General features: G+C 39.0%; 1 protein-coding gene across 2 annotated transcripts; it reads right to left on the reverse strand.

The window, feature by feature from the left end:
- Nucleotides 1-496: 496 nt before the first annotated feature.
- On the reverse strand, nucleotides 497-50,983 carry SPPL2A (signal peptide peptidase like 2A). Of its 2 annotated transcripts, XM_045067969.1 has the most exons (16): nucleotides 50,636-50,983; nucleotides 34,034-34,153; nucleotides 33,537-33,719; nucleotides 32,392-32,481; nucleotides 31,799-31,932; nucleotides 22,248-22,399; nucleotides 19,222-19,318; nucleotides 18,682-18,783; nucleotides 17,668-17,749; nucleotides 16,827-16,901; nucleotides 13,025-13,081; nucleotides 12,776-12,829; nucleotides 12,253-12,355; nucleotides 9,895-9,972; nucleotides 8,261-8,421; nucleotides 497-799 (listed from the first exon to the last, which is right to left on the reverse strand). In XM_045067969.1, the coding sequence occupies exons 1-16, from the start codon at nucleotides 50,699-50,701 to the stop codon at nucleotides 725-727; spliced, it is 1,629 nt and encodes a 542-aa protein (XP_044923904.1). In that variant the 5' UTR covers nucleotides 50,702-50,983; the 3' UTR covers nucleotides 497-724. The 2 variants fall into 2 exon arrangements, with proteins under 2 accessions (XP_044923904.1, XP_044923905.1); XM_045067970.1 differs by lacking the exon at nucleotides 12,776-12,829 and having other exon boundaries at nucleotides 50,636-50,982.
- Between the last annotated feature and the right edge of the window lie 21,106 nt (nucleotides 50,984-72,089).

Here is a 72,089-nt window from a genome sequence, read left to right on the forward strand (position 1 = left end):
ATGTTAGTGAAGAAATTTAAACTACCTCTTCAAGAAAAACAGACCACTGAAAACTGCAGATTTCAGTTTCTGTGCCCTTTTAATGACTAGTTCTATATATTATGTTTCTTTATATCTGAAAAATATTTTAATATAATACATAGGCAGACTAAAGTAATTTAGATTTTCAAGTTTAAAAAAGACTGGGACTTAAAAAAAACTTATGTTACAAAAATACCCATTTATATATATTCCCCAATTATATTTTTCTAACCTCTGCAGTGAAAAGGTCCAAAATTTCATCACTGAACTGCTTTCTAACATGGTCTTAGGCAGTTATTTCTACAGAGAATAAAATTTGCATAATTCTTGACAGTAAAATCTGTTCAGAAACTCTCTCTGACAGAAGTACTTTTATCTATTACTAGGAGTTGAAAGAAACATTTCAGTAAGAAAGTATAGGGTGGGTCAAGACAGTTCTTTAGAAAAATATACTGTATATAACAGATCTTCAAAATTACACAGACCATATGCTTTTATTTAATGTGAAGGCACAACTTTAACATAGTTAAAAGCAAATGTGTTTCAATTATTTGATGTAATTGTCAGTACCAGCTTTTAAAAATATATATTTGCAAGCATATCACTGAAGATTCATTAAGATTGTCAATTCAAAAGTCAATTTAAAAAGTCAAACTCTATTCGTAGAAAATCAACTGACACATTATTGCAGCTCTACATAATATTATTGTTGAACAATCTGTTCCCCAGCAGTCACAGGGTTTTCTTCATTTGTTGCATAGTCCAGATGGTCCATCACCTAGGCATAAATAAAAAATGTCAGGAAATGCAAAATTTCAACTTGCCCTCAATATTTACTAATTTGGCCAAAGGATTCCCACTTTTTAGAAAAAACAGGGAGGGGACGCCTGGGTGGTCAAGTGGGTTAGGTGTCTGCCTGTGGCTCAGGTCATGATCCTGGGGTCCTGGGATGGAGCCCCACGTCTGACTCCGAGCTCTGTGGGGAGTCGGCTTCTCCCTCTCCAGTTCCTCCCATTCATGCAGGCTCTCTCTCAAATAAATAATATATATATATATATATATATTTTTTTTTTAAAGATTTTATTTATTTGACAGCTTGAGATCACAAGTAGGCAGAGAGGCAGGCAGAGAGAGAGAGAAGAGGAAGCAGGCTCCCTGCAGAGCAGACAGCCCGATGTGGGGCTCGATCCCAGGACCCTGGGATCATGACCTGAGCCGAAGGCAGCGGCTTAACCCACTGAGCCACCCAGGCGCCCTTAAATAATATATATTTTTAAAGATTTTATTTATTTATTTGACAGAGATCACAAGTAGGCAGAGAGGCAGGCAGAGAGAGAGGAGGAAGCAGGCTCCCTGTGGAGCAGAGAGTCTGATGCGGGGCTCCATCTGAGGACCCTGAGATCATGACCTGAGCCGAAGGCAGAGGCTTTAACCCACTGAGCCACCCAGGCGCCCCAATAAGTAAATATATCTTAGAGAGACAAGGGAGCACTCCATGGAACTGGGCATTCCTTTTAGAGCAATGCACTGGTTTAATATCCATGTTCCTAAGGATATGGTCAGGGTGACAAGAAAAGCCTAATCATTTGACTCAGGGTCAAACTGATAAACGCTTTCTCTGAATCTTCCACTATTTCTATTTCCCAATATGAACTGCCCTTCATGGCAGTGGAAACTCTATCACCAAAGGAAGATATTCCCGATGCTCATTCTAGGATGTGATTCCAGGCCGTGTTCACTGTTCACTGTTAAAAGTGAAAAAATTAAAAGTGACCCCACAAGTCATTGTGAGAATACCTGCTAGTTTGAGGACAGTGTAACCTGGCTGACACCTTGAACTGACTGTAAAATAATTTCAGAATGACACATGAAATTTTGGAAATACTGTGTAACAAATATTTCTACCAAAACCAAATAAATGGAAGGAACTTAAGGTCAAATGATTCTCTGAAAATAAAATCAAGAATACATTTGCTATAGACTACTCTAGAGGAATTACCAGTTAAACTTTTTTCAGTCACTTCAGCTCTGCTCATCCATACACCTATATAAATTTTTTTTTACATTTGGGATGAAGGCAGAAGGAAGAAGAAACTGCTTACATGTTTTCATTGTGTTTTTCACATAAAATTACTTAGAAAAAAGTACCTACCTAATGTCTTTGTGAAGATTGTCAAAGATTTTTTTTTAGATGAGTGATTTTCAGTACTGTGATGCACATTTTCCCTTCTTTATCAAGAATTAGAAGAAAGACCAGCAAGATAAATGTTCCTATTTTTGTAAAGTGATTCTAAAAGCTTTAGTGTTTTTTGGAAAAGGAAGCAGACAGCAGGATCATACCCAAATGGGGTCTCTGACCTCGCCAGACAAGAATACCACAAGAGCTGAGGCTTTCAGCTGACAACTGTCTTAAGAAACGGAGACAGCTTATAAAGCCCAATCCTGCCAGGACTCTATGAGTCATCTCAAGTCCCCAAAAAATCAATTCTGAGGTCCTGTATTTGCCAAACATATCCCCGAGATTAAGATAGTTACATGTTTGTACCACTTTGGGGGGCAGAGATAAAAGTCCAGTTGAGACAGGCAACACATTTATCAAACACTTTCCCACATAAAACACATGAATGTTGTTGAAGAGTTGATTATAGTCACCATTTAAATGAGGGAGAGCAAGGAGAAGCATGGAAGATATATTTAGGTCCCTTTTCTTCTAGCGGTTTAGAAATTCTGGGTGTGAGAGGTTGGAGCTGTGGGGAAAGAGAACGGAGGCAGCCTCAGCATAATGGATGGTGGGGAAAGCCTCTTGCCCTGGCACCTGTACCCTACTGAATTCACAGCTTCCACCCCCTAAATTATCACATGCCTTTTCTTTCCTAATCCTCAGGGACTTTTCTTTCCTAATCCTCAGGGACCTCAGGCACTATAATCTAATCCTTAACCATGTATGTAAATGTAGTTGTTAAAAAAAACTTTCAAAATCAACTTATTAAAAAGATCTATACTCTGTATTTTCTTTACTGACTTTTCAATAAAAGCAATATAGAAACATGAAGTGCAACCTTGGACTAGGTTTTTAAAAATGTAACAAAATTAATACAGATAATAAAATTGACTGGCAAAATTGGTATAGTTTTTTGTAACATTTGTAAATAAGCAAGCTCAGTTTGGAAAGATGTCCTCTGATACCAGGTTGGCTTGCCTGGCATTTTCTGATAGTTCTGCTTATTTATAATTGGACCAATCTCCAGAAACACTCTATTAAAACTCTCATTAAAGGGGAGTAACTGAAGAGTTGTTGATATTAAAGCAGCGTTGTTCTAAGTATCTCTGTATTCTGACTTGTCAGTTACAGCTTGTGACTTCTAAAAATAATTAGAAGCACTAGTGACATTTAACAGAGACAAACCCACTGTTTACTGGATATCAACAAACTGAACACTTATTTCCTACTCTGGGTAGGAAATGTAACCCACTGGTGGTTGTTACATAAATCTAACTCCTCTGATTTAGTATTAGAAACAAACAAAAAAATCCCCTAAAATGATGATGTCTCCTAGCTGTTCTTTATGCCAAAGTAATTAGGCTACTGCTTGACTTTTCTCTCTAGAGAAGAAATATCTTTATTTATTCTACGGTAATCAGAACTTAAGACTTTGGGTAGAATCATATGGAACTGAGAATCATAGTTCTTGAAGCAGTCAAGGAAAAAAGTTCGTAGCAAGTAATAGTGTTAGTAGTTTTAAGTTATAGAATATACAACTAGGATTTCCAAATCAGTACTACTTCACTGAAATCCTATAGAAATATTACTTCTTTTGATCAGAAAAATTCATGGAGAGGGCCAAAAAACTAAAAAAATACTAAAGTTCTTTCACAAAGTCTCTATGTTTTAGCAACAAATGGGGTATAATTTCCCCTTTGAAAAAAGCATAAAAAGGTTATCAGGGCTAAACCATGACATTTAAAAAGTGTGTAGTGCAAAGGCCTGCTTTTTACTACCACTATTCTTGCATTCACTCCAATACCAGGCATTGGAATGAACCAAATGATTAGCAGCATAAACAAGTGTGCCATCCATCACCTTAGATTCTGGTTTTATTTTGTATTATCTGTTTTATATTTGATTTATCAAATAGTAGCAAAAACTTTTGGCACTTGCAAAAAAAATGATTATATATAAAGACTGTAAAGACACAAGTCTGGTTTAATGCTTTAAAAGGGCCTCAATTTTACAAACTTTATAATAATTTTGGTAATTCTATGAGGACTGCTAAAACACAAGCTTATACACACAAAAGTGACTAAAGGTCAGTGGATTAAGGACTAAACATTAAAGTTGCTTTGCATGAAAAATTTCCATAACATTAACTGAGAATTTATAGTACATAAAACACTGTTATCAGCACTGTAGGTTCCTGATACCTAGAAGATAATAACTTACTGAGGGAGGCACACATAAATGTCTACACTACAAGGCAGATGTTAGTAAGTATTAAAAGTACAAAGTCCATAAAAAATATGGGGAAAGGTGAACCTAATTTCAACTGAAGAACTCTTGGCTATCTGCTTTGAGAAGGAAGATTCTGAGTTGGGAATATAAGGCATATTTTGGAACAGTCTGGCAATACTGTGAACATAATGGAGGCAGGGGAGAGGAGGGAAAAGGTTATGACACGTTACCCTGAGAGATGAGATGAACAACGGCCTGAGGCCAGACTCCAGGGCTGATCTTCAGGCTGTCCTTACACTGGGTTGATACCTAGTCTCCCTCTCCTTTATTTACCACGCTTGTTGAGGTTCTAAGTTATACTTTCAAAGCCTCAGCCTAGACTGACTTACCTGATCTCATCCCCCTGCCCTACCAAGCCCTGTGGTAACCCACCACTATGAATTACAGATTCTCCTAACAGCCTATAGATCCAACCTCATTTTATGGATGAGGGGACAGTCTTTTTTTTTTTTTTTTAAAGATTTTTCTTATTTGACAGAAAGAGATCGCAAGTAGGGAGAGAGAGAGAGAGAGGAGGAAGCAGGCTCCCCGCCAAGCAGAGAACCTGATGTGGGACTCGATCCCAGGACTCTGGGATCATGACCTGATCCGAAGGCAGAAGCTTACACCACTGAGCCACCCAAGCGCCCAAGGAGACAGAGTCTTAACAGACCAAGTGACTTGCCAGAATGGATTCCAAAGCCTAAAAGATACTATCTCCCACAAATGACAACATTAAAGCTAAATTGATTTTTTGACTTTAAAGATTGGACAGAAGCAATGAGATTTTCTTTTTCGCAGTAACATGGGAATAATTTTGTGAAGACATTACATTCTATGACTTCTGAAAATGCTAATTTTCTTTAAAAAATTCTCTTCTGGCAGTAGTTTATAATATTCTGCAACTAACTTGCCTTAAATTTCAGCATGTGTCTGTTCTTTATGTTTTAAAAAAATCTAGTGTACAGTGGGAAAATGGCTGCATTTAACAGATTTTCCCCCCGTGAGGCTTGTGATGGCTATCAAATCTTTCTGCAAATAAGTTAAAAGAATCAGATTTAACAAAGACCTGAAGTTTTAATATTCAAACTGGGAAAATGGAAACCTAGTTAATGAACTGAAAAATAACAACCAAGCCTACAAATAAACCAAAACAAAAAACCTCGATTCCTATAAATAATAATAGCAAATGCACAGTGTTTATGATGTGCCACACACTATTCTAAGCAATTTGCATATTTTACAACAACCCTCTGAAGTAGGATGATGATTATTCCTTTTTACATTAAAGGAAACTGAGGCACCAAGAAGCTAGTAACTTGTCTAAGGTTATGTGGCTAATAATTAACAAAACAAGACTTAAACTTAGGCAGTCTGGTACCAGACCGCACACTTTTTATTTTGAATGTCTTTACCTAATAAAATTATGAGACCACACTACAAAAGTGAGAAGTGTATAACTAAAGTTGTCTTAACTTTTCAGATATTTTAAAATGAATTTTCTTACCATCAATTGCTTTATTTAGTATCTTTCTCCAGTTTTCATTTCCTGCTGTTACTCAACATTATAGTCATCCTAAACTTCATTTAGTTCTTAAATGTGCCATGATTTCTTCCCTCTGAACATTTCAAGACATGGTTCCCTCCATATGGAACACATGGTTCAGTCTTAAAGTTTCAACATAAATTTAACATTCTTTACGAAGCCTTGCCTAAGGGGTGCCTGGGTGGCTCAGTTAGTTAAGTGTCTATTAAGTGGTCAGGTCAGGATTCTGGGTCAGTAAGAAGTCTCCTTCTGCTTCTACCTCTGCCCCTCCCCCTTTTCCCATTCATTTCTCTCTCAAATTTTTTTTCTAAAGTTTTTTTTTTTTTTAAAGATTTTATTTATTTATTTGACAGAGAGAGAGAGAGAGATCACAAGTAGGCAGAGAGGCAGAGGAAAGCAGGCTCCCCACAAAGCAGAGAGCCCGATGCGGGGCTTGATGCCAGGACCCTGAGATCATGACCTGAGCTGAAGGCAGAGGCTTAACCCACTGAGCCACCCAGGCGCCCCTCAAATAAATAAAAATCTTAAAAAATAAAAAAAGCAGTCTTTCCTAAATCACCTTTGACTGTCACAAAATGACAAGCACTGGGTGTCCTAATGCTAGCTTTCATGACACCCTACCATAACTAATAAATACATTTATCACACTTTGTCCGTGACTATCTGCATCCTCCACTCGCCTCTAACTTTCAAGAGGCCGTGAGAGTAAGCCTTTTATCAACATCTTTTATCAACAGCACCTAAAATAGCACCTGGCTCACAGAACTGCTTAACTAACATTTGCTAAATGAAGAAATATAACACTATTTTAAGAAAATGATTGTGAAGAGTACTTTTTGGGATGTGACTTTCAAAGGTGTGTTGTAGAACACACTTTAATTTTTAAAAATCTAAAATAAATAAAAAACTCTACGTGGGTGTCCTTTTCATGTAAAAGTTATGAGCTATCTTACTCTAGTTAAGAGCCTTGTGGCCATAATTCTTTGTGCACAAATATAAGTTGAGACAATGACACTGTGAGATAGACAGAGCAGGTATTATTATTTTAACCAAATTTCAAAGGAATGATAAGATTTACCCAAAAGAATTCTAGACAGTGCTTCTTCCAAACGTAGGAGTCTAACTTTGTATGTGAATCATCTCTTGTTAAATAAAGATGATGCTATAGACCAACCACAAGATGGATGTGAACTTTGAACTGCTTATCTACTAAAAGAATTGCAGGCATCCACCCAAAGTACTTCTGTTTTTGTTCATGTGACCATTAACACGCATGTATGAGGGCAGATGGAGGAAGGTAGTTTGTTGTAATAGGGCAAAGCAGAGCTAACTGCCTCATGAAGGGATCGATGCCACAGCCCTGACCTTTAACAGGCTGGAGTTTCCCAATGCTCTTTAGTTTCAATGGAAACAAATTTAACTGGAATACCAAGAACATTCAGGAAAAGAAAGGGTTTTAACTTCAATGAAGAAAAAGCTCAAACACCACAGATTCTGCTATCACGATTTTCTGTTCCAGGGAGGTTGGTCTTGATCCATTTAAATCTGAAACGGGTACCCTATTTAATTTAGGTAGACCCATTTAGGTGCTGTAGAGAGTGCATGCTTTTTTTTTTTTTAAAGATTTTATTTATTTATTTGACAGAGAGATCAGAAGTAGGAAGAGAGACAGGGGAGGGCAAGCAGGCTCCCTGCCGAGCAGAGAGCCTGACATGGGGCTTGACTGATCCCAGGATCCCGGGACCACGACCCAAGCCAAAGGCAGAGACCTCAACCCACTGAGCCACCCAGGCGCCCTAAGAGTACATGCTTTTTATCTGCAAAACCTCAGGACTCTTACTATAAAGAGATAACGTCGGTCTCTCAGACTTGACAGAGTATGATTTGTCGTGAAATCTATTTGTGTGTGGATTTGAAAACTCATGTTGAAATGCTATTCTGGTTTTCCCTGAGGCCCTCCCACTGCTTCTTGGTAGCTTTGGTTGGAGTCACCAGGGTTTTGGCATCAGACCACCGTAGGGATGATGAGAACTGCTGAGCAGCTGGTGGACAGTGAGGTGGTAATGGTGGAAAAAACCTGGACGTCCTGACAGAGCCAAGGAAACTCTGGGGCACATAGAAGCTGTGATATATATAGGTGGGTCCCAGATGAAGTTAGTCAGTGAATTATGTCATAGCTTGGTAACTGAGATAGAAGCACATACCTGATAGCTGCTACCTTTCCAGAACTTTTTCATTTCCTTACGTCTCCAGGCAACAACTGAGGCAGTAACAAGTGTGCAAGGAACTAAATAGAGGAGGGCAGGCTGCCCCTTTTTCATCAGCACCAGAACAACAAATGTGAGTATCATGCCAACAGCATAGGCTGTAAGAAGAACATCAATTATCAGTCATTTCTACATGTTACCTGCTGCTTTCCAACGACCACTTGCCACTTCCCAATGGCACATGGAAGAATGAGGCACAAACAAGTCAGCTTCAAGAGAATGGGAGCAGAGGGTCGGCAGTTGACTTTAGACCTACAGCTACCAAAGTGGATTCTGACTCCTTCACTGAAGTGGTGGTTTCAAATATTTCTGAGAACAATTTTTGCCCTATGACTTTTTCCCTCATTTTGTTATTTTCCTAGACAGCCATTAGCAGAGACATACCTCATTGCTTTTGAAAGTTTGGAAACTGGTTAGTGTTTCGATTATAATTATCCGAATCATTAATCGTTGACAAAGACAATAATTTAAGAAATCTCCATTAACGGTCACCATTAAGGATGCTGAGTTGTTTGTTGCACATTTTAGATAACTAAAATTTGTACCTGTAGGTACTAAAATTTGCTTTGGAAAATCTTCATTCTGATTATATACTTCCTGGACTTCTTCAACAAGGGCACACAAAACATCATCTGATCTCTCCTTAATGACTCAGCGTCTCACTATGAACACAGGATCTCAGAATACTGGAGCTAACAGAGCCTTTATAGACAGCTCAGTTTACCTCCTGATTTTAAGGACGGGCAAGGCAATGGAGGACCAGGGAAGTTAAGTGAACTGCCGAAGTTATACAGCGCAATGGACAGAGCCCTCTTACCTGCCTTTGCATTGAGTGTTCTTGTATTCTATCACACTGACTGGTACTGGACTTTAATACATCCATGCCCTCTGATAATACCATTCTCAGTAGCCTTGAACTGCTTTTCTTACTTCCTTATAGTATTTTTTTTTCTTTCACTTAGCTGTTCTTCCTTGCTGTCAGGTTCCTATTCCTAGTAATAACCTTCTCTCCTACTAGCATACACTTTTAATTTACTGCATTTTACTCCACTGTGGAATTGAAAACTTTGCCAGAACAGTATCTAAATGGCTCTGAAGCAGGCCACTTATCTAAGAGTAAAGAACTCTGGTATGGACTTTGAGATATCTGTTTGATATGTTTAGAAGTATTTTTTGGCTTGCTTCCTATTCTCAGTAAGAGAAATAGAGGGATAAATGACAATCATTTCTGCTGTCCCAGGTGAGAAGTTATTGTGTCATATATTCATTTATATAAATACATTGTCAATCATATAGTATTTTGAGAAAATCTAATATTATATAATTTACTGACTAGTCATGTGCCAGATGCTCTAATAAGCATTTAAGATAGAAAATCTAATCATTTTCTTTCACATATAATTTTTTAAACCTCAAAACCTTATGATATAGGTAGTAAAGTATTATTTCTTTTTGATGGGAAAACTTATTAATTAACGCTGAAGAATCAGAGTCCAGGACTCCATACTTTTAGACCTCAACCTTTTCCTACAGACAGTACAACATAATGGGAAGACAAAATAAAAATTTACCGATTGTGGAGGAAACATAGTATACAGAGGAAGAACCAGTCTGAACATCAAATCTTCTACAATATGCAACCAACAGGCCTAAAAAAAACAAAAACAAAAACAAAAAACACCCATCAAACACATTATTCTCTTAAGACAGTGACAGCAATGCAAATTCAACTATTAACTATGGCAACAATACATGCTGCCTTGTATTTACCACTCATTTTCATACCGTGAGAACATAAGGTACCTCAAATTCTGGACAAAATTTTATATAATTTTTTTTAACTTAATGCCATTGCTAAACATTTTCCCAAACCATTAAACAGTGTTTAGAGGCATGATGTTTTTTAGCTGCTTAATATTCCGTGACATAGAGAAAATTTTTTATATTTCTGTGGTTATATCTCCTCTTTCATTTATGATTTGATCAATTTGGGCTCTCTCTCTTTTTTTTCTTGGTTAGTCTAGTTGAAGGCTTGTCATTTTTGCTTATGTCTTTATTTATTTATTAGAGATTTTATTTATTAATTTACTTGAGAAAGAGAGGACGCAAATGCACCCATGAGCATGAGCAAGGGGAGGGGCAGAAGGAGAGGCAGGCTCTAGCTGAGCAAGGAGCCCCATTCGGGACTCGATCCCAGGACTCTGGGATCATGACCTGAGCCAAAAGCAGACACTTAACCAACTGAGCCACCTAGGTGTCCCTATTTATTATTATTTTTAAAAGATTTTATTTATTTGACAGAGAGAGACACAGCGAGAGAGAGAACACAGGCAGGGGAAGTAGGAGAGGGAGAAGCAGGCCTCCTGCTAAGCAGGGAGCCCAATGCAGGGCTAGATCCCAGGACCCCGAGATCTGACCTGAGCCAAAGGCAAGACACCTGATGACTGAGCCAACCAGGTGCCCCTTGTTCATCTTTTTAAAAAACAACTCTGGGGCACCTGGATGGCTCAGTCGGTTAAGCATCTCCCTTCAACTCAGGTCCTGATCCCAGAGTCCTGGGATCAAGCCCCAAGTTAGCTCCCTGCTCAGCAGGGCGTCTGCTTCTCCCTCTCTCTGCTCTTTCCCCCCTCTCCTCCTGTGTTCTCTCGCTTACTCTCTCAAATAAATTTTTAAAAATCTATATATAAAATAAAATAACCAACTCTTGGTTTTATTCATCTTTTCTACTTGGTTTTATTCATCTTTTCTACTATTTTCTTGTTCTCTATTTCTGCGGAATCCTATTTTCCTCTTTCTGCTAACTTTGGGCTTAGTTTGTTCTTCCTTTTTCAGTTCCTTACATATAAAGTTAGGGTGCTTCTCTGCTTTTCTATTTTCTTGATGTATGTGCTAATCACTATAAACGTCCCTCTTGGAACTCCTTTTATTGCATCCTGTAAGTGTTTGGATATTGTTTCTTTTCATTTTTGTCAAAATATTTTTAAATTTCTATTTTAATTTTTTCTTTGATGCACTGGTTGTTCAAGACTATTTTATTTAATTTCTATGTATTTGTGAATTTTCCAGTTTTCTTCCTGTTATTGATTTCTAGTTTCATACCGTTGTGGTCAGAAAATATACTTGGTATGTACTTTCGATCTTCTTAAATTTGCTAAGATTTGCTTTGTGGCCTAACCCGTGATCTATCCTAGAAAATGAACTAAGAGAGTTGCTACACTGGACTTTGCCATGCCAACTCACAAGGCAAAGCCGTTGGCTTTTCTCTCTCTGCCTGGCTTTACTATGTAAATGAAAGGGCTTTTGCAGATGAGCCCATGCTTTTTACTCCTTCAAAGGCAGTTAGTACAGAGAGACTGTAAGAAAAGTAAAGAAGGACAAACTCTCGGCTGATTAAGAAAGACTAGTAAATACTTCTAGGCTATATTATTCCTGGGCTGGGATTAAGTTTATCCTATAGGTAGCCCAATGAGAATAATCCAATTGTCAGAGAAGATATGCTATATGCTGTATTTTTTGTATCATAATTTCCTACAAGCTGGCATTCTATTATGTTTCTTCTGTTGATCATGACCTTGCCTGGTAATCATAAACCACTTTTCCTAACACGTAACTATTATTTTAAAATAGAAGTCATAGAAAGTGCAATACATTTGGTATTATTAAATTCAACTTTTTTTTTTTTTTTAAGATTTTATTATTTATTTGACAGAGATCACAAGTAGGCAGAGAGGCAGGCAGAGAGAGGAAGGGAAGCAGGCTTCCTGCTGAGCAGAGAGCCAGAAGCGGGCCTCCATCCCAGGACCCTGGGATAGTGCATGACCTGAGCCGAAGGCAGAGGCCTTAACCCACTGAGCCACCCAGGCGCCCCACATTTGGCAATTTTAAACCATCAGTATATTCTTACCGAATTGTTACAAACAACTGCTTACCTGGTACAATAATGTCTCCAAAACCCAGTATTGAAACTGGCATGAGGCACACACTCATTACTGAGAAATAGGCCAGCTTTGGTACCCTGATGACTACTGGTAACTGTAATTATGGGGGGGAAAAAAAAGGCACTAATAAACCTCTTACGAATCTTTACCCATATCTCTTAGAAAGGGAAGGATTGATACGAGAGTAATTGTTCTAACATTTTAAAATAGACATTTTAGAAGAACTTAAAATCAGAGAACCTAAGCTACACACATATATACTCTGAATGCACAGAAAGCTTGAAAGAAATAGATACAGTTTTGGAAAAATGAAACCCAAAACACCTGAGGGTTAACAGTATTAGTCCAGTATCCCCACATCTAACCTTTTTTTTTTCTTTTTTACCAAAAATAGGACTCTGGCCTTGAAACAGATTTTTTTTTTTAAAATCTGGATTTTTTCCCCCAAAGAAGAGTCTTGTCTCAGAGGGTATGATTTAAAGTCCAATGAACATATCTGAAATACAATCCTTACTTTCTCATGGGGAGCTGAGGGTTGAGCAGTGGCTTCCACCAAGTTTCCATCATTCTAGGATGAAACCCAAGTCAATAGGTGTTTAATAATTTAGAATAACTAAGAAAAGGGCTATATTTTGTGAGAAATAAAGTTTTACAATACCTTAACATGCACTACATGACCAATGGATTACACAGGAAGGCAAAATTATTAACTGGACACACATATATACACTGACAGCCATTTCTATATAATTGCCATCCCTACCTTCTCATTGTTTCCAAAAGGTCCAGCTGCAAGTTCAACCATGATACTCTCGCCATTCTAAAATTCAGGAGGAAGATGAAAGAAATTGCCCAATCATTTAAAGAGAACGATCTATCAGTATTTAAGAATGATTTGATCCCCTGGCTAATGGCCTACAGAAAACTGGTGAAAAATGGGCTATAGACAGTGTTCCTTAAAAAGTCTAATGAAAATTGGAGCCATCTAAAACAAATTTCACCAAGCACTTTGGTCCATTCTATTACAGGTCAACAATGATCACCATCTAGCAGATAAACCAAATGCAGATTATTCAACTGAAGCTTTGGGGACTGATCTATACTGAGAACTAACAGCTAGCATTTTTAATAGACTATAAATTTTAAGTGCTTGTAGTTACATTATGCCATGTACTATGTGTCATTTTTAGCAATAACAATGAATAGAGATACAATACTAAAATCTTTTGTATTTAGATTTGTAATAAATATTGGTAACTTTATTTAAATAAAGATACCTTTGATCTAGCTACTCACCATCATAAGAATGAAGCCAAACTTGAAAAGACCTAGCTCTAAAGCACCTGAGAAGCTTCTCTACCCTCCTATCCGGTTTTAGCCCTGCCAGCTTTTTATGTCCCAATCGAAACATTAATTTCAGCTGAATTTCATCCATTGTGTCTGACTAAGGTCTTTTTATGTGGGCTGAGGAGCCCCTTAATATAGTTCTTTCCTGATAGCCAAGTCTGTTGTGGAGGGGAAACATTTGGAGGTAGCAAATGAAGACTATGAATGCCATCTATGCTTTATATTAGGATGAACATATCATCAAGCAGGTAGTGGGAAGATAAATAAATGCTGAATTTAAGGAGAATTTGATCAAGTAACTATAGTATTTCCCATGTGGGTGGGAAGCATAGTAAAAATCACTTTGGTGTTTTTAAGAGGACTTCACTGATGATCTGAGCTGAGTAGAAAGGAGGAGATAATCTCCAGTTACAGAAATCTTTCCCTCATGTTGCGCTTTGGGTTACAGAAGGGTAAAGTCATAGCAGTTTGGAAAATAGACTAATATTAAATATAATTCCTTACAGCAAACTCCCACAATATGATTTAATTTCCAGACAGAGTTCATTGTGGTTCATTTTCTAATTGTTATTTCAAACATTTAACTGAAGGCCATCACTGACATCCTCTCCTACATGTGAGTAACTACTATTTGCAATTACTATACCAATTTACAGGGGTGGATGGAAAATAAATGAAGACAGTTTTTTTTTTGTTTCTGTTTTTTTACAGAGACAGAGAGAGACAAAGAGCAGGAGACGGGTCAGGGAGCAGAGAGAAAGGGAAAGAGACTCCCAAGCAGGCTCCATGTCCAGTGCGGAGCTCGACACAGGGCTCAATCTCATGACCCTGAGATTATGACCCAAGCCAGAAATCAAGGACTGGAAGCTTAATTGATGGAACCACCCAGGTGCCCCTTACGACCTGTACTCCTGTGGCTACCTCCTCTGCTTATTCATTAAAACTCTGCTAACACCTGTTGAAAGACATGTTTAAAATGTCCAATGTTTAATCCTTAAAATTTTCAGTTAAAAACAAAAACCCAATCAGGTATTACATATTGAGTTACTTACTAAGTAAAGTCTATAGCCTTAATAAAAAACAAACAAACAAACAAACAAACAAAAAACCCAAACCAGACTGAGAAGAAGGTATTCAAGAAAATCTATACTTGTGAACTCTAAAGAGCCCTTCTAATCTTTTCTACCAGATCAGTCACTGGGAACAAATAGGAAAAAAAGATGAAAAATTCTCTAGGCAGAGAACAAAGAGCCTCAAAGACATCTTTACTATTATCCTGTATCTTTAAAATTCTGCAACATTTTATGTTGAGGGATTGTAAATATTTTTTAGCAGACAGTTAACATTTACAAAGTGACACTAGGTTAAAACTGAATGGAGGGGTGCATGGGTAGCTTAGTCAGTTAACCATTTGACTTGATTTTGGCTCAGGTCATGATCTCTATACTGCGCTGGGCATGGAGCCTGCTTAAGATTCTTGCTCTCCCTCTCCCTTTGTCCTTTTCCTGACCTCTCTCCCACTAAAAAACAAACAACAAATAAAAAAACACTGAATGGAAAAATTTTTTTAAAGGGTTTAGATAGAGTTCATACCTTAGCCCCCGTGTACTATATGGGCCATATGCTATGACTATCTGCTGACTTAGAGAATGGTTTTGTACACAGAATGTTTCACTTTCATTATGGGACCCCTCTGGAGTGACTTACAGAAACGTTTCTTTTGAACTAAATAAACGGATACAAACTGGGATGGCTTTAGATAGAAAGCTTTCATTAACTGACATTTTTTGTTATAATCTATAATATTAATTCTATGCTTTAAAAAGGTTACTTTTGCTGAACAAAGTCAGTGACTCAAATAGCTCATCATTAAGACACAGAAAGATGCTAGTAAAATGGTCTGGTTAGCTGTAATATTGGACAGTTAACTACATTAACTCCTACTTGCATTTTAGCTCCCCAGTGGGGCACATCTTAGTGCCACATGTTTATGCCCTTATAGTAAATATTAGAAGTGCAGTTTTACAGTGATTTCTTTCACGCATGGTAGGGGCTAAAGAAGAGATAAAGAACTAATGGGGAAAAAATGCAGTGATTATAACAGCAAATACTGAGTCAAAATAAGACTCAACATAAAATGGGGAAAGCAGGAGAACTGAGCAATAAAATAAAATAAAATACTCAGGACATAGAAATAGGGACAAGTAGAAAAGCTGGGCAAATAATGAAGGACGACCACACTCACCCAACACCTCTCCCTTACTCTGGGAACAGCATCACTATTTTATGGAAGAGCTAATGGCAGGGGTGGGGGACAGGTGAACAAGGAGCTGTCAGCTGCTATTACTCGAACTTCATTGAAAAAGCCAGTCTGGGACAAAGAACAAAATGGACAGAAGTGGAAAGGGAGAGTATGTGCCCCTGGGTCTAGTTTCTTCTGAGGCCAGCTCCACCTTGGCTTCTATACACAGGTTGGATAGAAGAGCCTTTGTGGTCTAGAAAGGTTAGATCGGGTTCTGTCAGTTCCGACTGGAAGAATTCTACTGATGGCAGAGGGAGGCTGGAATGCTAGCAATACTCCCTCACACAATGGATTAGGAACCGGAAGCACAAAGTGTGAGTGACTTGCCAGGGTAGCAGTTACAGAGCTACACTTCATGCCATCAGAACTTCCAGTGTGGAGTTCTTTCTTAGTCTCAAACTAGGGGTACAGAAATGAAAGCAGCAATGATACACTTTCCTTCTTTTTGTCGTTCATATTGTCTACAGTAAGCAGTGATTGTTTTACAACAAGAAAAGTTATTTTTAAATGGATAGGAAGAAAATTTATAGTCTCATGATCAGCCAGGAGACATTTTTCATTTAGCAGAATGAATTAAAAGCTTAAAATCATCTATTAGAAGGCCAACTTCATGGGGGGTGAGGAGGTAGGGATAGGGTGGTTGGGTTATGGGCACTGGGGAGGGTATGGGCTATGGGGAGTGCTGTGAAATGTGTAAGCCTGATGAATCACAGACCTATACCCCCGGGGCAAATAATACATTATATGGTACTAAAAATAATTAGGAAAAAAAAAAAAAAGGCCAACTCCAATGACAATTTTCAAAAGAGAATTAGCACATACTCAATGGTGAACATCTGCAAAATCAGTTATCGAAGAACAGGTTTAAGATTCTCTTCTTATAACGTGTTTCTCATGGATTTCAAAAATATCATACCTTTGTGATGAAGGGTGTTATGAAAACAAAAAACACATCATAGAGGAGGAGAAGACCTAGAAGTATCACACATGACTGTTGAAAAAAAAGAAAAAATTTAAAGGTCAAACTTCCCTGTAAATGAAGAAGTTATATGATTTTGCAAATACAAATAAACATAATGAAATTTCATTTGAACACTTTTTCTAAGGCATTTAACAATTATTACTATTTGTAGTTTTATTCTACAAATCACATTAAAAATTTTATCTTCTTTAACCCATTCTTTAAAAAAAAAAGAATCACTAAATTAAAGAAATGTTCTTTGATGATATTTTTAAAGGATTTTATGAATTTGGCATATTATAGAAATAATTAAAAATATTTTAGCTAGCAAACCAATAGTTAGCTACGGCTGGTGATTTGTATTGACTGCAAAAGGACAGGACAGAGCTTTCAAAGAGAGGAGAAATCTTCTATAATTGATTGGGATGGTGGCTACTGTTATTCATTTGTACAGCTTCAATAAACTGTACACTTAAGATGGGAGCATTTTGCCACATGTAAATTATACTTGAATAAAGTTGTTTTAAAAAGAAAGAATTATTGGGGCGCCTGGACGGCTCAGGGGTTAAGTGTCTGCCTTTGGCTCAGGTCATGGTTTCTAGGTCCTGGGATAGAGCCCCACATCAGGGTCCCTGCTCAGCAGGACACCTGCTTCTCCCTCTCCCACTCCCCCTGCTTGTGTTCCCTCTCTTGCTGTGTCTCTCTCTCTCAAATAAGTAAATAAAAATCTTAAAAAAAAAAAAAAGGAAAAAGAAAAAGAAAAAATTATTTTAGCTTGCAAAGCAGTACACTTTACCTTGAAGTTGGGTAACTTCAGTGTTTTAATTAAATTCAGACAGAAAGCGATCCCCAAGATATCTTGTAAAATCCAAGCCCACCTAAAATCAAAAGAATACTCTACTTGTTTATGTAGTTATGCTTAGATGGGACCTTTCAAAAGAAATAGATCATTAAAGTATTATTCAGTTGTTATGATTTGACTATTTGATTAAGCAGCAATTATAATGACAAAAAACCTCTCATATATTCCATATTAATTTGCTGTACTAGTAGAATAATGACTACTACTATAACTAAGGAAAAAGTGAAAGGCTACCTCAGAACATTTATCTTTAATCTTTGAACATATACATGTATGTTTCCTTTAGAAAGGCGGCTCATAACAAAAGATATTGGTGTTCACTTATGTCCAGATAGCTGGAATCTAAAGGAAATGAGAACTATGTAACTACTAGGAACTGATACATATTATTATCAGCTGAAGCCACCTTAAATTGTAAATCCTTGCTTCCAAATTTTAGGCTACAAGTAATTTAGGCTTTAGTAATTTTATTAATAAACCATTAAAAAGTTAAGATCTTTTTCTGGTCATCCTTCCTACAAATGGACAGATATTTGTATATTATTTTTCCTCTCTTACAGAAAAGGTAGCATACTCTATATATTCTTTTTTCACTTAAAAATACATCCTGGAAATCACTGCATATCAGTTTAAAGAGATCTTCTTTATCCTTTATAGCCGCATTGTACTTCATTGTGTGGATATATAATCGTAAGTATATTTTGAAGCCTATTTCAAAATAGGCTTAGATATTTAAACCATAGTACGTATTTTCTTATCTATATGACCTTGAACCCATTAGCACAAGATCTGCTTATGAGTCTTATTTAGCTTATTTCAAGACTATGGTGTTCTGGGATAAAAGCCAAAAAAAAAAAAATCCATAATTATCATAATATGCATAACTACCAAGCAAGATACAAAATCATGCATCCTTACTCTAAAGGCAAATACACTGAGTACTCATACCTATCTTCATTTCTAAATACAGCCCAAACAACAGCTACTGCAATGCACAGTCCAGAGAGAAAAATAAGTCGCACTTCAATGCTCTTGCCGCGAAATATAATCCTAAAAAAATAGACAGAAATAGGTTAGTCTACTCTGCAGATGAAATAAAATGTTCACTTAAACATGAGAAATGACAAATATTAACCACAGTCACAAGAAAGCTACTAAAATATCGATTTAAAAGCCCTAAATTTAAGTACAACAAATAATACATCAAAAATATTAATTCAACAGAACTGTCCATGATGAAAATGTCTGATATCTGTGCTGCCCAGTACAGTAGCCAGTAGTAGCTACACGTGGTTAGTTAGCATTTGAAATGTAGCTAATGAGAGTGAGGAACTGAGTTTTAAGATTTATTTAGTTTTAATTAATTTAAATTTTAATAGCTACATGTATGTTGGCTTACATAGAGTTAAAATACCACTCCTACTTTTCCATGTATTGTTTTAAATTACAAATACCAACATTATAGGATTCCTTGTAAGAGATACATACGTGCATCGTCCACATGGTATCTTACAAATGAGTGCAGCTAGACAGTTGTACAGACTCATTGCTGATGCTATGCAGAAGATTGCTATCATAACATACACTAGAAAAAAAGAAGACACTAAATTATATGAGAACAGAAGGAAATGTGATTAGAAAATATTTATACACGCAATAGTAATCTAGCTTTCTTACTGCATCATGATACTTTCAATGCAGTGACCATATTATTATCTGAATTGGTTATTAAGCTGAAAATATTTAGATCTTGAGTTTTATTGAAATGCGAGTGTTTAATGTGTTGTTTCGGTTCCATTACACCTGGTAGGACTGCTTAAGGGCTAAAGCTGGCTCTGCATTTTCTGTCATTCAATGATTCAAACTAACATGTCTACTTAAGATGTCTATGAAGTGAGATATAGACACTTGTAAGAACTTAAATGTAAGGAATGGACGAATTAAGTAAACAGTAGAAATGTTTTAAAAAATGCACCTTAGGGGGATGCCTGGGTGGCTCAGTGGGTTAAAGCCTCTGCCTTTGGCACAGGTCATGATCCCAGGGTCCTGGGATCGAGCCCCGCATCGGGCTCCCTGCTCATCAGGGAGCCTGCTCCCCTTCCTCTCTTTCTCTGCCTGCCTCTGTGCCTACTTGTGTTCTCTGTCTGTCAAACAAATAAATAAATAAAATCTTAAAAAAAATGCACTTTAGGGATGAGAACTGACATCTACCTTAAACAAGTTATCTATATTTCGTATGGTGGAATTTATCTCCAATTATTTGACCTGTGGTAAAACCAAATCCACTTAAACAAACCACTCTGTTATGATATGAAACTAAGGTAGTTAATGTTCACAAATATTTTTCTATATTAGCTATACTTTTTTGAAAATTATTTAAAATTACATCTAATCTTATTCTTAAGAAGGGAGAGAAATTATTATACTATAAAACAAACTATTTCACAATGGCAATATGAATTTTACCTGAATTTTTCAAATTCCACTAAATTTCAGAAAATTATAACTGTCCTGTAGATGAGAAAGGAAGAGTAATCTAGAGATAGTAAATCAGGGATAGCCACTTTCTTTCTTCTTCTTTTTTAAATCTATATACCTTTTATTGTATCTTTAAAATGTCACAGAAAAGTCTGAAAAATCATCCAGCATCTTGCTCTTTATGTAGGTGGACAACTTAGATCTTATTCATGAGTCTCCAGAAATCTTCCTTTTTCAGAAACACGGATACCATTCAAAAATTTTCTGATATCCTCATTTTTAACTGTTGGCCACTTTGTAATTGGTGAACTTGAACAAATTACTTTTTTAAAATTAATATATATTATTTGTTTCAGGAGTACAGGTCTGTGATTTATCAGTATTACACAATTCACAGTGCTCACCATAGCACATACCCTCTCTAGAATTTACTTTTTTAGTCTGTTGTCATTATTTGTTATTTGTTATTACTAGTTACATATGGTAATGTAAGCAGTAAAACAAAGACAATCAAAGACTGCCAAGTTATGTTCGGTGAGTCATCCACCAAAGGCTGCCAACCCAAGTTTTAAAACTTAGGTAGAAAGCATGTTCTTGAGACCTTAACAGAGTTCTATTTCATTCAATGTCATAGTATACTAGGAAAATGATTAGGTATGAGAAAGCATCTGGTTAATATAACCGTCTTTACTTTCTTGAGCATGACTTAACATAAAATGGTAAAGGAAACCTTACCAATTTGATATATTTCATAAATTAAAAATGGCAGCAACTTTAGCCATTAAGGAACCCATTTGGAGGTACATTATGTTTTGCAATACCACATCGATTTTGTAAGAGTTATAATTAACTCCCATGTCCTAGGATAACCAGGAGGTTTAATGATCTGCCTCCTACATAAAAAATTACATTGATAAGCAAGGTCAACTTTTTAAATACCTGAAAGTTTAAGGAAATTTCTCACCACAAATGAAAGCATGCTTTAGGGTAGGGTAGAGGAATCTCTTTTTTCTATCAAAGACCACTAATTAATTGAGGGTCAGACACAAACGAGTGAAGGCTAAGTATTAAATTAGAAAAATCAGCTACACAATGACAATGTAAATACAAATAACTATCCTAACATCTACTCCCCCAGCATGACATTGAAATATGAGTGACATTCAAATTATTCTTTTTCTAGTTGGAAATATAGGTCAGAGGTCTAGTTTTTAATGCTGCTACAGGACAGGAAATATTGGACAAAAAGCTGAAACCAACCTGAGTACCTCAGTTTTCTAGTCCAGAAAATTGTGCTAATGTTCTCCAAATAAGCGCTGGAGCCTGTCGTGGTTTTCACAAAGCATTTTTGCTAGTTCTTACCAGGCCACTTCCTTTTTCCCTAGTCTCCTCCTCTTTGTGCTGTGCATTGCCCAGAGATGGCAAATTTCCATTCTTTCAGACCACCAACACGAATGCTCAGGGGATGGGCAAGCCCTTACAATTCCTACCCCTACCTTCTTAAAGGAAAAGTACCTGTTATTATTTAGAGCACAGGCAAGTACTTGTGTGTCTTTAGATGTAGTATGATCTTGACTGTTAACACAAGTAAAACAAAATTTGAGCAATACATCTTGATTTGGACCCTGACAAAAGAACAAAGCACACTTTAGGGATAAGCAGAGGCAATAAATTAGTAATTTGAATAATCTATTTCGTGTAACTAAATACAGTCACCAAGAAGTCCTTAGTCTGCTGCTTAGATACTGGGCTCTCCAGCTTTATCTGCAGAGATGGAAATTTAGGGGCCACAGCAGTTCTTTCAAGTCATCCATGAAGAAGTGTTTTTATCTCAAAGACACAGGATATTTTTAATCTAAATATTTTTATAATTTTTATCCTAGAGTGAGGGGGATCTAGCACTTCTGACAGTTTAGAGAGTTAACATTAATTTTCAATCATTTGTTTAAGCTTTCTGGGTATAATACCTTCAATCTAATAAAATAAATTAAAAGCTTGTAGGCTGAAAGTAGCAAATACAAAGTATGACTTCTTACCCAGCCATTTGTAGAAGAAATAAAGTAAGACCATCATAACACAGCACACGACCACAAATATTACAACTGTTAGAGGACTAAAAGTTAAATATTCTTCCTTCTTTCTCCTCATTTCTCTGTCTTCAGTGTTTGTCACTGCCTTCATGCTCTCCCTGTATAAACACACACAGGAACTTCAGCAAATCTCTGCCAAGAACGGTTATTTTTAAAATCTATCTCCAATACCAACTTAAATTTGTTTCTGACTACAAAGTAATAAACTTTAAAAAAACAGCATACATAACAGAAAATAACTTAATCTATGAAGTAGAAGGTCCCTATAATTTTACCCTCCAGAGATGATCTGTTATTAACCACTAACTTTTGGAAAAGCACTTTTTTCTGGAAGTGAAATTGTTGAAATAGAGAATGTTTATCATATAAATAATGTCTGCAGATGTTTATATGATCTAATTTGAAAACATATTGATGTAACGAATTTCAGATGATAACCAGTTTCTTTTTACACACTTAATACCAACTTACAGAGAGCAAAGTACTCCTAAAATTAGCTTTTCTTACATGTAAACACAAAATTCTTTCAATCAACTCAGCACTAACTGGATGCCTGTTCTGTGCTTATCAGTGTATTATGAAGAATTCAAAAGAAGTTCAAGACATAGTTTTATCTACCTTGAGTTAAGATAGCAAAATACTGTTTTTAATTCTCTCAACAACCCTTCTTAAGTCACACAGATAATAAAAGGCCGAGACAAAAGTTGAAGAGGAAAGAGTCAGTAGTGTTCTTTGTTGAGCAGTCTGTGTTCTGTCATCTTACTGTCTCCTCCCAGCTACATGGGGCCTACTACATACTCTTCCTCCTCCAGCCCCTTCAACTCTGACCAACTAAATTCTCCTTCCCATGGCATACACCTTGACTTTCTCATCAGGTCTGGACTTAATATAAACTTTAGGTTAAAAAAAAGTTTATTTCTATCAAACTGTACATTTGCCAGACTGCTTATTTACCAACATAGCACTTTCTTACTAGAAAATTGTTAAATGGGGTGGTCACTATATTAAGCATCTCTGACTGTAGGGAGGCTGCCTGGGCAAAGAGCATGGAGAGGGTTTGGGGACAGTCACACTAGCACATTCCAGCAACTGCAGAGCTGGATGATAGAATATTAAACAGAATTGTCAATGAAAGTAGTATCTGAGTGGAAAAAGGTGCCAACTTTTGGTATCTGTCATTGCAAACAGATACATTTAAAATTGTTTTTATTATGGGGTGCCAGGGTGGCTCAGTTGGTTAAGCAACTGCCTTCGGCTCAGGTCAGGATCCTGGAGTCCCAGAATCGAGTCCCACATTGGGCTCCCTGCTCGGCAGGCAGTCTGCTTCTCCCTCTGATGTCTCCCCTCTCATGCTCTCTCTCATTCTCACTCTCAAATAAATAAATAAAAATTTTAAAAAAGAAAAACAATAAAACTTTTTATTATAGTGAAAAATTTATAAATTCAAATAGGTCAAAATGATTTATATATTCTTATTTAGTACACCAGTTCTCCAGGTAGATTCCTCTAAAGGAAAAGATAAGGGCACCTGGGTGGCTCAGCTGGTTATGCATCTGCCTTCGCTCAGGTCATGATCCCTGCTCAGTGGGGAGCCTTCTTCTCCCTCTGCCTCTGCTGCTGCTCCCCCTGCTTATACTCTCTCATGTAAATAAATATAAACTTCTAAAAAATAAATAAAGGAAAAGATAAATCTGGCAAAGGAAGACAAAGGCAATTTTTGGAAAGGAAATGTACTAGATTTATATCACATAAAAATACTATAATCATCTTTTAAAAACACTGTATCTCTAATCAGCTCAAGAGCCACATATAATGGAAAGTTAAGTTTTCTTTTTTCATTTTTTATTAACATATAACGTATTATTTGCCCCAGGGGTACAGGTCTGTGAATCATCAGTCTTACACACTTCACAGCACTCACCATAGCACATACCTTCCCCAGTGTCCATAACCCTCCCACCCTCTCCCTATCCCCCTCCCCCGGGCAACCCTGTTTGTTTTGTGAGATTAAGAGTCTCTTATGGTTTATCTCCCGATCCCATCTTCTTTCATTTTTTCCTTCCCTACCTCCCAAACCCCCCACTTTGCCTTTCAAATTCCTCATATATCAGGGAGATCATATAATTCTTTCTCTGATTGACTTATTTTGCTCAGCATATACCCTCTAGTTCCATCCACATAGTTGCAAATGGCAAGATTTCATTTCTTTTGATGGCTACATAGTATTCTGTTGTATATATATCCCACATCTTCTTTATTCATTCATCTGTTGATGGACATCTAGGTTCTTCCCTATTTTGGCGATTTTGGACATTGCTGCTATAAACATTCAGGTGCACGAGCCCCTTTGGATCACTACATTTGTATCTTTAGGGTAAATACCCAGTAGTGCGATTGCTGGGCCATAGGGTAGCTCTGGAAAGCTAAGCTTTCTTTCATGCTATCTTGAGTTTATGAAGCTTGAGGACCAATGATTTCATTATAGTAAGACTTTAACTTTCTACTAAGAAGTTTTCTATGCAACTAAGACATCTTTCCCTTTTGCGTAAGGTACATTTTTCATTTGGCAGGGTAATTCTGAGTTATATGAGTTCTGGTTCTGGCAAATTTTCCCTTTCCTAAGCCTTATTCTCTTTCCCCTTCTCTTTTTCTTTCTTTCTTTCTTTTTCTTTTCTTTTCTTTTTTTTTTTTTAAGATTATTATTTATTTGACAGAGAAAGAGAGCACAAGCAGGGAGAGCAGTAGGCAGAGGGAGAAGCAGACTCCCAGCTGAGCAACAGCTGGGATCATGACCTGAGCCAAAGGCAGACGCTTAACCAACTGAGACACTGAGGTGTTCCTCCTATTTACTGGGACACTCAGGTGGCTCAGTTGTTAATAAGCAGCTGCCTTTGGCTCAAGTTGTGATCCCAGAGTCCTGGGATAGAGCCCCAAGTCCAGATTTAGCAAGCAGTTTGCTTCTCCCTCTTCCTGTTCCCCCATCCCTCCACATGCATGCTCTCTCTCAGCCACCGCAGCACCACTCTTTCTTATATTATATGTACATCCCGCCCCAACCATCTCCACACATACACTTAGTTCTATCTTTATCCTATTTTTAGAATCAATCACCTCAATTTCAAAATCCAAAATCCTGAAAGAGAGAATTTTAAAAGCAGCAAGAGGAGCTCCTGAGTGGCTCAGTGGATTATAGCCTCTGCTTTCGGCTCCGGTCATTATCCCAGGGTCCTGGGATCGAGACCCACATCAGGCTCTCTGCTTAGCGGGAAGCCTGCACCCCCCTCACCTGCCTGCCTCTCTGCCTACTTGTGATCTCTGTCTGTCAAATAAATAAATAAAATCTTTAAAAATAAATAAATAAAAGCAGCAAGAGAAAAGTTACATATAAGGGAAACTCTGTAAGATTATCAGCTGATTTTTTTTTTTTTTAAGATTTTGTTTATTTATTTGACAGAGAGAGAGAGACACAGTGAAAGAGGGAACACAAGCAGGGGGAGTGGGAGAGGGAGAAGCAGGCTTCCTGCTGAGCAGGGAGCCTGACTCGGGCCTCGATTCCAGGACTCTGGAATCATGACCTGAGCTAAAGGCAGATGCTTAACAACTGAGCCACCCAGGCACCCCTATCAGCTGATTTTTCAACAGAAACTCTGCAGGCCAGAAATGGGTGACATGATATATTCAGAGTACTGAAAGGAAAAACTGTGCAGCCAAGAATACTCTGTCCAGCAAGGCCACCATTCAGGATAGGAGGAAAGAGAAAGAAGTTCCCAAACAAAAGCTAAAGGAATTCATCACACTAAACCTGCTCTACAAGAAATGTTAAAGGGGACTCTTTGAGTGGAAAGGAAAGACCATAAGTAGAAGAAAAGTAGGAAGCACAAGAGCAATAAAAATAAGTATATATAAAAATATCTGTCAAGGGGCGCCTGGGTGGCTCAGTAGGTTAAAGCCTCTGCCTTCAGCTCAGGTCATGATCTCAGGGTCCTGGGATCGAGCCCCACATCGGGCTCTCTGCTCGGCAGGGAGCCTGCTTCCTCCTCTCTTTCTGCCTGCTTCTCTGCCTACTTCTGATCTCTGTCAAATAAATAAATAAAATCTTAAAAAAAAATTACCTGTCAAGACACAAAATAAAAAGATGTAAAGTATGATATCACATACCTAAAACAGGGGAAAAAGAGAGAGGAGTAAAGAATGAGTTCAAACTTAAGCAACCATCAACTCAATATAGACTGCTATATGCAGATGTTATATACAAACCTAATGGTAACCATAAATCAAAAACCAGTGAAATATATGCAAAATATAAAGAGAAAGGAATCCAAGTGTATCTCTAAAGAAAGCCAACTAATTGTGAGAGTAGAGAGCAAGAGGAGAAACAGAGAACTACAAAAAGAACAACAACAAAAATAAAACAAGTAACAAGATGACATTAAGTACATGTCTATCGATAATTACTTTGTATGTAAATGGATGAAATGCTCCAATCAAAAGACACAGGGTGAGAGAAAGGGTTAAAAAAAACAAGATCCATCTATATGCTGCCTAACAAGAGACTCATTTCAGACCTAAAGATACACACAGATTGAAAGCAAAGGGAAGAAAAACCATTTATCATGCAAACGGTATGAAAAGAGAGCCAGGGGAGCAATAAAAATGGACTTTAAAATAACAACTGTAACAAGAGACAAAGAAGGACATTCTATAGTAATAAAGGGGATTCAGTAATAAGCTGTAACAATTGTACATATTTATGAGGCCAATATGGAAGCACCAAATACATAAAATAGTTAAAAACAAATATAAATAAGTGATAGTAATATGGTAATAGCAGGAGACTTTAACATCCCAATTACTCATAGGACAGAGCATCCAAACACGAAATCAACAAGGAAACAGTGGCTTTGAATGATGCACTGAATCAGATGGATTTAACAGATACATTCAGAACATTCCATCCTAAAAGAGCAGAATACACATTCTTTTCAGGTGCACATGGAACATTCTCCAGAAGAGATCACATATTATGCCACGAGTCTCAATAAATTAAAAAAATCGTAGTCATATCACACACATCTTTTCTGACCACAAAGCTATGAAACCGTAAACCAACCACAAGAAAAAATCTGGAAAGACCACAAATAACATGGAGGTTAAAGAACACGCACTAAACAACAAATGGGTCATCTAAGAGATCAAAGAAAAAATAAAAAATTACATGGAAACAAATGAAAATGAAAACAGAATGGTCCGAAATCATTGGGATGCATCAAAAGTTGTTCTATGAGGGCAGTTAATAGCAATACAAGCTGCTTCAAGAAGGAGAGATCTCAAACAACTTTAAACCTAACGAAGTTAGGAAAAGAAGACACAAACCAAAAACCAGCAGAAGGAAGGAAATAATAAAAGATCAAAACAGAAATAAAGGAAACAGAAACTAAAAATCCCCTAATAGAACGGACTAAAGAAATCAGGGGCTGGTTCTTTGGAAAGACCAACAAAATTGGTAAATCTTTAGTCAGACTCATAAAAAAGAGAGCAAGAACTCAAACAAAATCACAAATGAAAGAGTAAAAGTAACAACCAACACCACAGAAATACAAAGGATTGTAAGAGAATACCATAAAAAATTACATGGCAACAAACTGGAAAACTGAGAAGAAATGGGTAAATTCCTAGAAACATAACCTCCCATAACTGAATCAGGAAGAGAAAATCTGAACAAACTGATGACCAGCAATGAAACTGAATCAGTGATCAAAAAATTCCCAACAAACAAATGTCCAGAACAGAAGGCTTCACAGGTGAACTCTACCAAATATTTAAAGAGGAGTAAATATCCATTCTTCTCAAACTATTTCAAAAAACAGAAGAGGAAGGGAAGTTTCCAAATTCAGCCTATGATTCCAAAATCAGGTAAAGACTCTATTAAAAAAAAGAACTAGGGGCGCCTGGGTGGCTCAGTGGGTTAGGCTGCTGCCTTCGGCTCGGATCGTGGTCTCAGGGTCCTGGGATCGAGCCCCACGTCGGGCTCTCTGCTCTGCGGGGAGCCTGCTTCCTCCTCTCTACCTGCCTCTCTGCCTACTTGTGATCTCTGTCTGTCAAATAAATAAAATCTTAAAAAAAAAAAAAAAGAACTACAGGCCAGTATCTTTGATGAACATAAATGCAAAAATCCTCAATGAAAAATTAGGAAACCAAATCCAACAATAAATTTTAAAAAGTCATTCACCATGTGATCAAGTGGGATTTATCTCCAGGATGCAAGGGCAGTTTAATATTTGCAAATCAATCAACATGACACATCAGATCAGTAAGAGAAAGGATAAGAACTATATGATCAATAGACACAGAAAAAGCATTTGACAAAGTACAACATCCATTTGTGATAGAAACTCTCAGCAAGGTAGGTTTAGAGGGAATATACCTCAACATAATCAAGGCCATAATCATACTTGATGGTGAAAAACTGAAAGCCTAAGGTCAGGAACAAGACAAAGATGTCCACTTTCACTATTTTTATTCAACATAGTACTGGAAGTCCTAGCCACAGCAGTCAAGCAAGAAAAAGTAGTAAAATGTATCCAAATTGGTAAAGAGGAAGTAAAACTTTCACTATTTGCAGATGACATGATACTATATATAAAAAATCCTTAAGACTCCACTGAAAAACTATTAGTACTGATAAATGAATTCAGTTAAGGTCACAGTATACAAAACCAATTTACAGAAATCCACTGCATTTCTATATACTAATAATGAAGTAGCAGAGGGGGTGCCTGCATGGTTCAGTTGGTTAAGCATCCAACACTTGGTTTTGGCTCAGGTCATGATCTCAGGGTCCTGAGACTGGGCCTCTCATCAAGCTCTATACTCAGCATGGAGTCTGCTTGTCCCTCTCTCTCCCGCTTTGCTTCTCCCTATGCACTCTATCTCTCAAATAAATAAAATCTCTTAAAAAAAAAGTGTAGTAGAAAGAGAAATTAAGAAAATAGTTCCATTTACATTATACCAAAACTAATAAAATACCTGGCAATACACTTAACCAAAAGGTCAAAAACCTATACTTTGAAAACTATAAAACAGTGATAAACAAAACTGAGGACAACACAAACAAATGGGAAGATATTCCATGCTCATGGATTAGAAGAAAAAATATTGCTAAAATGTTCATACCACCCAAAGCAAAGTACAGATTTTGTGTAATTCCTATCAAAATATCACCAACATTCTTTACAGAACTAGAAAAAAAACAATCCTAAAATTTGTATGGAATCACCCAAGACCCTGAATAGGCAAAGCAATCTTGAAAAAGAACAAAATAGAAGATATCATAATCTTAGATTTGAAGATATACTATAAAACTATAGTAATCAAAACAGTATGGTGCTGGCACAAAAGAGGACACATAGATCAATAGAAGAGAGAGCCTAGAAATAAATCCACAATTACATGGTCAATTAACCTTTGACAAAGGAGGCAAGAATATGCAATGAGAAAAAGTCTCCTCAACAAATGGTGCCTGAAAACCTGGAAAAGAATGAAACAGGGCCATTTTCTCACACCCTACACAAAAATAAACTCAAAATGTTAACCTTACATCTGTCAGAAGGGTGAGATCAAAGGACAAGAAATATCGTTTGGTGAGGATGTGGAGAAAAACGAACGCTTGTGCAGTGTCAGTGGAAATGCAAATTGTTGCAACCACTGTGGAAAATAACATGAAGTTTCCTTAAAAAATTAAAAAATAGAAGGGTGCTTGGGTGGCTCAGTCGGTTAAGCATCTGCCTTTGGCTCAAGTCATAATCTCAGGGTCCTAGATGGACACAGGACCTTACCCCGCACCCCACCCCCACTCATGCTCGCTCCGTCTCTTGCCTCTGCTCTCAAATAAATAAATAAAATAAATAAATAAAGAAAGAAAATTAAAAACAGAATTACCATATGATCCAGAAATTATCCTTTTTTAAAAAATGTTTTATTTATTTATTTGACAGAGATCATAAGTAGGCAGAGAGGCAGAGAGAGAGGAGGAAGCAGGATCCCCGCAGAGCAGAGAGCTCGATGTGGGGCTAGATCCCAGGACCCTGGGATCATGACCCAAGCCGAAGGCGGAGGCTTTAACCCACTGAGCCACCCAGGCGCCCCTGATCCAGAAATTATCCAAAGAAAATTAAAACATTTATTTTAAAAGTGTCTATTATAGCATTATTCACACTAGCCAAGACATGGATGTAATCAACCTCAGTTTCCATCCACAGATGAATGGATAAAGAAAATGTGGTGTGTGTATATCTATATATACACATACACACACACAAAATGGGATATGATATTACATATACACACACACACACTAGGATAGGATATTACTTAGCCCTAAAAACGAATGATATTGCCATCTGTAACAATATGGATGGATCCTAGAGAGTATAATGTTAAATGAAATAAGTCAGAAAAAGACAGATACCATATAATTACAATCATACATAAAATTTTAAGAAACAAATGAACAAAGTAAAAAAAAAAAAACAAACAGGCTTGTAAATACTGTGGCAAACTGGTAACAAAGTAAAAAAAAGAAAAATAAAAAACAAACAGGCTTGTAAATACTGTGGCAAACTGGTGGTTGCCAGAGGGGAGGAAGGCATAGGGATGGGCAAAACAGATAATGGGGATTAAGAGTATATTTATCTTTTTTTTAAAAATATTTTATTTATTTATTTGACAGACAGAGATCACAAGTATGCAGAGAGGCAGGCAGAGAAAGAGGAGGAAACAGGCTTCCTGCTCAGTGGAGAGCCCGATGCGGGGGGCTCGATCCCAGGACCCTGAGATCATGACCTGAGCCGAAGACAGGCTTTAACCCACTGAGCCACCCAGGCACCCCAAGAGTACATTCATCTTGATGAGCACTAAGTAATGCACTGAATTGTATTATACACCTAAAACCAATATGTGGTATATATATATACACACACACACACACACACACACACATATTACACAATATGTTAACTATGCTGGAATTAAAGTAAAAAATTTTAAATTCCGTATTCCTGTAGGTAAAGAACTCCTTCTCTTCCAACTTGGCTATGAAGGTAACAAATTCTCTGTTTTTGTCCATCATCATGTTTTATAAGTAAAAAAGCTTGTATGTACTCCTCTCCCATCTCCAGTTTTCTAAAGGAGGAGCTTGCCCTGACATGTATACGAAGCTTCCCTGGCTAACTCAAAGTGTGGTCTGTGGGCCAGCAAAAACACTTGGGAGCTTCTTTAAAATATGGAATCTTAGCCCCCAGCAGGAGAGCTAGCAGAAGCTAACTCGTCTCAGCGAGAAGTTAAATGACCTACAGGAGGACAAACCTGCAATCTGATCGTAACAGCACTATATTCTGAGGTCAGGTATATTTTAATTATTGTTACATGATTAAACTGAGTACCAGACAATAATTTTTTAGCCACTTATCACAGAAACACTGAAGTTTAATTAAACTTACAATTCAATTAGTCCGCTCCAGTATCCTCCCAATGCCACAGTGAACACAGCAATTACAAAAATAACCACCATAGTATAGTCAAAGTTAGGCCATGATGGAGAATACATTTTTACAGTAATGTTATCTCCAAGAGTCTGAAAGACAAAATAAAAATAAAACCAGAATTAGTTTTCTTTCTCTTCCAGTGTATGGCAGCAATATTACAATTTCACTCTGAAAGGGATAAGACAGAATCAAGAACACTAGAATCCTTTTTGACTACATGATATATTCTCTTGTCAGAATTACGAGACTATGCTTTCGTTTATTAAATCCTCTAAGTTTGGTGTTTCACCTAGTCATATCCTGTACAGAGATTTAAGGATAAGATAAATGAAGATAAAGAAGTCAAAACAAATAAATATCCTTTCTAAAATCAGGGCTCAGAAACACCCTGTGCTGAGAGGTGAACGCTTCTCAAACAAAGACTTGATAGGCCTTTATAGCTTCTTGTTAGCAAATGGAGCATATATAATTTAAATTAAATACCAGTGGTTAAAAGTAAAGAATTGTACTATGAATAAACTTTGTCTAGTATGTAATTACTAATTTACCTGCTTCATATCTATAAAGTCTTTGCGGCTTATAAATGCAATCAGTATTTTCACATCATGAAATTCAGATTTGTTCCCTGAGGGAGGAAACTAAAAGAAAAAAAAAACACATTATGAAAACTTATGAGCTACTAATATATTTATAATAAAATACAAATTATTCCTTTAAATATAAGTATTGTATCTTGGGACGCCTGGGTGGCTCAGTGGGTTAAAGCCTCTGCCTTCAGCTCAGGTCATGATCCCAGGGTCCTGGGATCGAGTCCCACATCAGGCTCTCTGCTCAGTGGGGAGCCTGCTTCCCTCTCTCTCTCTGCTGGCCTCTCTGCCTGTCAAATAAATAAATGAAATCTTAAATAAATAAATAAATAAAAGTATTGTATCTTTTTTAAAATTCCAAAACAAAGTTTCCTATCTTCTGCCTTGATATTATATAGTAAGAGTTCTCAAATGGGAATCCTTTTAGCATAAACTTAAACTGATTTATATACTGGTATATCAAACGTGTTTGTGCGTGATTACACTGAGGTTTAATTAAACTTGCACACACTTATTCCTAAGAAAGTCTTGTCCATTTTAGGAACAGAAAAGACATTACAAAGTTTTCCAACTAAATGCCTATCAAAGCCAGAATGTTTATTTTATTATTTTTAAATTTCTATCACAATTATTTTTTTAAATTTTTTATTTTTTATAAACATATATTTTTATCCCTAGGGGTACAGGTCTGTGAATCACCAGGTTTACACACTTCACAGCACTCACCAAAGCACATACCCTCCCCAATGTCCATAATCCCACCCCCTTCTCCCAAACCCCCTCCCCCCAGCAACCCTCAGTTTGTTTTGTGAGATTAAAAGTCACTTATGGTTTGTCTCCCTCCCAATCCTTTTTAAGTGGTCTCCACACCCAGCACGGAGCCAACACGCAGCTTGAACTCACAACCCTGAGATCAACACCTGAGCTGAGATCTAGAGTCAGATGCTTAACTGACTGAGCCACCCCAGACTGTTTATTTTAAAAGAATCCTACCATCAGATTATTCAAAACTCAGCCCCTAAACTACACACCAAAAAGGCAATACAATATTTATGAAATTTGATACTTTTCATGAGCTCAAAAGTTAGTAAAGTTTTAAAACTTACTAGGACACTGTTATTGGCAACCAACAATGCTTCGGCACCTCCTGTTTGTGCGATTCTGGCTTTTTCAAGAATATGGCAGGTTCCCCACTGTACTACAACTGCTTTGCTCTTTATTCCATCAGGTGGAATATCAGAAAGGTTGCATAGTGGTGTGGTAGTCAGATTCATCAAACTGATGGAAGTCTGGGAAGAAGAAATGTCTTTAACATAAAAAACATATTTCACAAAAATGCATTCAGTGACAAAGTATCAATATTGGTTTAATACTAGGTTCTTTTAAATTATAAGTACTTTATGACAACCAGGCTTTGAGGTATTTTAAAATTCCCTAATTTGTTTTTCCCACAGAAAGAAAAATACTTAAGCCAAAACAATAAAAGTTACTGTTTATTGATCATTTTATATTACAACTAGTTCACACACTAAAACATAATCACTCATTCTCACCTTTCAATAATTTTATGTTTACAAATAAATAATAACTGTGATTTACTTACTGCATTTTCTAGGGTATTTGGAAGAGCCGTCCAATGAGGGTTATATAGCATGCAGTAGTCCTTAGATGGTAAAGGTCTGCCATTTCCAGACGCATGCAGGATTGCTTCCTGAGCAGCTGTCTAGGACACGAACAATAATTTTCACACTGGTAATAATTCGCTTTGTCAATAACTAAGGATTTTAATAATGCTATTTATATATAGGTTTGACCACACTTCCTTAAGAGGGAAGGTCTTCCAATGAATTTATTTCTTCTTGTTTGAGGAAATACTGAAATCATATACTTTCACCCAGAACACATTCTTTTATGTGTTAAGTATTATCAACACATGTGTTAAGTATTTTATGTGTTAAGTATTATTTTATGTGTTGTTAAGTGACTTATGTATTAAGTCACTTTCTTTTTTTTTTTTTTTAAAGATTTTATTTATTTATTTGATAGAGAGAGATCACAAGTAGGTAGAGAGGCAGGCAGAGAGAGAGAGAGAGGAGGAAACAGGCTCCCTGCTGAGCAGAGAGCCCGATGCGGGACTCGATCCCAGGACCCTGAGATCATGACCTGAGCCGAAGGCAGCGGCTTAACCCACTGAGCCACCCAGGCGCCCCTTAAGTCACTTTCTTATGGGGACACAATTATGGTCCTTGTTAAAAGGGCCAAATCCCACAAGGATTGCTGCTATGCGATAACTTCAATATTCTCTTCACACCCTGAAACTTTCCTTCCAATCTCTTATGAGTTATTACTTCATTGTTTACATAGCATAAAAGAAAATGCACTTGAAATCCCTCAATTTGCCTTGCATGTCCACTCTCACCATTGTTACTTAAAATAGCACTGGAAGTCCTAGCCTCAGTAATCAGACAACAAAAAAGAAATAAAAGGTATCCAAATCAGCAGAGAAGTCAAATCTCCACTATTCCCAGACAACATGATACTCTATGTAGAAAACCCAAAAGACTCCACCAAAAAGTTGCCAGAACAATAAAGTCACAGGATACAAAATTAATGTGCAGAAATCTGTTGTTTTTTTTTTTTTTTAAGATTTTATTTAGAGACAGAACACAAGCAGGGGGAGCAGCAGGCAGATGGAGATGGAGAGAGAGAAGCAGGCTCTCTGGTGAGCAAGGAGTTGGATGCAGGACTCCATTCAAGGACACTGGGATCATGACCTAAGCCAAAGGCAGATGCCTAACCAACTGAGCGACCCAGGTGCCCCATCTGTTGTCTTTCTATATACCAGTCATAAAGGAGCAGAAAGAGAAATCAAGGAATTGATCCAACTTAAAACTGCACCAAAATTCATAAGGTACCTAGGAATAAACCTAACCAAAGAAGTGAAAAAACTACATTCTGCAAACTATAAAACACGAATGAAAAAAATTGAAGAGGACACAAGGATATGGAAAAACATTCCATGCTCATGGGTTGGAAGAACAAATATTGTTACAATGTCCACAGCATCCAAAGCAATCTACAGAATCAGCAGTAATCCCCATCAAAATACACCATTTTTCACAGAGCTAGAACAAACAATCCTAAAATTTGTATGGAACCACAAAAGATCCTGAATAGCCAAAGCAATCTTGAAAAAGAAAAGCAAAGCTGAATGCATTACAATTCTGGATTTTAAGCTCTATTACAAATCTACAGTCATCAATACAGTATGGTACTGGCTCCAAAAAACACACACAGATCATGGAACAAAACAGAAAACCCAGAAATGGGCCCCCAGCTATATGTTCAACTAATCTTCAACAAAGCATGGAAGACGGGCACCTAGGTAGCTCAGTGGGTTAACCATCTGCCTTTGGCTCAGGTCATGACCTCAGGGTCTTAGAATGAGACCCATGTTGCATAGAGCTCTCTGCTCAGCAGGGAGTCTGCTTCTTCCTCTTTCTCTGCCTCTCCTCCTACTTGTGCTGTCTCTCAAAAATATAAATAAAATCTTCAAAAAACAAAAACAAAAACAGGAAAGAATATCCAATGGAAAAAAGTCTCTTCAACATATGATATTTGGAAAACTGGACAGCAACATGCAAAAGAATCAAACTGGACTACTTTCTTAAACCATACACAAAAATAAATTAAAAATTGATGAAAGACCTAAATGTGACACAAGAAACCCATCAAAATCCTTGAGGAGAACACAAGCAGCAACTTCTTTGACACTGGCTATAGCAACTTCTTACTAGATGTAGCTCCAGAGGCAAGGGAAACAGAACCAAAAATGAACTATGACTTCATCAATAGGTGCCTAGATGGTCAGTCAGTAGAGAATACAACTTTTGATCTCACGATTGTGAGTTTGAGCCCCACTGTGGATGTAGAGATTAGTTAAAAATAAAATCTTAAAAAAAAGGACTTCATCAAGATAAAAAGTTTTGGCACATTAAAGGAAAAACAAAACAAAAAGGCACCTTACTGAATGGGAGAAGGTATTTGCAAATAACATATCTGATAAAGGGTACCTAAAACCTATTAGAACTTATCAAACTCAACACCCCCCAAAAACAAATAATCCAATTAGGAAATGAGCAGAAGACACGAATAGACATTTTTCCAAAAAAGACATCCAGGTGGCTAACAGACACATGCAAAGATGCTCACCATCTCTCACCATCAGGGAAATAAAAATCAAAACTACAATGAGGTATCATCTCATGCCAGTAGGAATGGCTAAAATAAAAAACACAGGAAATAAAAGATGTTGACGTGCATGTGGAAAAATGGGAACCCTCTTACACTGTTGGTGGGAATGCACACTAGTGTAGCCACTCTGGAAAACAGTATGGGGATTCCTCAAAAAGTTAAAAATAGAGCTACCCTACAACCCAACAACTGCACTACTAGGTATTTACCCAAAGGACAAGAGAATACTGATTCAAAAGGGCACAGGCACCCCAATGTCTACAGCAGCATTATCAACAACAGCGAAATTATACAAAGAGCCCTAATGTCCATCAACTGATGAATGGATAAAGAAGATGTGGCACATATACAATGGAATATTACTCAGCCATCAGAAAGGATGAAATCTTGCCATTTCACTGATGTAGATGGAGCTAGACTGTATTATGCAAAGCAAAATAAGTCAATCAGAAAAAGACAAATACTAAATAATTTCACTCATATGTAAAAAAAAAAAAACTCTTAAATACAGAGAACAAACTGGTGATTGCCAGGGGTAGGAGGATGGGTGAAATAAAGGGTACGAGTAAGAGTACACTTATCTTGCTGAGCACTGAGCAATGTACAGAAATGCTGAATAATTATATTATATATCTGAAACTAATACAACATTGTATGTTAATGACACTTCAATTAAAAAAATAAATGGGGCGCCTGGGTGGCTCAGCAGGTTAAATCTCTGCCTTCAGCTCAGGTCATGATCTCAGGGTCCCGGGATTAAACCCCCCATCGGGCTCTCTGCTCAGCTTTATGAATCTACTTTATGAAGTAGATTTTCCTCCCCCTGCCTGCCTCTCTGCCTACTTGTGATCTCCCTCTGTCAAATAAATAAATACAAATATATATAAAAAAAGAAATGCACAAAGAAAACTGTGTAAGGATATTCACAATATCATGTTACAGGAAAAAAAAAGTCAACAACTTTCACTAATAAGGAGCCCATTCCATTATGATATGCACAGTACAAAGCCATTAAAAAGAAAGAACTAGGGGTGCCTGGGTGGCTCAGTTGTTAAGCGTCTGCCTTCAGCTCAGGTCATGATCCCAGGGTCTTGGGATCGAGTCCTGCATCAGGCTCCCTGCTCGGCAGGAAGCCCGCTTCCTCCTCTCCCACCCACCCTGCTTGTGTTCCCTCTCTGTGTCTCTGGCTGTCAAATAAATAAATAAAATCTTTTAAAAAAAAAGGAAAGAACAAGATCCCGGAAGAGGTGTACACAGTGAGAAAAGCATGTTCCAGATAGATACTTACAGCATGATCCTATTTTTTAAGTAAGCTCTATGCCCAATGTGGGGCCTGAACTCACCAGCCAGAGATCAAGAGTCACACGCTCCATTGACTCAGTCGGCACCCCAATGTAACTAATTTTTATTAAAAAAAAAAAAAAAAAACAAAGAAAAGAAAAGTGACCTCCCACCCCAAGTTCCCTATATGTATCTGTACATTTATGTGAGCTTGAAGATGTGGAGCGAGACACACATCAGGCTATTTAAAAAAAGAGAGAGAGGGCGCCTGGGTGGCTCAGTGGGTTAAGCCGCTGCCTTCGGCTCATGTCATGATCTCAGGTTCCTGGGATCGAGTCCCGCATCGGGCTCTCTGCTCAGCGGGGAGCCTGCTTCCTCCTCTCTCTCTCTGCCTGCCTCTCTGCCTACTTGTAATCTCTCTCTGTCAAATAAATAAATAAAATCTTAAAAAAAAAAAAAAGAGAGAGAGAAAAAGGCAAGGGAAACAGTGTGAAAAGACTGGAGAAACTAAAAAGGAAAAACATTCAAAAACAGGAAAGTATAAAGCCCCTCTCCTCTTATCCTGGCTCTCAGTCACATATTTACACAGGAATTTCTTTCATGTTTCCAGACACTATCCATATACATTTAATATAAATGAATATATATATGAATACATGGATACATATCTCAAATATGTATAGTTTTATACATGAGGTCAAACTATACAGCTCTTTGGCTTTTCTATATATTCCTAAATTTATGAAGTAGATTCCATATTGACACATACACACTACCTTCTTCTATACAATATATAACATTCAGTGTTACTTTTATAATTACTAAAACTAAGAGATTTTTAAAAAGCTGAAATGTTCAAGGAAGTACAAAGATACGCAAAAAGGAAACATTTATTGCTAAAAAGGGAATATAATCATCCCTACAATTGAAGAAAATTCAACACTGATAAAAGCAAAACTCACTGATATTGGAATTACGAAGGCAAAACAAAAATTTCAGTGGAAGATTAGTATTACAAAAGTAGAACCAAACACAACTGTAGAATAATTAGTATTCGATGTGAAACAACCCGCAAATTTCATTAGCAAACTACCATGCTTAAACAACTTCAGCATTTCCGCTACATTTTTTGAAACATTTTGAAAATTTTATTTGTTTAGTTGACAGAGAGAGAGAGCAAGCACAAGCCGGGAGAGCTGGAGACAGAGGGAGAGAGAGAAGCAGGCTCCCTGCTGAACAGGGAGCCCGATGCGGGGCTTGATCCCAGCACCCTGGGATCATGACTGGAGCAGAAGGCAGACACTCATCTGACTGAGCCAGCCAGGCAAACCTCCACTATATTTTTAAAAATATCTTAGTAAATTTCTTACAGAGATTGTATAGCTTCAAAAATTTAGTTTATTAACAATAGATATAATGAGCTTTCGAATTAAGAGCCCTGGGACAGAATGGTTTCACCATTTACGCCTGTGTTCCAAGTTACTTGACCTGTTCTAAGCTTCAACATCCTCAGCTTGGACACAGTTGTCATGAAGACTGAGGTAACGCAAATATTTGCACATATTAAGCTCTTAGTAAATAGTAACTATTATTATTAATTATAAATAAGACATCTAGCAACCTGCCAAGCCCTTGTATTATGCACAAAAAATATGAGATGATTAATGGTTGTTTAGGGCTTGGTGGGATATGTGAATACGAGGTGACAGCTAAAGAATGTGGATTTCTTTACCCATGTACCCCCTGATACACACATGCACAGCCTCCCCCATTATCAACATCTGCACCAGAGGGGTATATCTGTTACAAGCAGCAAACTTACATTGGTCATTACCACCCACAGCCCATAGTTGACATTTAGGATTCACTCTTGGGTGTTGTACATTCCATACATTTTGACATGTACCCACCATCACAGTAACCTGCAGAGTAAGGAATAGTTTCACTGCTGTAAACAACCTCTGTGTTCCACCTATTTGCTTCTTTTTGGGGTGATGTAAATGTTTAAAAATGGACTGTGTTAACAGTTGCACAGATCTGTGAATATACTAAAAGCCACTGCATTGCACATTTCAAATAGGTAAACTACATACTATGTGAATTACATCTCAATAAACCCGACTTCCTCCAGAGAAACACTACATTAGAAATTACAGTTTTACTATGAAGATTAAAAACCAATATGAAATAATCAGAAACAGAATGTGATTAAAGTCAGAGTCTCTAATAAAAACTGTGATAATTCTTATGGTGTTAGAAATGCAAATTCTTGGACCCTATTCCAGATCTACTGAATCAGAAATTGCCAGGCAGTTTATTTTTACAAGCCCTTCTGGAGATTCTGCTACGTGTGTTTCAGAAGCACAGCGACAGAAGCAGAGCATCTCAAAATTTATTGTGCATACAAATAATTTAGCAATCATATTAAAATGTAGATTTTGACTCAGTAGGTCTGGGTGGAGTATGAGATTCTGCATTTTTAACTAGATCCTAGGTGATGTTGATGCTGCTGGTCTAAGGTCCACACTTTGAGTAGCAAGGCCTTAAGAGAACAGAGTAGTGGAAAGCACATTACTGTGGGTCAATTAGTAGGGAAGCATAAAGAAAAAGGCTTGAAACTCAGCGACCCTTCAAGCATTACAAACACCAAATTCGGTGAGGCTTGTGGTCCACCCACATGCCAGCATTAGATCATTTGACAAAGATCCTATGATGGAAGCGCAGGATATCTTCCTTCACATCTTCCAAGTTAGAGACGTGCTGCACAACAACTGGATTTTCCTTTGTAATCAACTGTGGTCTGGTCTTCCATGACTTTATGCAACCTTTAAAAATTATGTTTGCATTTTCAGTCAGTAATGGAAATATTCTCAAAGTAAAAAGCTTAGTATCAAGGGCTTAAACAGATTTAGAGATAATACTCTAGGCCCTTTATTTCATAGCTCTAACAGGTCCCAAACGACCAAAATGAAGTGGTCTCAGGGGCCAAGATTAGAACTGAGCTCTCCAAAACCTAGACCAGTAGTCTTTCAACTCTGCTACCATTTCAAGTTCCTTCCTGCAGTTTCATCCCCAAGCAAGTCCTAGTGCCCAACCAGCACCCTCCTGTTTTATATTATACTGGTCACATGGATCTCTACATTGGTTGTTCACTCCCTCATCTGTGATACTGGTGTAGATCTCCTACCCCAAATTCCTCTAATATCTGATTAGTTCCTCCCACATCTTTTCCTTATACTCTTCTAAATACTCCCAACTCTAGGTCTCTAGAGCTTCACACCATTTCTTTTCCTAGGACAATGCCTTACTGCTCCCCCACAACTTCCCTCTGCATACCAGGTCCTACAAATACTGACTGTGGTCAGGTTTTCTCCAGGATCATCAAATCATTGGTTTTATAGTGGTGCCTTCATATTCACAACTTACTTGATCCTCATAGACAAGATAACTTGACTAGCCCATGGTAGTAAAGTAGTACTTCCTTTTCTGCCCCAAATTTACCTCCTTAAAACTTCATGGGATGTCTGTTGCTCACAAACAGTTCCGAATTTACTTTATCTAGATCACTTGACTTCAGTCATATTCCCTATCATCTTCTTTTCAAACCAAAAATATTGGTGTCTAAATCTATCTTAATGTTACAGTGACCTATGCCTTTGCTTATTTTTCTCAACAGCTTTCAGTATGACAGGTGTCAAATGATTACCAAAAGCCTAAAAAGGAACACCTGCAATGACGTCTACTACACTCCCTTGCCTGCACACGTACTAGCTCCCCATCTTCTCAGACCAGTCGGACTGTAAACTAAAGGGACATGTACAAAAGGAGCTTGACCATGTCCATATACTTATGGGGAGTAAGCCTTGCACTGACCTTCATGTCCTGCTCGTCTTCCTGGGCATGTGAATTACGGGCCTCTGTTCCAGCAGCCTCCTGATGCTGACTTACCAGCCCAATGTTAACCAAGTGAGAACAGGCCTGCTCTACTCCTGCCCAAGCTAATAGCACAGTTCAAGGATTCTTCTTTGAATCCTTCGTTCACAGGTTTATTTTGCCTTCTACCCTTCTTTCTTTTTCAAACAGTATCTTCTAGCAGATCTCTTTCCCAGATTGAAGTCTTCACATATTTCTTTCAAAAAGAACAAATCTCTACTAAAAATGTATCTACTGTGCTCCCTCCTATCCTGTATACATGTGACCCTCTGGGTCTGCCAGAACTCTGTATCTTGGCCCATTTTCACCTGATGAAGTGAAGCACTGAGTAACACAATGTTAACCTCTTCCCGTGTGTACATTTAATTCCCTTTAAAAGCCTCAACAGATTTGTTAAGCATGGTTCTTCCTTCTTCCTACAGATTATGCTCAATGCTCTGTACAGAAATTTCTTAGCTGTTATTATAGATCAGTGCCTCTTGAACATTAATGTTTTTGTTAAATGCAGATTCTGATCCAGCAGCTCTTGGGTGGAGCTTATGATCATGCATTTTGAAAAAGCCTCCAGGTGAGGCTCTGGTTATACGGAGTACATGGTTATGCACTGCATCATGAATAGTGGTGAAACTAACAAGTCTTCTAGATATTATTGGGGTCCTCCCGGGAATTTTCTCAAGAGGTGAGTCATACTGTATCTGCAGTCTTCTGCTGGTATAACCAATAGTCATATTTTTGGCCAGGAGTTCTACTCACCCATGAGTTCCTTCAAAGCTCTTCAGTATATGCATCCCTGGGTCCCAGCTTCCCCCAACCCCTTCACAGTCTATCAATCAAACCAGATTCAAGTTATTTGTATTGCTATCCATTAGACATACATCACCCTTTAGTTTCAAGGGGCAATGTACAAATGTGTCTATAATTCTCTCTCCAATTAACCCCCCAGCAATCTTTCCTCATGAAAACTACAGATTAAATTATTTCTTCATGTTTAGACACCAAATACAAGAACTGGAGCTTAGGGAAAAATTTTGTTAATAAACAGAATTTATCTATAATGAAAACCAGCAATTAAAAAGATGCTATATTCCAGGGGTGCCTGGGTGGCTCAGTGGGTTAAAGCTTCTGCCTTCGGCTCAGGTCATGATCCCAGGCTCCTGGGATTGAGCCCCACATCAGGCTCTCTACTTGGCAGGGAGCTTGCCTCCCCCCTGCTTTGCCTGCCTCCCTGCCTACTTGTGATTTCTGTCAAATAAATAAAAATTAAAAAAAAATTTTTTTAAAAGATGCTACATTCAAAATAAATAAATAAATAAAGGCGCTATATTCCTAAACCAGAAGATTAAAAAAGTTGCAATGTAATCATGAATGCTAAATGCAACAGGAGCAATAGTCACCTATCCCATTACCCTTATAACCTAGCAATGTAGGAGGCATCCCTTTCTTTATAGACGTCTTTCCCTTTACACAGCTAGAGTTAATAGCAATATAGTAAGAGCAGGAGGGGGCCTCTATAGGAAAGACAAGAGCTGAGGTTGTGTATCCTGAAGGACACACTCCAAAGTTAGGCTTAAGTAACTTTCTTTCTTTCTTTTTTTTTTTTTTAAAGATTTTATTTATTTATTTGACAGAGAGAACGTGAGAGAGGAACACAAGCAGGGAGAGAGGGAAAGGGAGAAGCAGGCTCCCCACTGAGCAGGGAGTCCAATGTGGGACTCGATCCCAGGCCAGGACCCTGGGATCATGACCTGAGCTGCAGGCAGACGCTTAATGACTGAGCCACCCAGGTGCCCCCTAAGTAACTTTCTGATCATTCATTATTATGTATTTTCTATGTCTATTTCCTAATACATTATATAATCAACAACCTGCATTATTTCTACTCCTACCTCCAGGATTCAAGGTTGATGAAAATGATGCACTCAAAGTGACTAGACCCAGACCCATTAAGATTAAGTGTAATCTTAACCACTTATTAGTGGCTCAGCGGGTGCTAAGGCATTGAACAGCTATTTACAGGGAATCAGGAGTCTGTAGGCCATGGGAAAAGCCGAGCCAGCATCATCCTTGCACTCAGAAAATCTGGGGATTGTAACATACAGGCAAAGAGGTATTACGGTGTGGGGAGAAGACAGTCATTTATTCAGTATTCTGCAGTCTATGAGATGCTAGGGGAGACAGCAGAGAATGAGTCTGGTAAAGTTTCCCCTTCAAGGGGCTCCTATTTTACTAGTTACTTAGATCTATCCTTCTTCTTGGTTTTCTCTAAGTAATCTTACTACTTTATGATACATCTCAACTGTTACAGAATTTGTGATTTATACCAGAATTCACAAATTCAAATGACTACAAGGCCAGGCAACATAAATGCATAAAAAGTTGATTTAAGATTATAGTGCATAGTGATGTTTTGCAAATTCTGACCTAAAAACAATATAATTTTTAACAGAATCTTAGTGTTTTGGAGTAAGGATCTGTATCTGGAGACTTTATGGTCTTGAGTTTTGTAAACAGACCCAATTTCAGGTGAATTTTAGCCAAAGTTATCAAATATATAATATACATAACTTCTATCTTTAAACCCTTTCGTACAAATAAATTCACAAGTTTACCCAGTTAGTCTTCCTTTTTTTTTTTTTTCCTAAGATTTTATTTATTTTTTTGAGAGAGAGAGAGAAAGATCACAAGTTGGCAGAGCAGCAGGCGGGGGGGGGGGGGGGGGGAGCAGGCTCCCTGCTAAGCAGACAGCCTGATACGGGCTCTATCAAGCTAGGATCCTGAGCTCGATCCTAGTACCCTGAGATCATGACCTGAGCTGAGGGCAGAGGATTAACACACTGAGCCACCTAGGCGCCCCTTCAATTAGTCTTCTGACGTATTCTTGATGCACAAGAAAACATTATTGCACAACTTAGTGGAAAAATATCAAGGAAGGTTTAGAAACCCTGGGTTCTAGTCCTCTTTTTCATGCCTTTCCGTATGATCTAAGGCAAGTCATAAATCTTCCTGAACCTTTTCAAGATGATTTTGAGAGGAGATGTAGGTTACATTTTGGTAAAGAGATAGCACAGCCATCAGTGACTGATAAAGCAGACAATGGGATGCAGAATCCTCAGAGGCAAGCTAGAGGAGAGAAGGTTAAAAAAAATTTTGTGAAGAATCTAAGAGTTAAGGAAGGAATGTAACAGAACCAGTATGTTTAATGCCGTGATGTTGTAACAAAATACCACAGACTGGGTGGCTTAAACAAAAGAAATTTATTTTCTCATAGTCTGGAACCTAGAAGTTCAAGATCAAGGTGCAAACATACTTGTCCTTAATTGATTTCTGATAAGGGATCTTTTCTTAGCTTGTAGATGGCTGCTTTCTTCACATGGTTGGGAAAGAGAACAAGGCAACAATCCCATCATAAGGGTCCTGCGCTGACGACCTCATCTAAACCTAATTATCTCCCAAAGGCCAGTCTCCAAATACCGTCACACTGCAGGTTAGGGCTTCAACCTGAGTTTGAGAGCAATTCAGTCCATAGCATTTTGCCCTTGGGCCCCCAAATTCATTTTCTTCTCACACATAAAATACACTCATTTCATCCCAACAGTGCCCAAAGGCTTATTAACTCATTCCAGGATTAGGTCTAAAGTCCAAAGTTTCATCTAATATCATCTAAGTCAATGGGGCGCCTGGGTGGCTCAGTGGGTTAAGCCGCTGCCTTCGGCTCAGGTCATGATCTCAAGGTCCTGGGATCGAGTCCCGCATCAGGCTCTCTGCTCAGCAGGGAGCCTGCTTCCTCCTCTCTCTCTCTGCCTGCCTCTCTGCCTACTTGTGATCTCTGTCTGTCAAATAAATAAATAAAATCTTTAAAAAAAAAAAAAAAATAATATCATCTAAGTCAAATATGGGTAAAACTCAAGATACAGTTCATTCTGAGGCAAAATTCCTCTCCAGCTATGAACCTGCAGAACCAGATAAGTTATACGCTTCCAAAATATAACGGTAGGACAGACACAGGGTAGACATTTGCATTCCAAAAGGGAGGGGCGCCAGGGTGACTCAATCATCAGACTCTTGATATCTACTCTGGTCATGATTTCAGGCTCCTGAGACTGAAGACTAAGCTGAGTTGGGCTCTGTGCTGGGCATGGAACCTGCTTAAGATTCTCTCTCTCTCTCTGCCCCTGTCTTATGTCCCCTGTCCCCCACAGTTCCTCTCTCTTGGGGAAAAAAAAAAAAAAGCGTGTGTATGTGTGGGAAATCAGAAGGAAGAATGTGGTGACAGGACCCAAGCAAGTGTAAAACCTAGCAAAATAAATTCCATTAGATCTTAAGGATCAAGAATAATCCTTTTTGGGGGTGCCTGGGTGGCTCAGTGGGTTAAGCCGCTGCCTTTGGCTCAGGTCATGATCTCAGAGTCCTGGGATCGAGTCCCGCATCGGGCTCTCTGCTCAGCGGGGAGCCTGCTTCCTCCTCTCTCTCTGCCTGCCTCTCTGCCTACTTGTGATCTCTCTCTGTCAAATAAATAAATAAAATCTTTAAAAAAAAAAAAAAAAGAATAATCCTTTTTGGTTCAACGTCCCCCCTTCCAGGCATACTGGTAGTCAAACCCACCGAGTCCCCCAAGGCTCCAAGCAGAGGCCATATGACCTGCTGAAACTGAGGCAGTGGCCTGATCTCTGATTTTGCCTTTGGGTTCATTTCTACTCTGTCCTGAAGAATAATCCACGCGTCCAGAGCCGCAGAGCTGCACCATCCCACCTGTCAAATCCAAGAAGTCCAACAGCCTTTCTTCATTTACACTTTACTATATATGCAGTCAGGAGGAATCACACTGCTCCATCAACATTCTGCTTAGAAATCACCTCAGCTAAGTATCTAATTGCACTGCTCACAATTCTTCCTTCTACACAATACTACAATACATCACAGTCCAGCCAAGTTCTTTGCCATTTTAGAATAAGGACTGCGCTTCCTTCACTTTCTAATGACATGTTCTGCATTTCTGGGACTTCACCAGAACTGTCCTTAATGTCCGTATTTCTGGCATGCACCTCAAACCTCTTCTGGCCTCTACCCAGTTACAAAGCCGCTACCACATGCTTAGGTATTCACTGTTGCAGCACTGCACTCCTGCCCAAATCTGCCTTAGTCAGTTCTGCCACAACAGAATACCAAATGGTGGGTAGCTTAAACAGAAATTTATTTTCTCACAGTTCTCGAAACTAGAAGTCTAAGATAAAGGTGCCAGCATGGTTGGTTTCTGGTAAGGGTTTTTTCTTTTTGGCTTGTGGATGGACACTTTCTCACTGGGTCATCACATGGTATGTGTGGGGGGGATGGGTATTAGGGAAGAGAGAACAAGCTCTTTGGTGTCTTTTCTTACAAGGCATCAATCCATCACAAGGGATCTATCCTCTGACCTCTCTAAACCTACCTACCTCGTAGAGGAACCCTTTCAAAATACAATCACACTGGGGGCCAGGGTTTCAACATATGAATTTTGGGGAGACACAACTCAATCTACAACACAGCAACTCAGCATGTCCCTGACAGCTCTGGTAGCAGAACATACATTTTTTCCCCAAGAGGATGAGAGAGGAGCACAGAAGAGAGGGAATTAGAGAAGATTCTCTGAGTTGGTATATTATACCAAAGGAATGCAGATTTCAGCAAGATATTTCTCTGCTGGGGATCCTGATTATCACTTCACTGTAATAAGTTCAAGATGTAACTATGTAACACATCAAATTCTTTGAAGTAATGAAAAAAAAATGAACAGAACTTTTGTAAAAACATTATGGGAAAGATTCAGGATTCTTCAGAGAACTTTGAAGCAATTTTAGAAAACAGACCCCAGCTAAACTTTACTCATTGTTTTTGAAACAGAATTCTGTGACTGGGTCCAAATACCACCATGAAATAAAGCCCTAACAGTCACAGCTAGGGATGGGGATTGGACTGGGGAAGGAAGACTGAAATGGAATCATGGCAACTATGTGCCACGCGCTCTTTTTTATTTCTAGACTTATATGTTTAATGGGTTTAGAAATCATCAAAACAGCCAGATGTGCTACAGCTTGAGTTTAACAGGAGGTCAACTGGTGTGAGGAGGACAAGATGACGAGGGTACACTACATGATGCTGAAGGGCCTTTCCAATACTTAATCCTCTTCCTTTTCTAAAAGATGAGGCAGTGGTTTCTGGAGTGTGCTGCTTCTACATGAAGACAGTAGCCTTGTTCTTACATAAATAAAGGGAAAGAAAGCTGGTATCAGTGCCAGCTTCAAGAGCCCAGAAAGGAGAAATGAAATGATTAAACTGCCATCATTCATTCAGATGAACACAGAGAGGCCACCTAGAGCTATAAGATTAAGGAAGAGGAACAAGCAAGGGCTTCAGGGACAAAATGGTAAGAAGAAAAGAAAAAAAAAAGTCCAAAAGACTCCAGACAAAGGAAGTAGGTATCCAGTAAGTAGGCTGAAAGGAGAAATAATGCGCCTGCTGAGGAAAGGTACACCAGATTTGAGTTCCTCAGAAAAGGAAAGAGATCATTTCAGGAAGGGTCAAGAAGAAAAGAGACCCACTGAGAAACCAACAACAGAAAAATCTATAACAGTGGTTGGCCCTGAAAAAGATCTCTACAACTCAAAAAGATCTTGGCATTTTACTCATGCTCACTAAAACAGTGCCTGGCATATAATAGATGCACACTACATATTTGCAGAGGAAAAAACACCTTACTGAGTCCCACAACAGCCCTGAGAAGATCTTCCCTAGAATTAGCACAGTGAGATACAACAAAATATAAATGTGCGATATAAAAAGAATAAAATCTACACTGTGGAAGATATAGGCTAGCTATGATTTAGAGCAGGGGTGACCTTTAGATTTGTGAAGCCCTTGAAATTACACTCTAATCACATTTTTTAGCAACAGGGTTCAATGCTTTTGATTATAATTTCATTGTGAGTTATCAGCAATTGATATATTATTAAATCAATTACTGTACTGGCAAAAGATTATTGGGAATATGATGAATAGGATATATAGAGAGATGTATCTATATATATTATCTAGGTTACAGTTTCATGTGTATTTACATACCACCTGAATTGTTATCCTTTAGACATATGGTACATGGTAAACTACACTTTAAAGATTAGACTAACACTGTGACTTTGTTGTTCTCTTTATATTGTACTTCCCCTTCATCCCACAAAAGCAATTTTTAGACACATTATCTCATTCATGTTCCTATTGTTGCCTAGGAAAGTTAAGAGTACACCAAAGGCATTTAACCATTTTAGATTTTGATTTTGGCTTCTTAATAAATGTCAGACACTTTTATATTAAATATACTCACTAACACTAAACCTTTAAATAGCAGAGAATGCAAAATATACTTTTTCAGAGAATTTACAAATTCTAATGGAAAGAACTAGACAGGAACACACCGTATCAATTCCGTGTAGATAGAGCTCACTTCCGTGTAGATAGAGCTCACAAGTTTCTGACCTCAAACTCCCTAATGAAATTTCCAAGAAATAAAAACTGAAACAGATCATTAGTGTCCTGGCTATTCGCTGAAGCTCCGGTTCCTTAATGTTTAACTTTTTTAAAAGATTTCATTTACTTGAGAGAGAGCGCGAGGGAGAGAAAGAGAGCGCACAAACTGGGGGACGGAGGGAGTAACAGGGGTCCCGCTGAACAGGGAGCCCATCCCAGAACGTTGGGATCAAGACCTGAAGGCAGGCGCTTAACCGACTTAGCCACCCAGGTGCCCTGTTGATGCTGAATTTTAAAACATTACTGCTTTTCCTAATTACGAACACACTTGTGAACACATTATTTGCTACTGTTACTTAACCGACTCCCCTCCTCATTAAACTAGGTGGAGAACTGAAAACCAGAGTATACAGTGTGATGCCTTTTAAAAAATTATTTTAGGGGCGCCTGGGTGGCTCAGTGGGTTAAGCCGCTGCCTTCGGCTCAGGTCATGATCTCAGGGTCCTGGGATCGAGTCCCGCATCGGGCTCTCTGCTCAGCGGGAAGCCTGCTCCCTCCCCCCCTGCCTGCCTCTCTGTCTACTTGTGATCTCTCTCTGTCAAATAAATAAATAAAATCTTTAAAAAAATTATTTTAAGTTATTACTATTATCAACCCCCCGCCGCCCACACACACACAATGAAATCGAATGAGCCCTAGGGGGAAGCAGGAACTACATTAGAAGAAGCAAACCAACCACACACACACACACACACCCACACACACACACACACACACACACACAACACCTGTATTCGAGCAATTAAACTAAAGCGCAGTCTTTGAACCGCTAAACACCCGGGGGGCGCGTATAATTTTTTTCTTCTTCCGGACGGTGAAAGAGATCAAGATGTTTTAAGAAAGGGTTGACGGTAGAACTTAGGTCAATTTAGAACGCCGGAACCATGAAAAACTATGGTGAATGCTCAAGGTCAATGCAGCAAGAGGGGCTCGGTAGACAGCTTGCTCGGGGTGGGTACTTCGAGGACTTCAAAGGCCGGGAATGGGGGTGGGGTGGAAGACTGGAAGGAAGAGGGCGAAGAAAGGGCGGCTGGAAGGAAATGGAGAAACGGGAAGGGGGCAGGCCGGTAGTGGGCTGGAAAAGGAGTCGCCGGGCGGGAGCCCGGGGGTGGGGAGGAGAAGGGGCAGGGAGCCCCGGCCCCGCCCCGGGGAGGCCCGAGCGCCCGGCCGTCCCCCTTACCAGCGGGAGCAGGAAGCCCCAGAGCAGGGCGGTCGCGGCCGTGGGCAGCGGCCGCTGCGGCCCCATCGGACTGCTGGGCGCTCAGCGGCGCGGCGCTTCCCGGCGGGCACAGGTTCCAGGTCCCGCCGCGGCACTGCCTCCGTGGCGGGTCGGACGGGCGCGGACGGCGCGGGGAGGCGCGGGCCGCCGCTGCTGTTGGGGCCGCCGCTGTAGCGCCGACTTCCTCTTCCGGCTCCGCCCAGAGGACGCGGAAACCCCCGCGCGGGGCACGTGGAGGCCAGGTCGGCGCGCGTGGCCAGTCGGGCGGGTGCTCGGTGCTGTGCGGTCCCGGCGCTGGCAGGCGGCGGGCTGTGGGTCTGGGTGTGCCTTGCTCTTTCCAGCTGCCTGACCCGAACTCTCCCTAGAGTCCGGACGGTGGGGGCGCCCCGCCCAGAGCAACTTTTTCAATACCCTCTTCCTCCTAGGAGTCCCCGAGCGCCTGCTCTGTACTGCAGTACCGGCCCGGGCGTGCGGGCGGAAAATCTGCGGGCACTGAGCCTTAATTCATCTGCCCACCGGCAGGTCCCGGTCACTCACACGGATATCCCAGATACGTCCATTGGGTCCCAAACTGCTGCCACCTCTGAATCCGGACGTTTCTCTCCTCCAGACTAATGTGTTTAAGACTCCGGGCGGCCCATTATCCACATACCAGTTCTGGATATAAATCAAATCATGTCACTCCCCATCACACGTAGCACAAAATCAAAACTCTACTCTGGCTGCGAAGTGTATACATAGGGTCCCAGTCTTCTTCTCTGACCCTGTCTTCACTATTTCCCACGCTTTTGTAACCCCCACGGGGCCACCTTTTGGTTCTTTTGTACTGGTTTTCTTTCTCAATACCGGTTCTTTGGCATTCCCTCATCAGCTTAAATGTCACTCCCCCAGAGGGAACTTCCAGACAAACCCATCTCAAGGAGCCATCCAGTCACTTTCTTTACCACGTGGCTTATTTACTCTGTAAAGCACTTTTCACTCTACTGTTCTCTTGCTTATTTATGTGTTCATTTATCTGTGATGTCTCCTCCCACTTAATAGCAAGGAGTGTCTTTGCTTTGTTCACTGCCATATCTCTCATATCTACAATACCTGGCGTAAATTAGGTCCTCAAATGTTTGTTGGATTGATATTTAATTCTAAACACTGAATAGGATATATACCTGCCATCCCACAGCTGAGTTTAGCAAGGGACACAGATGTGTGAACAAACATAGTTCAGGATGAATGGCGACTCCTTCCTTTGCACAAGATGCCTGGGAGTATCAAAGGAACATATAAAAGGGGTGCCAAAAAAAATTCCAACCTAAGCTGAGTCTAGAAGGGTGAGTTAATTTTAGCCAGTCAGTGGGCAGGGGAAGGGGGGAGACTTCCAGGAAGAGTGAACCATTAGTGTCAAAGCCAAAGGTGACATTGGAGGAACTGCAAAACTTGGGCTTGGCTGAAGTTATGAGTGGTGAAAGATGAAGTGAGAGAAGAGGGCAGAGGCCAAATCACAAACAGATTAGGAGGTCCTGCTTAGAACTTTAGGCTTCATCCAATTGTTGGTGGAAAACCGATTAATAATTAGAGCAGTGACAATTTCTGGTTTAGAAAGCTCTCTTGGTGGCAGGCGGGGTGGCAGCTGGTTTGAAACAGGGCGAGAGTGGGAGCCAGCAAACCTGTTGGACAGCTGTGGTAACCTAACCTGGGCCAGGGATAGTGAGGGCCTGAACTGAGACAGTGATGGGAGAAATGGGGAGAAGGAGATGGACTTGAAAGATTTGTAGTAGAATTTGGTCACTGAGAGGACAAGGGAGATGAAGGAGAGAAGGAGAGGGATGATTGCTAGGATCCTGTCCTGGGCCGTTTATTGAGATGATCACCACAGGAGGTGGGGTTGGGTGGGCAGGCATGCAGAGGGAAATATTTTGGACATGTTTTGAAATTCTTGTAGGCATGCAGAGGGAAATATTTTGGACATGTTTTTTTGAAATTCTTGTAGGACATCCAAGTCAAATGTCTGCAGGTTGATAGCTAGGTAGGTTGGTCCTAAGGTTCGTGGCACAATCAGGCCAGAAAATAGGTCTCCTGCCTGTAGATCATAGACTCTTTTTCACACTTTCTGGCTGCTGAGGGCAAGCAAGTTTCCTCTTCAGTAAAATAGCTATGTTGGACTAGATGACTTCATCTCTAAATATTGCCTCTTGCCCATAGTGGCACTTTGCCTAGTGAATCTCCAGCGTGGCTCCTGAGGCTGTCTGAAGATCTCTGGTTTTCCTGTCTACATTTATGCCCACTTTTCCTTCTCAATTGGAGAAATTTTTTTGCTTGCAGCCAAAGAAACTATTATAGGCTGGTTCCTTGTACAATCTCTCTTTGCCCGCTTTATTTTTCTCAGCTGAAAGATATGGGCAGTAATACCTGTACTGCCTGCCTTGCATGATTTTGGCAAAAATTATCTGATTTGTAATGTGGGTAAAATTACTCTGAAAAATATTTTTTTTTAAGCAGCAGGAGGAGAAGGAGTGAAGGAGAAAGAAAAGACTGATAGAAGGCTGTGTTATTGCTATCATCTGAAGTATCAGCATTGTTTGTCATAATTCCCCTGACAGATGGTATCTCTTTGGTCAAAGTCCCTATTCAGGATGAGGTGAAGGAAACTGGGAGAGTTAATGGAAGATTAAAAGATTCTTGTGTAATGATTCGACTACTGGAAGGGCTATTAACAGTTATTTGGAGGACACCACTGTAACACATGAATTTCCCTGCAAGTACTAGGTATGATAAAGAATACCAGCACAAGTTTTAGCCAATATTTTTCTTCCACAAATAAACTATGTATAAAAATCCAATTACAGGGGTGCCTGGGTGGCTCAGTCGTTAACTATCTGCCTTTAGCTCAGGTCATGATCCCAGGGTCCTGGGATCAAGCCCTGCATAGGGCTCCCTGCCCAATGCGAGGCTGGATGCGAGGTTGGATGCGGGGCTGGATGTGGGGCTTGATCCCAGGATCCTGGGATCATGACCTGAGCCGAAGGCAGAGGCTTTAACCCATTGAGCCACCCAGGCGCCCCTCTTCTAAGTGTTTTATAGTTTGTGGTCTATGTTTTAAGTCTTTAGAGCATTTTGAGTTGATTTTTGTGCTTATCACTCTTTTAATGGGAATAATGATTATCACCTCAGTCTCAGGAATTATCTTGTCCATAGATTAAAAAGCTGCTTAGAGTTTCCTGGTATTGCTTTTCTGTAAAGACTACCTGGCTTTGGTTAAGTGTTTTCCTCCTCTAATAACCTGTTTATGAGGCATTTCTCCTTGAGAGAACATGTGACTTAAATGGTTCCTGGTTCACAAGAGGTGACTAGGACCAGAGAGGCAAGCCAACAGCTATGGTTTCATCACTAGATCTTCTCTTCACCTGTTCACATTTTTTATTTCTGTTATTGACAGAATCCCTTCCCATTGGAGTTATGTCAATTAGTCAAATATAGTTGCCATTTCCTACATAAGAGGCGACTTGAAATTTAACTTGAATCTTTGGGAGTGCAGAAGAATATTCAGTAGTTGAAAGTATTGAGAGAAAAAATTTCCTAAAGCTCATAGTTGGGGAGCAGCATGTGATCCAAGGTGATAGACCAAAATTCAAACTCTGGTCACTTCTCTTAGGAAATCTTGTAAACTGGAAACAATGGAAACTCCTCTTCCTCTTCCTCCTCCTCTTCCTTCTTCTTCTTGTTCTTTTTTAAAAGATTTATTTATTTGAAAGAGGGAGAGCACACCCACAGCAGAGAGGGGCAGAGGGAGAGAGAGTCGGAAGCAGACCCTGCACTGAGCAGGGAGCCCAAGGGAGCCATGGGGCTCCATTTCACGATCCTGAGATCAGGGCCCTGAGATCACGACCTGAGCTGAAACCAAGAATCGGATGCTTAACTGACTGTACCACTTGGGCTCCCCAACAAGGAACTTCTTGAATACAACATCATGCAAAATTTAATAATAATGTCTTATAAGCTATTATTATTATTATTTTAAAGCTCACATTTATACCTGTGTTTTTTGCATACATTATCTAATTCATTTAAAGCAATTTTATGAGATAACTTATTACTTTCATTTTGCAGATGAGGAAGTATAGAGGTCAAACTCTCATATGAAATCTTCCACAGGGACATCTGGGTGGCTCAGTGGGTTAAAGCCTCTGCTTTCAGTTCAGGTCATGATCCCAGATCCTGGGATCAAGCCCTGCATTGGGCTCTCTGCTCAGCGGGGAGCCTGCTTACCCCTCTCTCTTTGCCTGCCTCTCTGCCTACTTGTGATCTGTCAAATAAATAAATAAAATCTTAAAAAAAAAAAAAAGAAATCTTCCACAAGATATGGAGCAGGAATTTAAGCCCAATGAGATAGGATTCTGGAAAGACAGAGCTGTAGGGAGCATCCAGAATCTGTAAATTAGATTCCCCTTTCTATCACTATAGGTGCTCAATAAATGTTTGCTTAATTAAGAACTTTTGCCAATAATCAAGAAGCCTGTGTTGCTGTTTTGAATATTTTTAGGTTCAACTAAATTACTTCTGAAGTGTCTTCTGAAGCTTAAATAGAACTAGATTTTGAGGAACCACTGGAACTAATTTTTTTAAAAGTCAGTTATTTTATTTTTAAAAAATTTTTAAATATTTATTTATTTGAAAGAGAGAGGAGAAAAAGAGAGAGAGGTGGGAGCAGAGGGAGAGGGAGAGAGAGAATCTCAAGCAAACTCCCTGCTAAGCTTGGAGCCTGACATGGTGTTTGACACCAAGGTCATGAACCTGAGCCAAAACCAAGAATGCTCAACTGAGTGAGCCACCCAGATGCCCCCAATTCTTTTATTTTGATTTGCTTAGAAAAATCGGAAAGTCTTCTTATTGGGAATAAGGAGGGAGAAATTTAAGTAACAGAGTCAATATTAAAATGATTCTTTTGGGCCATAAGATTATTAAACCCAGAAATACATGTATTTTAAAGTAATGTTAACTTTTTGAACAGCTTGAATTTACCAAGCTAGTGCCTGATAATAGCAGATTTATTCCTTCTAGGTTATATTTTACACTAAAAATGAATAAAGATAATTTGATGTGTATGTATGATAACAGTATAGGGAGAATACTTACGAATTCTTTGAATGAATAAATTGTTTTACAAAAAAATTTCTGAAAGCAAATGTATTGTAAGCTAGAGTTATATTGTTCCTGGTGTTGGAGCATAACAAGAGGTGCTATTGTCTATATAAATCAGTGTGACTTTGAAGCAGTGGTTGATTTTTAGATGTTGCTGGGAATGGCAAAGCGTAGACCATTTCCAAGCTTCCCAGGCAGAGCAGATTGAAATCACATGTTACTAAAATCCCTTTCTGGCTTTAGATGAATTAATTGACGTGGTTTTCTAGCTTGGGCACTACAGTATTATCTCTTGGCATGTTGAGACTGCTCTAGGCTTTTAAAAACAAGTCACTTTATTACAGGAGCTTCCAGATTAATAAACTGTCACCTACAGCAAGTAAATGCAGTCAGATCTTGCCACACAAGGATATTTGCAAGCTTCTAAGGTGCCATTCATTATACAACAGAATAGTTTCCACAGGACCTTTCTGGCTCTATTTTGCTATGAATCTATGAACTATTAGCTACTTGGGGGGACAGACTCAGGACTTTCGACTAACAGTATAATTCAGGAAATTATGTTGATCTCCTATTATGTGCCAGGTGAATAAGGAGAATTTACATTTGTTAACCAATGCTCTACTTTCCCCAGTTCAATGCTGACAACAATTAATAAAAATAAATTAATATCTTGGGGCGCCTGGGTGGCTCATTGGGTTAAAGCCTCTGCCTTCCACTCAGGTCATGATTCCAGGGTCCTGGGACTGAGGCCCGCGTTGGGCTCTCTGCTCAGCAGGGAGCCTGTTTCCCTTCCTCTCTCTCTGCCTGCCTCTCTGCCTACCTGTGATCCCTGTCTGTCAAATAAATAAATAAAATCTTTTTAAAAAATTTTAAAAAATAAATTAATATCTTTAGTCAACATTTAATGAGCTGTCTGGTTTGGCAGGAATGTTACATTCACAACGATGTGTAGGCTGATCCCCAAGAATTCTTTGCCGAAAATATAAAGCATATAATTATGTCTCCTCATTAACAAAGCCTTGACAGTATTAAGCTTTCGCCTTCTTTTCCATGTTTTTCATTAACCTACACCTATCATTCTGTTTCAGGTGTACATGCTGGAGATCCCGGTGATAGGGCCACGTGACATCACCAGCCCAGTCTAGGCATTAGTGTGCGACCCAGTCAGTAACTACAGCTGGTCATTTCCAGCCACTCAGATCAGCTGACATGGGAACACCAATTTAAATGAGGCTGGTGACCCAATGTCACGAGATAGAGATTTAAAGGTCATGGGTTAAAAATTCAATAATGAAAGAGAAGAGCATAGGAAATAGAGAAGAGTGAGAAAGGTATTTTACAATTTACAAAGATAAAAGAGCACTGTATGTTCTTTAACTTAGCTTTTTCTGGAATTATACTATACTCACAGGAAAGGGCATATATTGTAAACGTTCACTGTGATGAGCTCTCACAAACTCCACATGTCTGTGTACACAGAACGTGATCAGAAACTCCTCCAAAGTCCCTATTGTATTTCCTTCTAGCTACTATTTGCTCCCAAGAGTAACTATATACTGACTTCTGTTTCCCTCCAGCATTATTAAGATGTAACTGACATATAACGTTGTGTAAATTTAAGGCCTACAAAATGATGATTCAATATACATATATATTGTGAGATGATTGCCACAATAAGGTAAGTTAACACATACAATACCTCATATAGTTACCTTTTATGTGTGTGTGTGTGGTGAGAACTACTACTTGACTCTCTGAGCAGCTTTCATGTATAAAGAACAGTGTTGTTAACTATGGTCACCATACTGTACATTTATTTGATCCCCAGAACTTAGACATTTTATAAATGGAAGTTTGTGCCTTTGACTCACATCTCCCCATTTCCTCCATCTCCCTGGCAACAACCATCTACAGTTTCTGTGAGTTCAGCTTTTTTAGATTCTGTATATAAATGAATTTATATAGTATTTGTCTTTCTCTGACTTATATTCACTTAGCACGATGTCCTCAAGTTTCATCCATGTTCTCCATGCTAAGATCTCCTTTTTTATGGTTGAAAAATATTTCGTGTGTATAAGTGTATATACACACATACATTTTCTTTATCCATTCATTTATTGACAGGTGCTTAGGTTGTCTTCATGTCTTGGCTCTTGTGAACAGTGCTGCACTGGACATGGCGTGCTGATAGCTCTTGAAGTTAGTGATTCACTTCCCTCAGTTATATGCCCGGAAGTGGGATTGTTGTTTTCTACAGTGGCTGCACCAATTTATATTCCCACCAAGAGTACACAAAGGTTTCCTTTTCTCCACATCCTTGCCAACATTTGTCTTTAGGGTTTTTTTCTTTTTAAAGATTTATTTATTTATTTGACAGAGAGACAGAAAGAGTGAGAGAGTGAGAGAGCACAAGCAGGAGAACAGCAGGCGGAGGGAGAAGCAGGTGCACCACCCAGCAAGGAGCCTGATGCAGGACTCCGTCCTAGGACTCTGGGATCATGACCTGAGCTGAAGGCAGACGCTTGACTGGCTGAGCCACCCAGCTGTTCCTTTTGTCTTTTTGATAGTAGCCATTCTAGCAGGAGTTAGGTGGTATTTTGTTGTGGTTTTGATTTGCATTTCCTTGATAATTAGTGATGTTGAACACCTTTTTATGTGTCTGTTGGAATGGCTTTCTGACCTCTATCACCACATATTTTGTCTCTTCTTCAACTTCGCATAATTTGTAATCATATAACTTGTGTTCTTTTGTGTCTTGCTTTTCTCTCAACATTACGTTTGTGAAATTCATCCATCTTGTTACATATGGTTGCGGATCACTTGATTCAATTGCTGTATTCCATTTAATGAATACACTACAACTTATTATCCATTTTCTGTTTATGAGCATTTGGGTAATCCTCTACTTTTCATTAATTCAAAAAGGAAAAGCCCGAGTTTTAAATAATGAAAAACTTGATCTGAACTTGTTCCTCCAATTTCAGGTCTTGTCGTTTCCCTAATCTCACTGAAAGTTCCAGTCAGTCCTGGCCTTTGCACATTCTGGAATATCTGTATTTGCCACCACCTATGCCTTAACCTGGATAATACCCACTCCTCCTTTGGGCCTCAGTTCGGATGCCACTTCTTCCAGAAAGCAACTCCCTTCCCCTAAACCGATAGTATAGGTTATTTTTCTGCATTGACCATTTACTTGCATGTGTCCCCAGGAAACTGTGGGCAGAGGATGTGTCTTACTGTGTATACAATCCCCAGTGTGAACAGAGGTTTGGTTGAATATATTTATTTATTTATTTATTTATTTACAAATCAATAATTAATTAATCCATGATAGACATGCATCATTTTAAGACCTGGTGAACTTTTACAGATACAGGACACGATACAGTCATTATACAATTTCTCCTCAATTTTAATAAATACAGAAATTGAATGTAAACATTTATCTTTTAAAATATTTTACTCATTTTTTTAGAGAGAGAGAGAGATCATGAGCAGTGGGGAGAGGGAGAAGCAGACTCCCTGCTGAACAGAGAGCCCAGCGGGGTCTCAGTCCCGGGACACAGGGATCATGACCTGAGCCGAAGGCAGACGCTTAGCTGACTGAGCCACCCAGGCACCCTGGAAAATGTTTCTTTTTCAACATGATTCTTGAAACATAGTATCTTGCTGTTTCGGTGAGATTTTATATTTGTTGGATTAGAGAAGTGGGACCATTGTGAGGCCAGGTTCAAAACATGTCTGCAGTGTGTCCCCCATCTCCAAGTCCTCTGGGAGGAGAGGAAAAATCAGTTGTGCTAACGGACCTCAGGGGTTCCCCCACCTGAGTCTATCTACCTTTGTTTGGATAATAGGCTGGTTTCTCCATCTCCTTTTACCCAAGTCTGCTCTTCAGGTTTGGATGGACTAACCTGAGTTGAAATATGGATATGAACTGGACTGAGTTGATGTAAGAAGCACTTAGTATATTAGTTTAAAAGTAATCTGTTGCCATTCCAGATCCTCTTAGTCAGAATGCCCAGCAGAGAGGATTTTCTAGGTTTTAGCCTGGCTAAATTTTATGAGCCCCAGGTGAATGTTATCAAGAGCAAAGTGTGGGAAGGCTACTGGGAAATTTGAAGTGTTTTAGGAGCGTGAGCTACAGCTGATGGTGTGCTGGAGCTGTACTGAATTGCGGCTGCTTGTACCGATCTTCCCAGATCCATGTTTGATAACTTCTTGCTTGTAGCTTGAAGTTTGTTATAGTAGGAAAATTTATACCACAAAAATTGGCAAATGCTACAAATCAAGGCATTCCTCATCCCCCAAAGAGCTGGTTGTTAGAAATTTTGAGCACATCACCGTCTACAGAAGTGAACCAAACAAATGAAAATCCTTGCCTTCATGGAGCTCACATTCTAAGTGAGAAGATAGACAAGAGAAGTAAGTGAATTATGTTAGAAGTATGTCAGAAAGAGAAGGAGCGTGTGTTGGGGGTGTGGTGAGCATTGCAGTTCTTTATAAAGTGGTCAGGAAAGGTCTCACTGAGGACATAATATTTTTGAGCATTAATTTTAAAGAGAGGAGGGAATAACCCATGGAGATAGCTAAGAGAAGAATGGCCTATGCAGAGAAGAGTAAGCACAAAAGCCCTGAGTCAGGAATGTTGTAAGTGAGGAAGGGAAAGAGTAGTAGGAGCAGAGATCTTGGTGGTAATGGGTGAAGGTGGGGAAGAGTGGAAGACCAGATGATGAAAGGCCTAAAAAGCCACTGTGAAGAACCGAGAGAACTTAACAAGGGCAATTGCAATTTTTACAGAGTTAAAATGTAAAGGTATCAAATAGTAACTTGCCAGATCCCTTGATGAATTATTATTATTACTATTATTATTATTATTTAGAGAGAGGGAGTATGAGTGCATGTGTGTATGCATGTTGCAGGAGGGGATGTCAGAGAGGAACAAATGGAGAGAGACAGAATCCCAAGCAGGCTCCGTGCTGGGCATGGATTCTATCTCACAACCCTGAGGTCATGACCTGAGCCAAAATCAAGAGTCAGGCTCTTAACCAACTGAGCCACCCAACTGCCCCTTCTTGCTGAATTTAAAGGTAATGTCCTAATTGCTTACTTTACCCTGGTTTAACTTCTAGACTTGAGTTGGTTGCACTAGCCACAGTTAACTATTTGAATTTAAATCAATGAAATTTCACATCAGTGAAATGAAAATTGAAACCACAATGAGATCTTACCTTACACTTGTCAGAATGGCTAAAATTGAAACCATAAGAAATAACAAGTGTTGGTGAGGATGTGGACAGAAAGGAATCCTTGCATATTGTCAGTGGGAGTGTAAATTGGTGCAGCCACTGTGGAAAACAGAATGGAGATTCCTCAAAAAATTATATATAGAAATAGCCTATGATCCAAAAATTCTACTACAGGGTATTTACCCAAAGAAAATAAAAACACTAAATAAAAAAGATATATGCACCCTTATTATTACAGAAACATTATTTATAATAGCCAAGGTATGGAAGCAACCTAAGAGTCCATCAATAAGAAGATGTGGTATATGTATGATAGAATATTACACAGCTATGAAAAGAATGAGACTGTGCCATTTGTGACAACATGGTTGGACCCAGAGGATGCTATGTTAAGTGAAATAAGTGAGACTGAGAAAGACAAATACCATATGATTTTACTTATATGTGGAATTTTTAAAAATCCAAATGAATAAACAAAAAGCAGAATCAGAACTGTAAACTGAGGGGCACCTGGATGGCTCAGTGGGTTAAGCCTCTGCCTTCGGATCAGGTCATGATCTCAGGGTCCTGGGCTCAAGCCCTGCATCGGGCTCTCTGCCAGCAGGGAGGCTGCTTCCCTTCCTCTCTTTCTCTGCCTGCCTCTCTGCCTACTTGTGATTTCTATCTGTCAAATAAATAAATAAAATAAAAAAAAAAAGAACTGTAAATAAGAGAACAAAACTGATGGTTGCTGGAGAGGAGGGTCATGGTGGGATGGGCAAAATGGATGAAGGTGGGTGGGAAATACAAGTTTCCAATTGTGGAATGAATAAGACATGGGAATAAAAGGCATAGCATAAGGAATATAGTAAAAATTATTGTAGTAGTGTTATATGGTGACACATAGTATCTATCCTTGTGATAAGCATAGCATAATGGGTAAAATTATCAAATCACTGTGTTGTACACTTGAAATTAATGTAATGGTGTGTGTCTACACTCAAATAAAATTAAAAAAACTAATTAAATTTAAATAAAATTTAAATTTAAATAAAATTAAAGTATTAAAATAAAATTAAAAATTCAGTTTTGGGGGCACCTGGGTGACTCAGTCTGTTCAACTCAGTCTGGCAACTCAGGTCATGATTCTTGGGTTCTGGGATCGAGCCCCATGTCGGGCTCCCACCTCAGTGGGGAGCCTGCTTCTCCCTTTCCCTCAGCCCCTCTCCCCCAACTCATGTGCTCGCTCTCTTTCTCAAATAAATACACAAAATCTTTGAAAAAAAAAATTCATTTCTTCAGTTGTAATCGTTACATTTCAATTGTTCAATCCCCATGTAAGGCTAATAGCTATCATGTTGGGCAGCACAGATATAGAATATTCCCATCATTGCAGAAGTTTCTATTGGATAGTGCTGCTTTAAGTAGCAAATCTTGCTGGGGGATGGTGCGATTACCCTAGCAGCCCTTTGGCAAGAACACCTTAGTACAGGCATTCTGGAGCCATTTGATTTCTGCTCAGATTGTAAGTTTCTATTTCAGGACCTTATTTCAGAAAGTAGCTTTACATAAAACCTGTAATCTTCTCCAGAGACATCCTTCAGTTCATTTATATATTCATAAAAAGTGAGTGGTCACTGGCTATTACCTTGCTTGTATAACCTGTTGTTGTGAAAAGCAAGGATGGGGTTGATGCAAATTACTGGTCAAAAATGGCTCAAATTACAGCCTAGAGACTTTATTTATTTATTTATTTTGTGGTTGGTTTCAGTACTACGGATTCACATTCAATAGTGATTAAATCTGAGACATAAACTGATCAGAGTCAAGAAATGCAAAAACAATCCCTTACTCTTTTCTGTGAGAAAGGATGACTGGTAGAGTTAACTCAGGGTTCTTCACCCCACGCTTCCCCGCTTCCCCGGTACTCCCACTCTGTATGTAGTGTGGCACCCTCACAACTTGATCTGACCAGCGACATTTCTCTAGCTGGTTCTGTGTGGTAGAGGGAAAGCAATCTCTCTGAACGTCATAAAGATGGCAGTTATACTGGGAGCTTCCAAGCTGGGTTACTTGGAGCAGAATGATTTGTGAGCATTCTTTATCTCCTGTGAGAGATGGGATCTTTAGGGGAACACGTGTCCCCTTGGCTTGGATAAGCATAGATCCTTGGACTGAGGAGGCTCTGCTGGCCCCTACGGTTCCTTGTGTATTTCTCAGGGTCAGGGCTGGGTCTTATGGCCAGGGCTATCCTCACAGGCAGTATTCTTTTTCCTCTTCCCTCAATTGAACAAAAAGTGCAGAGTTCTACACACTGGCTTTCCCCTCCCTCCATATTTGCCCTTTGGGAAGAATCTGAAGAGTTTATTTATTAATTATTAATATATTATATTTTTTATTATTTTATTATTTTATTTTAAAAAAGATTTTATTTATTTATTTGTCAGAGAGGGAGGACACAAGCAGGCAGAGCAGCAGGCAGAGGCAGAGAGAAAAGCAGGCTCCTCAGTGAACAAGGAGCCTGATGTGGGACTCAATCTCAGGACCCTGGGATCATGACCTGAGCCAAAGGCAGTGGCTTAACCTACTGAGCCACCCAGGCGTCCCTATATATTTATTTTTAAAAAAGATTTCATTTATTTATTTGACACAGAGAGAGAGAGCACACAAGCAGGGAGAGTGGAAGAGGTAGATGCAGGCTCCCAGCTGAGCAGGGATGTGGGACTTGATCCCGGAACCCCCAAGATCATGACCTGAGCTGAAGGCAGTCACTTAACCAACTGAGCCACTCAGGCACCCCTATATCATATACTTATATAAATAAACATGTTTTATATATTTTCCATTAATATTAATGTTTTATATTTATAGTTATATTATAAATATACTTATATTTTATATTAATTATTAAAATATAAATGACTTAGTGATTACTTTTCCCAGGAGTAATTTTATGGAAATTGAGACAATCCCCTTATTGGTATAAGTCAAAGGAATAGAGATCTAATTGTAGAAATTCAGGTACTGGCTAAGCATCTTTCTAGTGCCTCTGAGGTAACACCATGTTTATAGTCAGAGTACACCTATATACAGTTTGGCTGGGACAGTCTTGATTTATACCTAATACTCTTGCATATTTACTGCCTTCCCTTTCACTCTCAAAATATCTGGATAATAAGTTAAATGGTCACCTTGTTAATAGCCCTTTCTTTGCCTAAAGTCTGGAGAGTAGGTATAAGGCATAATCTTTTCAAACTTACTTCCTAGAGTTAGCTTCCCCTAATAATTTCTATGCCTTTCCCCTCCTTTTCAAATTTCATTCTCAACTTAGAAAGCACTAAGGACAAATGATGGTGCCTGGCATATTCTTTTTCTCAGCAGTTGGTTAACATAATCAATTTTGGTCTTTGAATAAAATCTTAAAGATGTGCCTCTTTCCCAGGCTACTCCTTTAATAGTCCTGGTTTCAAATATTTCCCTTTATGTTTGTCTAGGAAAACATACTTCCTCTAACCCTTTATTGCATTATTTCCTCATACTGGCATTTTGATCAGATGGATCCCATTTTTTATTTCTAGAACTACAGTGACGTTGGTCACAGATTTTTGTCCAAAGGGCATGCAATGAGAATGTTATGATCTTGCCTTTGGGCTCTATATCTTATCTGAGATAAGAGCCTGGAGTATCTGGCTTCTGTAAAGCTCATTCCCAGCTAGACTAGCCTAAAGGCACACTGGAACACCAGTTAGTAGCAGGGAGCTACGCCTGCACGCATATAAATGGCATTTTAAGAAGAAAGCATAAAGCCACAAAGTCAAGATGTTATTTTAGAGAGGGACTGGAGCTATAAGAAGCAAACCATGCAAGCACTTATATTTTTAGCTATTCTAAGTTCTCTGTTGGTTGTTTTGAAAGTATATGTACATCCATTTGGATTTTTGTATTAAGGAGATATTTTAACAGTTCTCTTTGCTTGTGCAACAGTTTCTCTTAAATATATTGGTATACATCTTACAACTTACTTTTGTAAAAAGCCGGGCCAGAAAGGATTTGTCATGACATTTGGCTTAGCACCTTACATTACAGAATATCCAAATTCAGGCACAACCGAGGTATTTTTGTAATTTTGCTCCTGTAACCCTTTGGGTTCCAATTGGTTGGAAATTAACCTATTTAATTTCTTCTGGAAGAAAGGGTTAAATCCTAGCATCAAGGTTAATTTAAAACAACAGTTGGCCTCCTGTGCAAACGTTCTCATCCACTTGAGGACACACTCATTTTTTTTTTTTCCATTCCAAATGCCAGTTTACAATTCAGTGAGCTAGTTTTCTATTTATAGTGTCTTTGCCTTAAATGTTATCCCTTAAATACCAGGAGTTATTTCTAAAACATGAAAATATATCTATCCTTATACCAAAAAAAAAAAAAAATCTACATAGGCCAGGAAAATTACCTATAGCAGTAAAAGCAGTGACAATAAGAAAACAATGTATTAGTGCAAATGAGAAGATATTAACAGTCTGCCCTTTTCCATTAACTGAAGAACTTAGACAAAGAAATGGTAACTGAGTAAAAACAAAAATGAATAGTATATCCCCCTGGAGGGAAGGAAAGATATATTCTAACTAGACAGAAAGATGATATTCTATTTTACTAATTAAAATCTCCTAGGGGTGCCTGAGTGGAGCAGTCAGTTAAGCTCCTGACTCTTGGTTTCAGCTCTGGTTGTGATCTCATGGTCATGAGATTGAGTCCCTTGTTGGGTTCAACACTCAACGTGGAGTGTGCTCGAGATTCTGTCTCCCTTCCTCTCTGCCATTCCCACTCGTGCTCACTCACACACTCTCTAAAATTAAAAAAAGAAAAAAAATCTTAAAACAAAAGCAAAAAACCTCCCAGATTTAGGGTTGTAGTTAGAGACATAATGGTTGTAGACTAGGAAGGTGGATTACTCAGGGAAGTGGTCTTGACTGGGTCTTCAGGCCTGGTCTGGGTTCTGACACAGCTTTGCAGGCCCTGAGACCTTCTTTTGTCAGGACATCTATAGGAAGTCACAGGAAAACTAATGAATAAACAAAATCTCTATGGATTGATTTTTAGATAAAGATTTCTATCTATATATGGATATTATATAGATAACTATATATCTGTGTATGTGTTTGCCTGAATGTGCTGATTTATTTGTTGGGATATTAAGGTTGAGTTAATGTCAGTCTTCAGGTTTTGGCATGTTATCATTATTGGTCCCTCCAAGACTGTGCTGTCCTATTTATATCCATCCATCCATTCATCCCTCCATTCCTTTTGATCATCATACTCTACACCCATAGGCACCTTAATATATTTTATGTGTAACTTTTTATTTGAATGTGTTATGCAAATTGTGTATTACTTTATGTGCTTGTAATTTTAGTTCACAGTACATTCTATTTGTCATCATTACTGTGTTTTAAAGACCTGTTCTTATTGTTATGTGTTATGTATAGTCTGTTGCATCTCTTCTCTTTCTCAGTAATGGCAAGTCATGTTGCCTCCAACTCTCCAGTGCCATAAACAACATTGCAGTGAACACCCTCTTCCATGTTCCCTGAGAGACCTGTCTAACCGACGGAGACTGATATCTCATTGTCTTTTTGAAATTTTGTTTAAAAAGTTTCTCCCAGATGGGGAGCCAGTTTTCCCAACATTTCCTAAACAGTATGTTCCTTGTATAGTGATTTGTGGTTCCACTTTCATTGCTTCAGTTTCAGTTTGGCCTTGGGTACGTCTCTGAGCTCTTCTCTTTGTCCAAATGCTTATTTTCAGTGAGAGCCATGTATTCTCAGAGAAACAATAACTTGTGTAGACTCACCAGGGAACCACTCCCTCTTCCTGGTGTCTGACTACCTGGCAGATCAAATAATAAATCAGAAATTTTCCTCGTGAGCATGGAGGCAAGATGAATCATTTTAAAGGATATTTTAATATGTATGTCTAATTCAGCTGAAAATCTCCGACCCATAGAAGAACAGTTATCTGCTGAGCAAAATCTTTATAACTACATAGTGCTTATTTGGCTCTTCACTTCTAGATTCCAAACAGATCTGTTCCCTTTTTTTTTTTTATTTTAAATTTTGCATTCATTCTTCAGGCTGGCATGGTAGAAGTCATCAGAACTGAGCATGTTTAGAACAGTCACATTCCAGGCCTGCCTTCTGAGAGGACGCCAAGTCCCCTCCGCTCCACTTAATTAAGCAGATGGAAGGTAGTATAGCTTTGGACACAGATAGGTTTGAATACTGGTTATACTATTTCCTGGCCAAGGCAGACCCTTTATAATGCCTACCCATCTCCAATTTCCCCACTTCCACCCACACCCACCCTCATGTCTTCCTTGCTACATTTTTTTCGAGCTGGCAACATGTCCAGTTTCAGGGAATGAATTGTGTCTGTAGCCACATGCAGGTGTGACATTTGGTGCAGTGATGGCCATCCTGTGACCATGAGGAAATAGCCTCAGATTAAAAAAAAAAAAAATTCACCTTATTTATGATGGCACATCAGAAAGATGGAAAGAGTTTGTGTGCTGAAGGATGTTGAGGAGCTGCTGAATCAGTCCTCGAACCGCCTACCTCCAAACCTCTCATTAAGGAAACAGCAAATGTTCTTGTGGTTAAACACTTGCTACACGAATATGGTCTGCTGGGTGGCACTGGCATCACTTGGTTGCTTCTTAAAAATGAAGAATCCCACTCCCACCCCAAACTACTGAACTGGAATTGTTAAACAAGATCCCCAATAATTCTTATGCACATTAAAATTTAAGAAGCACTGGTATAAGCCACATGTCACAAATTTTTATTTATTGTAGCTAAGTTCATCCTAATGGACACATTGTGACATTGACCTCAGTTTCCTTATCTGTGAGTGAAAAACTAGTACTTGCCTTGTGAAAACGCTGCCGTGAGTAGTGAGGACATGAAATGGGCTCTGCAGTGTCTGGCAGATGTTTTGCCCTCAGTGTGCCCTACCTTTACTGGAGTCTGTGAACATCCTTAGTGTAGGGAGTGAAGTCTGAGTGCAGGTGCAGTGCTCTGCCCTTCCAGGATGGAACTGGGTGTTTCCAGGACCTCTGCAGGGTGAGGCTTTTATTGTCTTTGTTGTGGCCAAGAGTATAGGACAGACTCTTCCTTCTAGCAGCTGTTTTCCCGAGAATTGGCAATTGAAAATTTGCACCTACAGACAGCAGGGTTTGATTTTATTTTTTAACTTCCTTAAGCTCAGTAATAGAAGGTATTATTTAGAAACAACCAGGTCTATTTGGCTGGAGAATAAAGATACAGGCTAGCTAATGAAAGCAAGGCATATGGAAGGAAGGAAGGAAAAAAGTGAGATTAAAGAAGAAGGACACTTTAAAAGCTTGTGTCTGTGGTGTCTGTGCAGTAGGATGGCTGGCTGGGACTTTTGTAAACTTGCATATTGAGTCATCAGATGTTAGCGCGAGGTCCTAGTAGGCTTTATTTAGAACAATAAAATAATGTGTGTATGCAAACATGCACTAAAATGCAGTGTATTTCTGTCTTATAAAAGTATAAGGCCCTTAACCATTAATGTATTTGTGATATTCTATGATTAAAACACATTTATCACAAAAAAACATCAAGAAAATACTAAATGGCCAAAGAAAAACAAAATACCCTGATGACCTCTAAACTGTGCTATCTTGGAACTCCTCTGTGAGGCCCCATGGATTTATCTAGGCTGGAGAGAAAGGTCAGGAAGATACTTGGTAAAAGGTAGGTGTGAGTCCAGCTGAAGGTAAAGACCCTGGTGCTCAAAAGGGCAAAGGGGCCCAGTGAAATGCAGGCAAAATAGACATAGTTGAACTAAATACTTGGTCTGCCAACTAGAGCACCAAGGTAGAACAGTTTCCCATTGTGACTTGGGGAAACAGGGTATGGAGAAGGTAGGTGTGAGACTCAAGATTCCAAATGGGCAGGAAGCTGGCTTATTCTGCTTACAGTGGTTAATCACGGGATGGTTTCTGGAGAAGGGTTTACAGCTCTTGCACAGGACCCAGCAAAAGCAAAGCAAAAGTGAAGCAACATCTATTCCTGGAATATTAAGCTACAAACTCTAAAAGCAGGACTAAGCATCACAGAAAGTGGTGGAACTCAGGCTCAGGAAGCAGTGCCCATTACCAGAACAGGGCAGCTCAACCCCTTAGTTTTTTCCTGGGCAGCACCGTCCAGGTCCCAGGTTAGATCTGTGTCAAGGAGAAAGTGGTGGGAAACACAGGAGCCCAGTGATTGGCACTACAAAAGGACTGCTGGTATAGGTCCTTACAGATGTGGGGTAAGGACTGAAGTGCACCAAGCTGCCTAAGTGCTTCTTATCCCAGCCCTTGGATGAGTGAATATAAGAATCCAATTTCAATGGCTAAACACAATAGTTTCTTATTCATGTCACAGTCCAACACGAATTGTTTGGGATCAGGTGAGTGAAAGCTTACACTGTCATTCAGGGACTCAAACTCCAAGGATTTCCCATCTATGGCTCCAGCATCTTCTTGGGCTTGGAATTCTCCACTGATTCCTCTGCATCCAAATGAAGGGGCTGAAAGAATGAGGGAGAACCTCAAGACAGGTATTTTATGGGCTAGGCTTGGAAGCAGGTACATCATTTCTGTTCACCTTTCATTGGTGAGAATTAATCATGAAGCTCTTTCTAGTTGCAAGGGAACTGATAAATGTTTTCCAGAAGTGTGCTATAGCAGAGAACACAAATAGTGATGAAAAGATAACTTGTCTGCCATAAGAGAAGGAGGCAGAGGATGCAGCAGGAATGAGATGTCTTAAGCAAGTAGGTTAAATTTTTTCTTTTCTTCTTTTCTCTTTCAATTTTTAAAAAAGATTTTATTTATTTATTTGACAGAGATCACAAGTAGGCAGAGAGGCAGGCAGAGAGAGAGGGGGAAGCAGGCTCCCCGCTGAGTAGAGAGCCCGATGTGGGGCTTGATACCAGGACCCTGGGATCATGAGCTGAGCCAAAGACAGAGGCTTTAACCCACTGAGCCACCCAGGCACCCCGTCTCTTTCAATTTTTAAAAAAGATGTTATTTATATTTATTTGAGAGAGAGAGCATATAGTGTGGGGGGAGGAATAAAGGGAGAAGGAGAAGAAGGCTCCCCACTGAGCAGGGAGGTCATCTCAGGGCTTCTCAATCCCAGGACCCCGAGATCATGACCTGAGCTGAAGGCAAACGCTTAACCCACTAGCCACACAGGTGTCCCTTATTTTATTTTTAAAAAATATTTTATTCATTGGGGGTGTCTGGGTGGCTCAGTTGGTTAAACATCTGCCTTCAGCTCAGGTCATGATCCTAGGGTCCTGGGATTGAGTCTTGCTTCAGGCTCCCTGCTCATCAGGGAGTCTGCTTCTCCCTCTGCCTGCCACTCCTCCGCTTGTGCTTGAGCTCTCTCTCTCTCTGACAAATAAATAAATAAATAAAATCTTTAAAAAATATTTTAATCATTCATTTTTAAAGTAAGCTCTACACCCAAAGTGGGGCTTGAACAAAACAAACAAACAAACAAACAAACAAACACCATACTGGAAGATGGTAAAGTGTTATAATAGAGGGGGTATGGGAACCCAGAGGAAAATACAGAAAATACACCCGAATTTAGCTGGGGTGATAGTGGCCTGAGAACACAGCCAGTATTTGTTGATTTTTTTTCCTAGGTGCCACACCCAGTGAAGTTATAATTCGCACTTTATGGATGAGGACACTCAAGCAGAAAGAGATTAAATTACTTTCCTAAAGTTGCTTAGCTTATAAGAGATTGGAACCTAAGTTTGAACCTGAGCCTAGCAAATTCTGAAACCCACACTCTTCCCTCTCAATGGCAGATGCATTGACAGGAGAAGATATTGGGACTAGATCTCAGAGTATAAATAGGAGTTGGAATGATGAACAAGGTGCAAAGACCTTTTTAGGCATTGCGAACAGAGTGGGCAAAAGCATGAACAGTAAAAGAACATGTTGTGTTGAAGAAACTGTTGTGAATTAGGACAGACTAAATTAAGTTATAACAAGCAACTCCCAAATCTCAGTGGCTTAACACAACAGAAATTGCCTTCTCACTGATACATTGTTTCAAGCAGGGAGGCAGTGGGTTTTCTTCCACATAATCAGTTAGGGACCCCTGAGGCCACTCAAGTCAGAGTGGAAAAGAAGGAAAAGGAGAGAATCAGGCATCAGTCAGCCTTTTTCTGCCTCAGCCCAGAAGGGACACACATCAAGTCCCCACACAGCACACTGACCAGAGCTAGTCACAGGGCTCTAACCAATGGCTATGGACTAGGCAGAGTATGGGAGAAAGTGTTGTGGTGTTACCGTCTGTGGCATTTTGTATTTCTGCACAAAATAATTTTTTAGTTTATTTGCTTAAATGAAGGTTGAATGTAACAAAGTAAAAAATTCTGATTCCTGATCTAAACATTTGGAGACTGTTCTGATTTTAACTTATCTCAAGTAAATTCTCATTGGAGGATTTCTGGAGAGAAGAGGTCAGTTCTAGGCCAAATCAAGGTTGTAATAATCTCTCAGAGCCTGTAGAGAGGACCAAACTTTCAGACCAAACCTTAAGGAGGTCTGGAACTGAATCACTGTGCTCTGTGAAACATAGGTTAACTTGGACTAGGCCAATACTTAGACCAGATAAAATGATAAATTTGGGGTATTTTATATCATTTCACTGAAAGTTTTTTTTTTTAAGATTTTATTTATTTATTTGACAGAGATCACAAGTAAGCAGAGAGGTAGAGAGAGAGAGAGAGGAGGAAGCAGGCTTCCTGCCGAGCAGAGGGCCCAATGCAGGGCTTGATTCCAGGATCATGACCTGAGCTGAAGGCAGAGGCTTTAACCCACTGAGCCACACAGGCACCCCTGAAAGTTCTTTTCATAAAATGCTGTGTGGTAAATCAGCTTTAAAATGAAAATAGAAATGGTCTTTGATTTTCATGTGTTTATAAATCTCTCAATAGACTATTTAATGTTAAATGATTAGAAA

The sequence above is a fragment of the Mustela putorius genome, unplaced genomic scaffold (genome assembly GCF_011764305.1).
Source record: "Mustela putorius furo isolate JIRA1106 unplaced genomic scaffold, ASM1176430v1.1 tig00003898_pilon_pilon_pilon, whole genome shotgun sequence".
NCBI lineage: Eukaryota > Metazoa > Chordata > Mammalia > Carnivora > Mustelidae > Mustela > Mustela putorius.

Excerpts from the sequence above, each read along its gene's own strand:
- SPPL2A (XM_045067969.1), bottom strand. The coding sequence starts at position 50,701 with ATGGGGCCGCAGCGGCCGCTGCCCACGGCCGCGACCGCCCTGCTCTGG. Across the intron at positions 32,482-33,536 it reads TTGCCAATAACAGTGTCCTA|TTTCCTCCCTCAGGGAACAA; the intron begins GTAAGTTTTAAA and ends TTTTTCTTTTAG. Across the intron at positions 31,933-32,391 it reads ACTTTATAGATATGAAGCAG|ACTCTTGGAGATAACATTAC; the intron begins GTAAATTAGTAA and ends TTTGTCTTTCAG.